Consider the following 65,262-nt stretch of genomic DNA (forward strand, 5'->3'; position numbering starts at 1 on the left):
GGTGGGAGAGGCAGAGCAGAAATCAATGACTTGGGCTTTGGATCATGTGTAGAGACTGAGGAAAGGGGACTCCAGGGCAAGGCTGATGGGGGGTGGAGGGGGAGGAAGAGGGGCCTAGTACCTTCAAAGAGGTCATCATTGTTGATGCAGCCAGGAAAGGTGCTGGCGTCTTGGTCCCCTCCTTGCACGTACACCTCCCACTGTTTATACCAGGGCTGCTTCACAAGGAACCTGGGGCCCAGACAGGCAACAAGAGTATCACATAATTATCTGGGGGGTAGGGAGAGAGGGTTGTTGTACAGTTTCTCTTTGCTAGCAGACTTAAATGATCAACTCATTAAAATCCAACATGAGAAGTTGCAGCAACATATAAAACAAGCAAAAAAATTATTCAGTGAAACTGAGATTTGAATATTAGATTACCTATCTTCTTAGGATACTGAAAGATACTGAATTAAGTATGGAAAATGTAAGCCAGCTTGGGTTGTGAATGTCATTCCAGCATTTGTGAGACTGAGGCAGGAAGATTTGAATTTGAGCTACATAGCAAAATCTCATCTGGGTTGGGAGAACTGAAAATGTGCTTGGTAATGGGAAATGAAAAACCCACAGTGCTGGGCTGGGAATGTGGCTTAGTGGTAGAGTGCTTGCCTAGCATGCATGAAGCCCTGGGTTTGATTCCTCAGTACCACATACACAGGAAAGGCCAGAAGTGGCGCTGTGGCTCAGTGGTAGAGTGCTAGCCTCAAGTAAAAAGAAGCCAGGGACAGTGCTCAGGCCCTGAGTTCAAGCCCCAGGGCTGGCCAGAAAAAAAAAACCACAGTGCTAGGAAATTAGGTTTTATTATAGAAGAAAAGGCTGGGAATATGGCTTAGCATATTGCATGCATGAAGCCCTGGGTTCGATTCCTCAGCACCACATAAACAGAAAAAGCAGGAAGTGGCGCTGTGGCTCAAGTGACAGAGTATTAGCTATGAGCAAAAGAAGCCAGGGGCAGTGGTCAGGCCCTGAGTCCAAGCCCCAGGACTGGCAAAAAAAAGAAGAAAAGGTAATTTGGTCTGTAGGATAGGACCTAACTTAGGTGCAAAAGTTTAGCCAATGTTACTTACAGCTACTGTTGTATTTATTTGTTTGGGCAGTACTGGGGATAGAACCAAGGGCCTTGTGAATGTTAAGCAAGCACATTATAATTAAGCTACATCCTCAAACATAGCCAGTTGTTGTATGTGCACTGATTATTAAAAGGTTAGATCAACAGAAACAAAGTTCTTTAGTTAAGAAATGAATTTGATAAGCTGGACATGGTGGTATATGTCTGTAATCCCAACACTTGGGAGGCTGAGATATGAGCACCTTGAGGTCCAGGCCAGCATGGGCTACAAAGCAAAACTCTATTTCAAAAATAAAATGACCTGGGCAAATTTTGAAATTCTAGATGTTCAGAAACTGAAAATAACTTAAAATGCTTAAAACAGTTCTGAGGTTTTTCTTCAAAAACTGAACACTGCCATTTTTCATTAGTTTTCTAGTTAAGATTGTGGCTTTATTTTGAACTGGAGGCAAAACAATAAATTTTATTATATTATCGTTATACCCAGAAAATCACAGCAACTGTTCTTTGGGGGTGTTCTAACCCTAAAAATGGCATATTTTTATGTAATTATGGGGCACATTATAATTCAAAACATACATAATTTGATGTGTAATGATTATTTTGGATTTAAATAGATTTTTGTTTGCTTATTTGGTGCCAGTATTGGGTCATGTGCTCAGGGTTGGGTGCTGTTCCTTGTTTTTTTTTTTGTTTAAGGCTAGTGTTCTATCACTAGAGCCACAGTTCCACTTCTGACTTTTTCTTCGTAATTAGAGATAAGAGTCACACAGACTTTTCTGCCCAGGCTCTTTGAGCCACAATTCTCAGATCTCATCCTCCTAAGCAACTAGGATTACAGGCATAATCCATCAGGCTCATGAATTTTTGACACATGAGGGGTTTTTTCCCCTCCAAATATTTAACAGCCTCTAGCCAGGCATGTTGCTATAATCCCAACCCTCAGGAAGATTGAGAATTAGAGGCCAGCTGGGGCTACATATTAAGACTCTGCCTCAAAAACGAGAAACAACAAATATACATAAACATATATTACCTGCTTCAGATAAACACATTTAATATTATTGGATGAGTTTCCAGCAATTTAGCCTCATAGATGTGACTGGTGGGGGGTGGGGAGTTGCCAGTCATTGAACTCAGGACCTCATATAAGGTAAACAGGTGTTCTACCACTAAGCCACACCCCCCAGGTCAAATGTGATTCATTGACATGCCAAGTTTCCCTTTTTCATAAAAAGACCAAAGACTGGGAGATGGAGAGATAAAGCATCCTTGGAATGGTGAGTCACATGAGTGGGCATATGTTCTGTGGAACTGACCTGTTTTGGTGCACAAACCCTGCCAATCATTTATACCATGGATAGTCTCCTGCCTGGTGGTTCATGCTACAATCTCCTCATCTTCCACCTACCCTGTCACACACCTTCATCCCCCATGCCTGGCTTTATTTGCCACTTTATAGTCATTCTATGAAGCTAGTTAACAGTACCTTCAGTGCAGAGGCACTGTTCAACCTAAGAGCAGATCTTTAATGAAAACTAACATTAAGATCACCTCATAGCAGGACTTCCAGCCCTGAATCCAACATGAAAAAAAATCTTTGTGCAGGTATATTATAGCACAATTAAATTCGGTTTAAAATACTTGTCATCTGCAGCTTAACTTCCTTTCCCTGGTGCTGGGGATGGAATCCAGAACCTTGTACATGTTAGCCCAGCATTCTGCTACTGAGCTCCATCCCTAGCCTCCAGTGTGATTTTTGTGTGTGTGTGCTGTTACTTGGACTTGAACTCAGGACCTTAAGTTCTCCCTTGGCATTTTTCACTTCAGGCTGGTATTCAACTACTTGAGCCACAGCTCCACTTCCAGCTCTTTTCTGCCTGGGCTGGCTTCAAACTGTGATCCTTAGATCTCACCTCTTGAGTAGCTAGGGCTGAATGACCCACCAGTACCTGGCTTTCCAACTTGAATTTTTATAGGCTTGATAAAGGTCTCAAGTCTTTTTTTTTTGGCCAGTCCTGGGGCTTGGACTCAGGGCCTGAGCACTGTCCCTGGCTTCTTTTTGCTCAAGGCTAGCACTCTGCCACTTGAGCCACAGCGCCACTTCTGGCCATTTTCTGTATGTGTGGTGCTGGGGAATTGAACCCAGGGCCTCATGTATACGAGGCAAGCACTCTTGCCACTAGGCCATGTCCCCAGCCCAAAGGTCTCAAGTCTTATACGAATTTTCACAAAGCATTATTTTAGCTATTCAATTTGAATACATTTACAAAAACCCAAACCATTGTAACTCAGAAATCAGTACATGTCACAACCTGTCAAGCCAGGTGGAAGGCATGGCAAAGGTGTTATAATGTGTTTCAGGAGCACTCATATTATATTTACTCCCACGTATTCAATTTTGGAAGGATGTTATCTTAAACTTTATCTTTTGAATTTTAACTTCTCATTTCTTGTTACTCATACATAGAATGTGGCTCGTCACTTGTTTATTAAAATGATATGGAATACATGCTTATGAAAAACATTACTATACGATTATCTTCTGTCCTCTAGTCTTCTTGTATCTGGAGAAAAGAAAGTTGGTTATTTTGGTTAATAATTTACATCAATGATTACAATTATGGGAAAATAGAACAAATGTGGCTATAAGAAGTAAGATTTTGTACTTGTTAATTAAAATGCTGTTAGTTTATTCAGACAGCAAATGTAATACAACTTAACATTGTTCTACCAAGTTTATTACTGGAAAATATAATTCATATATGCCCCAGCTAGAAATTCCTTCTTGTTTATCAAATTATTATTAACTCTTAGTGTGTTTTTGCTAGTACTGGCGTTTGAACTCTGGGCTTCCCACTTGCCAGGGAGCATCCAACTGCTTGATCTATTATCTTCAGCCCTTTTTTGGCTCTGGGTATTGTTGAGATAATCTTACTTTTTGCCCAGACCAGGATAGACCATGATCCTATTTATACCGCCCCACTGTAGCTAGGATGACAGACATGTACCATCACGGCTAGTATTTTTGTTTTTGTTGCTAAGATGGGGGTCTCATTTTGCCTGGCTGACCTGAAACCTCAATCCTGTCCATCCCACTCTTCCAAGTAGGAAAGAACTACCGGTGTGAGTTCCCAAGTATTTCTTGCTTTTAAAAAAAGTAATAATGATAAGGCTGGGAATATGGCCTTGTATTCATGAAGCCCTGGGTTCGATTCCCCAGCACCACATATACAATAAATGGCCAAAAGAGGCCCTGTGGCTCAAGTGGCAGAGTGCTAGCCTTGAGCAAAAAGAAGCCAGGGACAGTGCTCAGGCCCTGAGTCCAAGCCCCAGGACTGGCAAAAAAAAAAAAAAAAAAAAATCCCAAGTCTTGTTTATCACTTTCTGTTTTCACAAAATGGATTGTAAATATTTCTTTCCTGTTTTTTACAACTTGTATCTTATCTTTTTCAGTATTCTTTTTTAGCAGATAATAGCTGTACAAGTTTTACATAAGTTGCACAATTTATTAGCATACATGGTGACATTCCCACACATGTATACACCATCCCCAAACTCATCCTCTTATCACTCCCTTATCCCCTCCACCTTCTTAAAGCAATTTCAACAAGTTTCATTGTTTTTCAACATGCAAGAAAACTATCTCAGGGGCTGGGAATATGGCCTAGTGGCAAGAGTGCTTGCCTCATATACATGAGGCCCTGGGTTCGATTCCCCAGCACCACATATATAGAAAATGGCCAGAAGTGGTGCTGTAGCTCAAGTGGCTGAGTGCTAGCCTTGAGCGGGAAGAAGCCAGGGACAGTGCTCAGGCCCTGAGTCCAAGGCCCAGGACTGGCAAAAAAAAAAGAAAGAAAGAAAACTATCTCAACCATATCTATCCTCATTCAACCTCTTTGTTAGCTCAACCCCCTCCCGCTGATCCCCACCTCACCCAAGAGTCTAAGTATTCTTGATGTCTTTGCTAAATTCAGAACATTGACAGTTAAAATGTTCTTTTATGCTTAAACTAATTTTGGCACAGACCACAAAAATTTGTTCCTTTACCCATAAATAAAAGACAATAGGAGGGCTGGGAATATGGCCTAGTGGCAAGAGTGCTTGCCTCATATACATGAAGCCCTAGGTTTGATTCCCCAGCACCACATATACAGAAAACGGCCAGAAGTGGCGCTGTGGCTCAAGTGGCAGAGTGCTAGACTTGAGCAAAAAGAAGCCAGGGACAGTGCTCAGGCCCTGAGTCCAAGGCCCAGGACTGGCCAAAAAAAAATAAATAAAATAAATAAAAAAGAAAAAAATTATTTAAGAAAAGACAATAGGAATAATTCTAGTTGTCTTTTTACTTTGTTTTTTTTTTTTTTAGGTCTGAGACCAGGATTCAAACTTGGCACCTGATACTTTCACTCACTGGCTGGCCCTCTACCAACTGAGCCATGCCTCCAACCCCTCTATTCATCTTAAATTCTCCAAATTTTGAAACTGCATAAAAGTTTTCATTTCCCAACTTTTTTTTTGGCTAGTCCTGGGGCTTGGAACTCAGGGCCTGAATGCTGTCCCTGAGCTTTTGTTCAAGGCTAGTGCTGTACGACTTGAGCCGCAGCTCCCAGATTTTTTTCATAATTGATTGGAAATAAGTCTCATGGGCTTTGCTGCCAGGGATTGTTTCAAACCAAGATCCTTAGATCTCAGCCTCCTGAGTAGCTAGGATTACAAGCTTGAGCCACCAGTGCCAGGCCCAATTTACTATTGTTTTAAAGTACTGTTTTTAAGTGGTACATCAAAAAAGAACTATCTTCTCAGGTTAAGTAGTCAACCACAGAGAATTAAGATTTGCTACTCTCAACATTTCCTGGCTAAATCTCCTATGAAACTGTGGGTTTCCCTTTATACATCATCATCAAATTACTACTTTACTCTGAACCCAGCCACCCTCCTTCCTTTACCTGAACGAGAGTCCTGTGATGGTTTACCTGTTTTAAGAGGTTTCCACATCCTGCACAGACCTGCCCTGATTTCATTGTTTGCACACAGTTCATTATCAAAAAGGTCTACATTCACCCTTAAGACATAAGCTTCCTTCAGAAATTAAATCAATTCAGATGACCAAATTAATTAATTGCTCATGTTTAGCTCTGCCAGCTGGTAAGACAAGAGATGTAAATATTAATACTGAAACAAAGGTTAGTACATGACATCAAAACACTGTATGAACACGTCGTTTCCTGACCAATGCAGCAAACCCACCTAAAATGGAGGATTAAAAACCTCCAGCTGCTTTGCTCTTACCTAGATAAGCATAAAAAGGTGGTGATCAGCACACATGCTTTATGGAAATACCCATAGCAGAGACAAACTGGTTTCAATACTGAATCAACAGTGGTGTGGTAATTTTTTTAATGAAGTGAAATTCATATAACATAAAATTAACCCATTTTAAAGTGAACAATTCAGTGGTATTTATTACATTCACAAGGCTGTTGCAATCACCTCTACCTGCTTCCAAAACATTTTCATCACTCCAAAAGGAAACCCAGTACTGGTAGCTTTTCAGGGGGTTATTGACAAGGATGGCAGAATTTCATGTCCTATCTATCAATGACACAATCATGAAAGAGTATAAAGACAGGAAGGGGTAAAGATGAAAACCTTGAAGCCCTTCTGAACATGTCCAATTGGGCTATCAAATTCTGGCTAATGCTTACTTTCACTTTAGATTTAGGTTTTTCCCTTTCCAGTTGGACAGTTATGATGTAATGATAGAAAAACATACTGGTTTTTCCTTTGCCAGTCCTGGGGCTTGAACTCAGGGCCTGGGCACTGTCTCTGAGTTTCTTTTCCTCAAGGCTAGCACTCTACCACTTGAGCCACAGCACCACTTCTGGCTTTTTCTCTTTATGTGGTGCTGAGGAATCAAACCCTGGGCTTCATGTATATGAGGCAAGCACTCTATGAGCCCTAGGCCATATTCCCAGCCTAACATATTGGTTTTCTATTCCATATTTGGGGAATCTCAACTTGTCTCCTCCATAACAAGGATAGACATTTTACTGGTATTGTTATTTTAAAACTCTGAAATGTGGGCAAAGCTCTCTGAAAAAGGCCATAAGAGCCAATATGGGTGGTTTAGGTGGAGGGAGAGAAGAGGTGTGTAATCCAGAAGATTCCAGAAGAAATCAGAATGGAATCAGAGGACCAGCCTCATAAAGGCCTACAGGTCACTGTAAAAATTGCAGCATTTATACTGCACACCAGGGGCTGGGAATACTGCCTACTGGTAGAGTGCTTGTCTTGTATACTGCAAACCATGGGAAGCTGGTGTGATATTTTGGAGAGAACAGATGGACAATGTGTATGTTTTAAAGAGAAATACTGCTTATATAATGAGGAAATGGTACTTTGGCAGTTGAGAGAAACCTGGCAGACACCATTGTAATAGTGATCAAAGTTCACATCACAAACAAGGTCATTTGGATACCATGTACCACCTGATACAATGAGAAGGGCTCACAATATGCATCCAGTATTTCATATATGAAGCATATATAAATTTAATATATACTTCATATAATATAAATATAATATATATACTTCATATATGTAAAGGGAAAGCGTAGACAGTAAATACTATTTAGGGATGCATACAGTGGTGGTTAAACATTGAATGTTAATTCAAAATTTAGAATATGTTTCTCCAGGAGCAGGAATGGGAATGTCTACCTGGGAAGGGCACTGAAGAATTTCTTAGGGTAAAGTTCTGAATTTAACATGGGTGAATTCACACATTTTTATTTTGTCACTCTTGGGTTTTTTTTTACTTGAAATAAACTCGTAAAAGTGGCAAAAAATAATACAAAGATTTCCCCATATGCTCTTCATTCAGATTCCCCAAATCTAACATTTTATCCATTTGCTCAACCGTTGTTTCTTCATATGCATCTTTTTGGTATTTTTATTTATTTTTAAATTCACAAAAATTGGGTGCATTTACGGTATACAGCATGTTTCGATACATGTACACATTATGAAATGACTAAGCTAATTAACATATCCATTGTGTCACACATCTCTAATTTGTAAAGTACATGTAAAATCTACTTTTAGCAAATTCCAAGTATACAATAGGTTGTCATTAACTATAATCACCACCTTATACAATGGGTCTCCTAAATTTGTTCTTGTCTAACCCAAAGAGTACATCTTTTGATCAATATCTCCCCAATTCATGCATTTTAACACATGCTAATTTTTTAACCACTTAAGAATAGGTTGCTTACATGATGGTTCCTTATCTCTAAAATTTCAGTATTTCCCCAAGCCAAGAGTATTCTTTTATCACCACAACACAATGATCATAATCAAAGAACTATCAGTAATAATATTTTATCTGGTGGCTTTAGTGAAATTTCACCGATTTTCCCCCCATGGAATTTTACAAAGAAGAAAAAAGGAGAAAACCCCTGATTTTTAAAAATAATTTATTCTTTTCCTGTTCCAGGATCCAATCGAGGATCACATGTTGCATTTAGTTATCAAACTTGTTAAACTGCATTAATTCATCACAGGAATTATTTGGAATAGTTCTTCGGTCTTTGTCTTTCATGACCTTGGCAGTTTTGAAGAGTACAGATTACTTACTGAAATATGATGTCGGTCAATTTGGGCTGTGTAAAATTGACACAAATCTTAAATATTTCACAATTTAAAAAACAAGATGCAAACTGACGAGAAATAAAAATGAACCCGGAAGCAGTAAATTTCAAGGAGCAATGGTTAGCAAAGAAATCAGTAAAATAAGACGATTTATCAAGATGCGGATTGTATTTTTAAAGTAACGATTTTCTCCTGAAAATAAAAGTGCCAAAACAAGAAAAAAATTAAATCGGATGTCCCTCCTGTGATAATCCCCCACACTTTTTCCTCGATCTAGAAAGAGGGCCTCCACCAGAAATTTTTTTTTTTTAAGGAAGAAAAAAACAAACAAAAAAACCGCACCACAAATTTCCCTCACTTCAGGCGCCATTTTCTGCCTTAGGCACCACCTCCCCTTCACTTTCTTCTCGCCGCACCAGACCACGCCCCTCCGCTGCGTCACAGGCTTAGCCTGGTTCCCAGGCCCCAACCGCCAGTAAGTCCCAGCGCTCTCCCTTCACCCGCAACTCAGGGCTCCGCGGCTGCTCTCCAGCTGACTTCAGAAGGCTAGCAACGCTCGCAGGCCACTCCTAGTAATCGACGCTAATTTCCTAATTACAGACCAGGCCACGCTCCCCCCCCGCCCCAGCCTTCCAGGGCAGAGCCGCCCAACCCTTCCCAGGCTGCAGGTTCCAAGACGCCGCCCCGCCTCCATCACAACAAAACCCCATTTTGTTCTCAGGCGTAAGACTGCACCAATACAGGCCCCGCCTCTTTCCCAGACGTTGTGATTCATTCACAAGCACTTGCCCGCTCTTCTCGCCCACGGTCCCACCCGCCTCCCCCCTCGCGCCCCCGCAGCGCTTCTTCCACAGACGTGGGCTTCTAAGTCCCTGGCGTTTGCTAACGCCCCCACCGTCCCCTCAGCCAAGGTTTCGCTGAAGCCCAGCCTCACCAGCTTTCGCCGGCTTGCAGTGGACGCTCTCGTCCACTCTCGGCATTCACGACTTGGTGCCACTGGTCGTCCAGGCCAGGCTTTGCCTCGCGTTGTGCCTCTCTCTCCTCAGCGGCCGCGACGGCAGCTGCGGCGGGCTCCGCTGAGACCGCCGCCATCGCCGTCCGTCGTCCTCTAACTGCCAACGCAACTGAAGATGGGAAGAGGACCCTCAACCGCTACTTCCGGATTCTGTCCCGGAAACGGAAGCAGAGCCCCCCAAATGGCCTGGGGGCTCCTGCCATCTTGGAAATGGGCCCTATTCTCTGACGTGGCCAGGAGCTAGGCGGGTGTCAATTGGTGGGCTGTGATCTCTGAGCAACAGACGGGGGTGACAAAACCTCCACTTGGAAACTAAGAAAGACAATAGTGCCTGTGGGATACTAACGCCATGTTGAGTTAGGGCAGAAGGTTGTGTGGAAGGCATAGGCCCAGGTTTTTCTAGGTGAGTGAGGACATGTTGGGTAGTGCTGTCTTCCCTGCCCGGTGCTTTGCTGAACTGTGGACCCCAACCCTGGGACTTTTTTTGTTAGCCTGACCAGAGTGTCCTCCTTTCATTAATTACACAACCCTTCTCATCCAATCCCAGTATAAAAGGGGTCTTCACCTCTAGATCCTCTTTGGCTTGCAGGCCATTGTTTACCTTCATGACCTAGATTCCTTTCTTAAACAAAACCTGATCAAAGCAAATCAGCCCCAAACCCTGTGTTTGGTGGAGTCCCACCCAGTGACTTATAGTCTGCCCAGCTTAAGTGCTTTATTGAACTTAAATAGTAGCCTCAGGCACTATCCTTAGCACCCATGAGCAACTGTGGGGGAAAGCAGAGGGCCAGAAATGCTAACCCAGTTGTCCCCCACCTGGTATGTGCTGGAGCTGTGCTTCCAACTCAGCAAATCTGGTTCCAAAGTTGTGAACTCACACACCACACAGGAGATTCTTTTTTCTTTTCTTTTCTTTTTCTTTTTTTTTTTTTTTTTTTTTGCCAGTCCTGGGCCTTGGACTCAGGGCCTGAGCACTGTCCCTGGCTTCCTTTTGCTCAAGGCTAGCACTCTGCCACTTGAGCCACAGCGCCACTTCTGGCCGTTTTCTATATATGTGGTGGTGGGGAATCGAACCCAGGGCTTCATGTAAGCACTCTTTGCCACTAGGCCATATACCCAGCCCCACACAGGAGATTCTTAAGCTAGTCCCAGGGTGTCCATCCCGGGATTCATAATCGTTTTTCACTCTCATTCTCTCATGTATGTGTGGTGGAATTACCCAGAGGCTACCTTGACAAGCAAATGTTTTGGGGAGAGTGGAGCAGGGAGGGAGTTCTCAACTCTAGAATATAAAGAAACCAAAGTTTGAGAACCAATGAACGAGGCCAGGCTTTCTTTACCTCAGCAATATCAGTTTACTGAGGAACACCACAGACCATTCTGCTGCATCTTGGCCTCTACTATTACACATGTGTGGTCCACCCCACAGAGCACCCAAATGTGTCTCCCTTTGACATTACCAAATACCCCCTGGGGTGTGTTGTCTCTGGTTGAGAACCACTCTACTAGGCTGTGTTACTCTTTAGTCAGCTAGGGCTCCCAGCCCTACCAGTTGGTGATAACTTTAAATTTCTCTGGCCCCCTCTATTTAGCTGCCTATTCCACAAACTGCCCAGAACAGGCTCATCATGATATAGGGGCTGCTTCAGTGACTTCCTTCACAATTATCACACAGTTGCTAGAGGTAACAAACCTTGCCTTTCCATACCCTCAAGCCTATGTGAGTACAGGTCTGTCCACAGTGCAATTTCAATTCTCCTCAAACCACATGACCTCCTAACTTATCTATTTTCAGTTAATCTCTAGTGGCGGGGTGGGGGGCAAACTGTATGTCTTGGAGGAGTGGCACGGCTCGTGCTAGTCCTAGGGCTTGAACTCACAACCTGGGCCCTGTTGCTGAGATTTTTTTTTTTTTGGCCAGTCCTGGGCCTTGGACTCAGGGTCTGAGCACTGTCCCTGGCTTCTTTTTGCTCAAGGCTAGCACTCTGCCACTTGAGCCACAGTGCCACTTCTGGCCATTTTCTGTATATGTGGTGCTGGGGAATCGAACCCAGGGCTTCATGTATAGGAGGCAAGCACTCTTGCCACTAGGCCATATCCCCAGCCCTGTTGCTGAGATTTTTGCGCAAGGCTAGTGCTCTACCATTTAAGCCACAGCTCCACTTTTGCTTTTTTTTTTTTTTTTTTGGCCAGTCTTGGGCCTTGGAATCAGGGCCTGAGCACTGTCCCTGGCTTTTTGCTCAAGGCTAGCACTCTACCACTTGAGCCACAGCGCCACTTCTGCCCATTTTCTATATATGTGGTGCTGGGGAATCGAACCCAGGGCTTCATGTATATGAGGCAAGCATTCTTGCCACTAGGCCATACTCCCAGCCCAACTTTTGCTTTTTTGATAGTAATTGAAGATGAATTTCGTGGTTTCCTGCCCAGGCTGTCTTCAAAGCGTGATCCTCAGGTCTTGGCCTCCTCCCTCCTGAGTGTTTTTACTGATGTCAGCCTTCAACTCAGACCTGGCACAAATGACTACAACAATTTAGTTGTGTTAGCTGAGGGAAAAATAGGTACACCCCTTCTACTTGCAAGTCCCCCCTTCCAATGTGACATTTGAATTGAATCTGGCACATGGCAGGATAGCTGCTGAATCAATTTCTCTCCTTGCTTGCCTCTGCACTCTCCCTCCCCATCTAGCTTCCTCTCCTCAGCCTTTGTCTTGGTTTCTACACTACTGAGAGACCAATCCCAATCTCTGGCCCATACAAACACCTATAGTAGCTGAGTGAATTCTAGTCCAAGTAAACCTAGAGGTCTGGCTATTTTGTCCCTTTGCAGGGTCAATTTTCTAGCCTCTTTTGCTGCTAGGATGATCATGTCATCTGAATAACCCAGGGATGACACAGGATGTCTACCGAGATGTTTGTTATAGTTCTAGCCCTGTACAAGTGAACAGACAGGGAGTGTCCTGCTTTCCCAGCTTACTTTCCTATTATCTGGGACATGATGGCCATCTTGGCACCAGGAGACTGCAAGCTGAGATTGATCAAAGTGCTTACAAGGACACAGCAGAGTGATTAGAGGCTCAAAGCCCATCACTACTAGGCCTTAGTAAACAGGCACTTAAGACATTCTATTACTGGCATTTTCCTGGCCCTGCCCAGCCTACCTCTTCTGCCTATTCCTGGCTGTGCCCAAGATAGTGATATGGGGCTAGAATTCAAGTGAAGGCATAAAAGCCTTTACTTATTTTCATACCTGATGGCAAGTGCTATTTGGCTTCAGGACTCTCACAAACCATTGCACCCTTCCCAGGTATATTTCATCCATACCCAGTTTCCATTACTTCTTGGGCACAAATAATCCAAACTTTCAGCTGTCTATGGTTCCTGAACTTGATGTATTAAAAGGATCCCCAGTACAGGGCAATGGTAGCTCACACTTGTAATCCTAATCAGCAGGCTAGACGGATCACAGTTCAAAGCCAATGTGGGCAGAAAAGCCTCAGACTAAATCTCCAACTAACCCAGCAAAATGCTGGACCAAAGGCATGGCTCAAGTGACCGGGCATCAGCAGAGAATAAAAAAGCTAAGCATGAGCATGCAGTTTCCAGTTGAAGTCTTGGTACGAGCCTGGGGGGGGGGGGGGGTAGAGGGAATATTCCTTTGCCTACTAAGTAATCCAAAATGGATTCTCCTCATTCTCTCCCCAGCTGGTCCTCTTCATAATGCCTGGATAAGATGTGTAGTGGTCACATGAAGCCTCTCTGCTTCACCTCTCACCTTGCTTCTATCAGGCCTTTCAGTGTCCTTCAAATAGTGTCGCCACCTTTAGACCCTCCACCTTCTTAGCCTTCCTCATATTGCTGGATAACCCTAGTTCCTCTCTCTCTGCTTGAGTTTCAACCTGCCCTACTGCCTTGAAATTGATGCTCCACCATCCCATGTGCAACCCCCTCAGGGGCCCTCTTCAAAGCTCTGCCATGTCTTCAGTGCACTCACTCTCAATGCTCTTCCAGACAAAGGGATCAGGTGTGAATTCACAAAGGTCAGTAATCATCCCAGCTTGAGCCCCTTCACTTTCACAGGGATTTGCAATCAGAATTTTTTCACTTTAGACTTTTTAATAGTTCATACAGCGATTATGGTGCATTCAGGAACCCAACCCTCCAAACCCCACCAGGAGGGCTCCCTCCCCTGCCCTCCCACCCCATTTAAGGGCCCCAGGGCTTAGGGTGGACTAAGGGGTGGTAACCACCCATCCAGGGACTGACCCTGGAAACTGACCCCTGCCCTGCCTCACCCTCCCAGGGGTTAGGGGGCAACACCTGGGCACCACCCCCATGTGCCCCTGTCCCTGCTTGTGCATATATACACACTGGCTGCTCGCTAAGTTGGTCAGTTCCTGGCAGGGCCCTTACTCAACAGCACCGAGTGGGATGGGGCAGAAGGGCTGGGCTGGGGAGACCCTGAGAAGGAGGCCCCGGCTACGGAACTACAGCAGGGAGAGTAGGGCTCCCCTTGACCTTGTCCGTCTCCCAGTCTCTGGTAGTTCCCAGATGACCCTGCAGCTGGGGATGGCAGGCAGGGGGAGGAAGGCGAGTAGCCGAGGCATGCTTTCCAACAGCCGATCCCAGGGTTTGGTGATGGTCAGGGTTCTGAAGAGGGGCTGTGTCCCTGCCTCTAAAAGGCTGGGAGTGGGGCTTCATTGCACAAAATACTGTGGGAGGGCCACACACAGGGGGTGGGGCCCAGCCACTCTGTATACAGAGATATTGCATTAAAAAATGAGAACCTCGTTTAAAATAATTAAAAAAATCAACAATGAATGAATGAAACAAACAAAAAAAAAGGCCCACAACATGAGGCAGTGGGGCAGGCAGGAAAGCAGGCAGAAGATACCTCAGACCCAAGGCATCATCACCTTTCTCATCTGCGTTGAGAGCCCCAGCCTAGGCTAGTTCCAGACCCTTGGCTGGCCGTGGGTAGTGGTCCTGGGGAGGGGGGTGGATATGACGAGGAGGGTTAGGCCTGGCCTCAGTGTGGGAGGCTGGCACGGCCATGCTGTCCGCCGGCAACTACCAAGACAGAAAGACAGACCAAGCAAAGGATTGATGATGAGAGCTTTGTTAGCACCCAGCAGATAGGCTGATGGATGGGTTGACAAGCCAATGATTGGGTGTTTGGGCAGTTGGCAGGGGACAAGTGGGCAGGAGAGCATGGCTCAGGCAGGTAGGCAGGCAGCAAGCAGGGAGGATGCAGTTGGGGGCTGCCCTGTGAGGGGTGTGGCATCCCTCCGGCCGCTGCCTGCTAGGACCTCAGTCTGTGGCTTAGAACTTGGCTTAGAACTCGGTGTCCACCACACGGAAAGCTGGCCTGCCTGCGGGGGGGAAAGCAGAGCGGATGGCTGTTGGTGGGCAAGCAGGTAGGTGGGTAAAGCAGGTAGGTGGGTGGGGCGAAGGGAGAAGAGACCACACTTACCCGAGTCAGGCATAGATGAGGACCGAAGGTTGGCTTCCTTTTGTAGCTGGATCTCTTTTAGTGCAAATATGGAAGTAGCTGTGGGTACAGACACATAAGTGGGGAATCCACAGGGCCAGCTGGAACCAGCTCCTATTTGGTTCTACTGGGGGGATTAATTACAAGTAGCCCCTTCTTTGAAAGGCCTGATCTGATCCACACACAAACCAGTTACAAGGATGATGGGATACAGACTATTGCATGCCACAAAGAAGTCACAAACCTTATTAAGTGTGATAAAGGCATTGCAATGACCACTTTTTAAATCCAGGTGATGGATGGTATTTGGGGATTTGATTTTAATATTAATCCAGGGGAAAGAAGATAGAGAAAAATGGGCCTTTTCTGGTGTCATAGTAGTTTTTTTTTTTTGCTTGTTTTGCTTTTTGCCAGTCCTGAGGCTTGAACTCAGGGCCTGAGCACTGTCCCTGGCTTCTTTTTGCTCAAGGCTAGCACTCTACCACTTGAGCCACAGCGCCACTTCTGGCCTTTTCTAAATATGTGGTGCTGAGGAATTGAACCCAGGGCTTCATGTACACGAGGCAAGCACTCTACCAGTAGGCCAATATTCCCAGGCCCTCATAGTAGTTATTTATTTTACAATCTTTTTTAGAGCCAGGCACTATTGGCTTATGCCTATAATCCTAGTTACTCAGGAGGCTGAGACCTGGGGAGTGTGGTTCAAAGCCAGCATGAACAGGAAAGTCTGTGAAACTCTTTATCTCCAGTTAAACACAAATCTAGAAGTGGAGCTGTGGCTCAAATGGTAGAGTGCTACCCTTGAGCAAAAATGCTCAGGCATGGTGCCTAGGACCTGAATTCAAGCCCCAGGACCAGCACAAAAAATTAAGGATTGATATGATATCTGAGATTGGATTTGATTCAAATAAAAGAATACAGAAAAAACTAGATTGGCTTTGAGCTGATTTGTTAAGAGTATTTGTGGACTCATTAATTTGTCTAATACATACATATACATTAATTTGGAAATGTCCTTATTAAAAAACCTTTGTAAAGCCAAAGATTAAAAAAGAGAACAAACATCCCATGTGATTCCAGGGAAAACTTATTTCTGCTGTTAGGAATCCAAACAATAGGGGTGGAGATATAGCTTAGTGGTAAGGTACCTGCCTAGCATGCATAATGCCCTGAGTTCCACACCCTCTCCCCTAGGGCTGAAAGAAAAAGGACAACAAATTGAAATGTCTCCACTGTTCTAGGGCAGGGCGTGGAAGGAACAAAGAAGGTGCTCTGGAGCTCTAGGGAACCGTCTATCATTCTATTTCTTTCTTATTTTTTTCCAGTCCTGGGCTTGAACTCAGGGCATGGGTTGTCCCTGAGCTTCTTTTGCTCAAGTCTAGCACTCTACGACTTGAGCCACAGCACCACTCTGGCTTTTTCTGTTTATGTGGTAATGAAGAACTGAACTCAAGGTCTCATGCATGCTAGACAAGCACTTTACAACTAAGCCACCCTATCCTTCTATTTCTTAACCTGTGTGCCAGTAACATGGATATGTTTATGAAAATGCCTTGTGAGTTGGAGGACAGTGGCTCATGCTTGCAATCTAGCTACTCAGGAGGCTGAGATCCGAGAATCATATTTCAAAGCCAGCCAAGGCAGGAAAGTCCGTGAGGCACTTTTTTGTTGGTTGTGGAGCCTGAACTTAGGGCTGGGCACTGTGCCGAAGTCTTTTTGTGCTCAAGGATAGCATTCTACCATTTGAGCCACAGTACTACTTCCATTTTTTTTTTGCCAGTCCTGAGGCTTGGACTCAGGGCCTGAGCACTGTCCCTGGCTTCCTTTTTGCTCAAGGCTAGCACTCTACCACTTGAGCCACAGTGCCACTTCCGGCTTTTTCTGTTTATGTGGTGCTGAGGAATCAAGCCCAGGGCTTCATGAATGCAAGGCGAGCACTAAGCCATATTCCCAACTCCCACTTCCTTTTTTTTTTTTTGCCAGTCCTGGGCCTTGGACTCAGGGCCTGAGCACCGTCCCTGGCTTCTTCCCCCTCAAGGCTAGCACTCTGCCACCTGAGCCACAGCGCCACTTCTGGCCATTTTCCATATATGTGGTGCTGGGGAATCGAACCCAGGGCTTCATGTATACAAGGCAAGCTGTCTTGCCACTAGGCCATATTCTCAGCCCCCACTTCCATTTTTTGAGTGGTTTATTGAAGATAAGAGTCTCACAAAGGGCTGGGAATATGGCCTAGTGGCAAGAGTGCTTGCCTCATATACATGAATCCCTGGGTTCAATTCCTCAGCACCACATATACACAAAAAGGCCAGAAGTGGCCCTGTGGCTCAAGTGGCAGAGTGCTAGCCTTGAGCAAAAAAGAAGCCATGGACAGTAATCAGGCCCTGAGTTCAAGCCCCAGGACTGGCAAAAATAATAGTAACAACTCATTGTGCTATACACTTATGATTTGTGCATTTTAGCATGCATATTGCCAAGGAAATGTCTACTTTATTTTCTGCCAGTTTGATGGCTTGAACTCAGGTCCTGAGAGCTGTCCCTGAGCTTCTTTTGCTCAAGGCTAGCACTCTACCACTTGAGAGGTACTGAAGAATTGAACCTGTTGTAGGGAGTACAGCTGACTCCACCTTGACATGGTAGGAAATGTTGGGGGGGCGAGTAGGTCAACCAGACCCCCAAATTCTGCTTCTGTAAATGGCTTAACTTGTTTGTTGCTTGCTCTACCCCCTGCATCAACTTCCTACATCTGTGTCACACTTGCTTAACTTGATTGTCGCTTGCTCTACCCCGTGTCAACCCCCTATATCTGTGCTACGCTTTTACCTTTATAAACCCCAATTTGAGGACTGCTCGGGGTCACAGTGTTAGCTCCCGAGTCCGCACTGCGGCCCTGGCTGGTCAGCCTGCTTTTCGCTGTTGTGGTGTCAGCTCCCGAGTCTGCTGCGTCCCTGGCCGGTCGGTTGGCTTTTTGCTTCCCCAATAAATCCATCTTTTTGCTTGAGACTGTCTCTGAGTGGTGGACTCTTGGAGGGATGGGGAATTCCCTCCCTCAAACCCCGTAACAGAACCCAGGGTTTTATGCATGCTAGGCAAAGGAAATGTCTACTTTAAAAGAAAGTAACATATCTATTTTTATGTAGTGAGAATTTTCATGAAAGATGAGAGGAAATAAAAATAAAATTATTATTTTTGCTGGTTCCAGAGCTTACACTCAGGGCCTGGATGCTGTTTTGCTGTTCCTGAGCTTTTTTTGCTCATAGCTAGCACTCTATCTCTTGAGCCACAGACCCACTTGTGGCTTTTTTGGTGATTAATTCAAGTTAAGAATCTCACAGACTTTCCTATCAGGGTTGACTTCAAACTGTGATCCTCTGATCTCAGCCTCTGGAGTAGCTAAGATTACAAGCATGAATCACTGGCACCCAGCCTATTTTTGTTCATAATACTATCACATATGCCCCCCTGCCCCTGATACCCTGCACAACTGACTCAACTATCCTAACAGTCCTCCTGTTCTTCACAGTCCCCGACCCCATCCCCAGCAGTCCAATTCCCCACAGCCTCCATCCTGGCCCATGCAATTCCCAACTGCACTCACTGTCGGGAAGTTTGTGGATCCGCTCCCCCAGACTGAAGAAGAATGGATGTTTCATGGCATCCTCTGCGGAGATCCGATTACGACCCTCGAACTGAGTTGGAGGGGAGAAGGGTATATTGGTATTTTCAATAAGTAGGTCTCTCTTCATGCCCACCTCAGATCTTACCCTGGAGGTGGTGGGAGGGGGAAGTCCCATTTTCCCACACCCGGAATGCCCACCCCCACAAGACTGGCCCAGGAAGGTGGTCTCACCTGCAGCAGCTTAGTGAGGAGGTCAGCCCCATCGCTATCAAGTCTACCATAAGGACAAGGGGATTTACTTTACATTGGGTTTGGGTATTCTGGCTCCCAATACCCACCAACCCACCCACCAGCCTCACCGGGGTGCATGGCTCAGAAGGGCCTCGGCTCGGTACTTGGGATAGTTGTATGTCTTGAACTCCTCGTTGGACAGGATGCCAGGCCACGTCTCCTCAGTTGGGGTTCCTAGCAGGGAAGAGGAATTTATCCCAAACATCTCAGCACCCCCACCACCCAGCATGTCCCCATAGCTCCTAAGGCACATGCCTCTTCCTCACCCAAGATGCGGAAGATGAAGTGCAGCTGTTCCTCCACTGTGGAGCCTGGGAAGAGGGGCCGGCCTGTGGCCATCTCATAGAAGATGCAGCCCACACCCCTGAGCAGGGAAAGCACATGGGTTAGGGAGGTAGGTTGCTGGGTGGCTACAACAAACAAGCCAAACTCTTCCATACTTCTACCTTTCCTTACCACATGTCAATCTGGGTAGAGTAATCTGTAGATCCAAGCAGGATGTCAGGGGGCCTGTACCACAGTGTCACCACCTCGTTGGAATATGTCTTTGTTGGGATTGACTTGGCCCGGGCCAGGCCTGAAAGGTGAAGAGAAAGGGGAGCTTGAAAAGTCATGGGCAAAGCTGGGGAGTAGTAGAGTTGGGATTGAGGGTATCTTAGGCAACATCCAGATGCTAAAAGGGATCATGGAAAACAGGGAGTTCAGTGGGAAGAAAGGGGTGCAGTGATACCAAAGTCAGCCAGCTTGAGTTCTCCTCTCTCATTGATGAGCAGGTTCTGGGGCTTGAGGTCTCGGTGTAGCACCTTCTGCCTGTGGCAGTAGGCTAGGCCACGGAGCAGCTGGAACAGGAACAGCTGGGGATCCAGAAATGGCAGGCAGAGTTCAAAGAATATCCATCAGCCCAACCCTTAGCAGGCAGGTAGGTAGTATTCCCTCCCAAACACAAGACATTGAGCTCAGCTCCCAAATGCCCCCCAAGGGTTTCAAGCAAAATAGTCAAATTAGGGAAAGGCCACTTCTGGGAAATTTGCGGGGGTGGAGTGCATGAGTAGGGATCCCATCCTGCTCCTGCCCCATACCCACTTTCACGTTGTGCATGTTGATGATATTCCCACAGTCATCTAGGTACTGCTTCAGGTCTTTGTCCTGAGAAGAGATAGGAAACAAGGGTCACATCCTGTGGCCCCTGTCTCACTTCCGCCTGGGACCCACTGCCATGCTACCATACCAGGTACTCAAACACAAGGGTGAGGGACTTCTCCGTGTGGATGATATCGTGTAGCGTGACGATGTTGGCATGTTTGAGGTCCTTGAGCAGGGACACTGCAGGAAGCAAGAAGTGGGATGGGGGAAGAGTCAGAGTCCCACCTTCAGGACAAAGGTGAGGATAAGGACCAGACAGAGATGCTGAGCCCAGGGTTGTATTTCTTCCCTGTGTAGTTTAGAGTAAGGCCTCACAGTCTTACTGGCTCTAACTCACTATGTTCAAGATACAGAAAATAAGGCTCAGAGAAGAATACCCAGCAAGCACCTAGGATTGCAATCCCAAGTTCATGTGACTCTAGATTTTTTTTTGTCAATTGTGGGGCTTGAACTCAGGGCCTGGACACTGTCCTTGAACCTCTTTGTGCTCAAGGCTAGCGCTCTACCTCTTGAACCACAGCACCAATTCTGGGTTCGGAGATAAGACCTTCATGGGGATTTTTCTTCCAGGCTGGCTTTGAATCACGATCCTCAGGTCTCAGCCTCCTGAGTTGCTAGGATTACAGGCATGAACCACCAGTGCCTGGCTAATACTAGATTTTTCACAATCTGTTTTTGGTTTCTAGGAAGAGACTTTTCTTCAACCTCAGTATATGGCCTGCGGCTCAGTATGAAGACATTCACTTTCTGTGCAACTCAAAGCTATTCAATGTGATATTCTGAGCACATTAAAGGATGCTTTCAGTACCAAAGTAAGTACTGTGGTTTGCAATTCACTCATCTTTTCCTGATTCACTCAGATTTTTGGTTACCCTATTAACCTGGATATGTGATGGGCCTTTCTGTAAAGGCCAGAGCATTGGGTGGATGTCCCAGAATTCCTGGTCTTGGGCTGGGAATATGGCTTAGCGGTAGAGTGCTTGCCTAGCATGCATGAAGTCCTGGGTTCGATTCCTCAGCACCACATAAGCAGAAAAAAACAGAAGTGGCACTGTGGCTCAAGTGGTAGAGTGCTAGCCTTGAGCAAAAAGCTCAGGGACAGTTCTCAGGCCCTGAATTCAGCCCCAGGAGCAGCAAAAAAAAAAAAATTCCCAGTCTCTGATCTCTCCATGGGATGTGCATACATGCAATGCAGAGTCAGGGATGTCTGGGGGAGATGAAATGGGGCGTATACCTTCCCGGATGGCGGTGCAGGGTGCTCCCTCTTCGTGTTCCAGTCTGATCTCCTTGAGTGCCACAAGGTTGTCTGTGAGTTTGCTTTTACCTTTGTACACGGTGGCATAGGTACCCTGGGGTGGGAGGAAGCGTGACAAGGAAGGAGGCACTATGAGGCTTCAGGGAGTACCCACTAACCCCTATTCCCACTATGGGACTCCTGACTCTCACCTCACCCAGCTTGTCCAACTTGATATAGGTCTCTAGTTTCCCAAAGCCAATTTCGGACTGTGAGGAGAAGAGGGGAGGTTAAAGCAAGGTCAGGGGAGAAGGTACTAGAAGGAGAGAAGACAGGAACAGATGCTCACCAGGCTGACACGGCGGAGACGACGGCTGAGGGGCTTGTCAAAGATGGGGCTGTTAAGAGTGAGCTTTTCAAGGTAGCCCTCAGGTAGCCGGATGTCAGCTGGAAGCGATAGGCGTTTGTTGATATCCTAGAAGGCAAGATTAGAGGCAACATGAAGGACAAAGAAGCAGAACCACCTTCCCAGCCCCCATCTGCCTTTCCCAGCCATCTCCATCAACAGAAGGGGGGACTTAAGCACCTCGGTGGAGATCTTGCGTGGGGGGTGATTGCGCATGCGCACTCTAACTGGTGACTGCACCTCATCTGAGGATGTGGCTGAAGCCTGGTCACTCTCCCCATCAGACCCCATCTTCATGTCCTCGTGCACAATCTCTGCTGGAAGGAAAATTGGGAAGTGAGGCAGGATCAAGTGGGGTCAAAGATACCCCTCCTTCCTACATTATCCCTCATCCTACCCATGTATGTACATGGATCTGAGCCTGAAATCCTTAGGGAAGAAGGTGATGGAGCCCAGGAAAGTCTCAGTGGTCCGAAGACAGGTTGAATGGAGTATGAGGGCCAACAGTTACCTAGCAGGGCACCCCATTCCAGGGGTGAGCTGAGACCACAGCATGCCCAGGAGAAGCAGATATTGGGAGGCCTGGATAAAGCACCAGAGGGCAGAAGGGTAAGGAAGCCTTCTTTGGGGCAGCTACAATAGGCAAGGTACCCTTTCTCTCCCTGGGGCCTAGACACAAGGCCAAAGAAAGGGCATCAATGGACAAGAGATTATTGGGAAAAGATTGCAGGGAAAGGGGAGAAAATGGAGAAAGGAAAGTCAAAACAACCCAAGTCTAAGAACTTGGGTAAGAGGTGGCACCTGGAAACTTGGCCGGGAGAGGGAGTAGTCAGTAGCCTCACCAGGTGCAGAGCTGAGTGGGCCCCGTCCAGAGCGAGGTTCCCCAGGGCCAGCACGAGTAGGGGCCTCTCCGAGGTCACTGCCGCCACCACCACCACTCTCATCCAGGCCTATCTGCTCAGGGGCACCATTGGTCTTATCTATGGCACGGCCCCCTCGGAGTGTCATTGACAGCTGCCGTTTGATCTTCTTCATCCGGTCCATGGCAACCTGAGCAGAGGACATGGGACAGAAATAAGGTCCATATTAGCATTTTCTTAACCATCAGGGGCCCTCTTAAGCTCACAACAACTTAGTCAGGGGAATGAGTCAGTGCCTACCCAACCACTATGGAATGAGTCAGGATTCCTGGAAATGACAGAGCCCCTCTCCCCTGTCACTTAGGGGTAGGTTGGCCTAAGTAACCCACCTGAGTACTTAGGCTTGGGTGGCTGGCCGAGGGCAATGGCCCACCCAGTAGATGGTTGGTCTCCAGGGTGGCAGCCTCGCAGTGCGAGCACAGGGCTCCACAGCAGGCATCTTCAGGTGCAGCAGCAGCGATGGAAACAGCCACAGATGGTACAAGAGGCTCACTCAGAACCGTAGAACAAGTGATACAGCTCCGGGCGCGCCCATAAAATGGCATATTTCGCTGGCACCAGCCCCACATTGCCCCCGACTGCCAAGGTGGAAAGCTCTTTGTGGCTACACGGACCGTCCCACCTCCCTCAGCAACAATCACCGTGGTGAGACTAATGGACCTTCCCACTTCTCCATGGGGGGGGTGTTCAGGAGGTCCTGGCCAGACCCAACCACTGGTTGAGGTGGGGGGTGTTTCTCAGAGTACATGATATATTCTCAGGGCTTCTGGAAAGGTTATATTGTTTTTTTATACAAGGCAAACACTCTACTACTGGGTCATATTCCCAGCCCCCTATTGTTTTGTTATACTGAGTTGGAATCCACAGGGTCCAACCTTGTCTTCCCTATGGGAGAATATATCATATCTCCCTTACCACCACACAAAAAAAGGTTCCAGGGCTGGGAATAAGGCCTAGTGGCAAGAGCACTTGTCTCGTATACATGAAGCCCTGGGTTCGATTCCTCAGCACCACATATATAGAAAACGGCCAGAAGTGGCGCTGTGGCTCAAGTGGCAGAGTGCTAGCCTTGAGCAGAAAGAAGCCAAGGACAGTGCTCAGGCCCTGAATCCAAGCCCCAGGACTGGCAAAAAAAAAAAAAAAAAAAAGGTTCCAGTCTTAATGTGGCCTCCAAGTCTTACCCTATTTTCCCCTTGATCATTCCTAAAGGGTCTTCTGCAAACACACCGAACAAAGTTCCATCTCAGGGACTTTGCACTGGTTCCTTTTATCTGGAACACTCCTCCCAGATGCTGTGAAACAGTTCACTCCCAAACCTTTTCAGGTCATTACTCAAATGTCTCTTTTTTGTGAGGCCCCCACGTATAACCCTATTTAAAATGTCAACCATCCTGAGCTCCTTCACTTTGCCAATGATTCCCCCCACCCCACCCTGTCCCTCCAGCACTCTTCCTCTCTTTGGTAATGACATCATCTACTCATTAGTTTCTTTGCTTTTTACTGTCTTCTTACCACAAGTATAAGCTCAACTCTGCCAGGGTAGATTCCTGTCTGTTTAGGTCACAGTTATATCCTGAGGACCTGGAATAGTGACAAACAGAATAGATGCTCAGGGGCTGGGAATATGGCCTAGTGGCAAGAGTGCTTGCCTCATATACATGAAGCCCTGGGTTCGATTCCTCAGCACCACATTTATAGAAAAGGCCAGAAGTGGCGCCATGGCTCAAGTGGCAGAGTGCTAGCCTTGAGCAAAAAGAAGCCAGGGACAGTGCTGAGGCCCTGAGTTCAAGCTCCAGGACTGGCAAAAAAAAAAAAATAGATGCCCAAAAAGTGCATATAGCAGAAATGAATGGATGAGGTGACTAAAGGCCTGGGCCCAACCTCTGCTGAGGCTGTGAATCCCCCAAACTCATTAACAACCCTCAAATAAGGTAGCCTAGGGATGCTGGAACTGATATAGGAAGATGACCTAGAAGGGCTGGAGGGAATGGGGCCACCAAAAGGTTTAGGGTGGCCACCTTCTGCTTCCTCCTGGGCTCTGGGCCAGCAAGGGAGGAGGAAAGACCTGGTCCAGGAACCATCTGGACACACAGCAAGGACTAAGATGGCCCAGGGCCCATGGGAAGTAGAGCTAGATAGGAGGTTGATGAAGCGGCGGGGGCTGGATTTGAGAGAAATGGGTCATCTGTTACCCTGAAACCAAGTGATTACCCCAAACAGTGCTCACACCTAATTTGCCTTGCTGAACTCACAACCCATCGGATGAGAAGAGGGACCAAGCAGGCAAAAAGACCTAAGATATGGGCTGGGGATATGGCCTAGTGGCAAGAGCACTTGCCTCGTATACATGAAGCCCTGGGTTCAATTCCCCAGTACCACATATATAGAAAACGGCCACAAGTGGCGCTGTGGCTCAAGTGGCAGAGTGCTAGCCTTGAGCAAAAAAGAAGCCGGGGACAGTGCTCAGGCCCTGAGTTCAAGGCCCAGGACTGGCAAAAAAAAAAAAAAAGACCTAATATATAGGATAAGGTCCATTCACAAAGAACCCAGGATAAGATGGGTGCTGGTAGCTCATCTTAAGCCTAGCAACTCTGAGATCTGAGGATTGTAGTTAGAAGCTATGGTGCAGGAAAGTCCATGAGACTATTATCTCCATCAAAAAGCTGTGCCTCAAATGGTAGAGTGTTAGCCTTGAGTAAAAAAAAAAAAAGCTCACAGACAGCACCCAGGCCCTGAGTTCAAATCAAAAGTAGAGCTGTGGCTTGAGTGGTAGATTGCTAGCCTTGAGTAAAAAAAAGCTCAAGGACAGCACCCAGGCCCTAAGTTCAAGCACTAGGACAGGTGTGTGTATGCACACATGGGCAAGAGCACATACACACACAAACAGGACAACATAAAAGCTTGACCTAGGAGGCCAAACACTGGACCTAAAGCCAGGGAAGACGAAGCATGGCCAGCTCCCAAAGGCTATCCTGTGCCCTCATAAGGATAGATTCTCGGTTGCTTTGAATGTGGTGACAGAGACTGGAGGAATGGGCCTCCAGAAACTTTAAGTTTGTGGGGTTGAATGGAAGATAGGGATGGGGAGACAGAGAGAACCATGGATCTTCGACCTCTAACTGGAACCTCCAAAGGCTAACAAGTTCCAGAGTTCAATTTTCGATGATGTTCGAAATATGGTATACCAAAATTGGTGTATCATATAACACGCTCAGTGGTGAGGCTGCTTCAGAGTGAGTTGGGCAGACCCCTATGAATAGACAACACACTTGACCATTTATAACCATCAAACTTTCAAATAGGGGCTGGGAATGTGGCTTAGTGGTAGAGTGCTTGCCTTGCATGCATGAAGCCATGGGTTCAATTTCTTAGTACCATATACATAGAAAAAGCCAGAAGTGGTGCTGTGGCTAGAAATGGTAGAGTGCTAGCTTTGAGCAATAGAAGCTCAGGGACAGTGCTCAGGTCCTGAGTTCAAGCCCTAGGACTGGCAAAAAAAAAAACCCCAAAACTTCAAATATATTATATTTTTGGTTTTCTAAACTTAGATTTCAGAACTAGTGAAGGAAGGAGAAAGAAATTGAACTTATAATCCCACTGCTGAAGGGCATATGTCTTTCCTGACCCCCAAAGACATAACCTTGCTTAAACTACTCTTACTCAAGGATCTAACCATCTCCTACCACAGGGACCTCTGAATCACATTTGATATACCATAGGCATGAATATACCTCCACATTCCGTCCTGATTGCCCTAGACACACACTAGCACGCCAAGAAAGCCTTTTCACTACATTTTGTCCTATTAAAATCCACGTTTTTTCCCCTTTAACCCCTTCAGCACGCAAGCCCTAACCTTTTGCAGTGAATTCCATTGGCTTCCTCTAAGTAACTCTTGCCATCACATTCTTGGCCCTCCCTGACCCAGCAGCTGCCTGTTAACTTCTCCATAGTATGAAGCCTTCCCCCCAAAACATACTGTTCACTCCATGATGGTGACCCTTTTAACATTCACCTGGATCCTCTACAGCTGCCCTGAATTAGCACGCATTGGACTGGCCCGCTGCTCTGAATCCCTTCAGCGCAACAATGAATCTTGCAGATACCTGGCTTGTTTTGTCCACACTCAGCTATCAGCATCATCTACTGCACATTCTGTTCCATCTTTTGATTACCTTACCCCCTCTATCAACACAGCTGGACATTCCTTCCACACAGACCCCCATTAGCACACCAGGAACCCTTAGCCCAATTCCCCAGGGACACACAAACGCAGTGCTAACATTAGCTCACACACCTCTCCACTCAATCCTGACCCTTACTCACACGTTCACACACATTCACACACGCACACACACTCAGCTCTCCATGGCTTGAACCCTCTTTAGCACCTATTCTTGCCCTGCATTTCTTTGCTTCAAACTGTACACAGCTATAACTTCTGTTGTTTCCTATGTGGATCCCTTTATAGTCCTGATTCCCGTGACACACTAGACCCCTTCTCTACAGTACCCCCTATTAGTACTCTCTGAACCTGGAACACATCAGTACCCTCATGGACAAGAACACATTGTTTCACAATGTTCTGATGCTCATTAGCATATTCTAGACCTCATCCTGCCCAGCTTCTCCCACCCAGTGGCACACATTTAAGTGCCTCTTTGTCTCTAAACCCACATTAGCAGCCACTAGAATTGCACTTTCTGGGGTTTCAGACTCCCTGTCTTCATGGACACTGGGCACTGAGTTTAGGACATTTCCCTCACCCTCCCGTGTGTGTGTGTGTGTGTGTGTGTGTGTGCGCGCACACACAATGTTGACACTCATAAGCACAGGCTCAGATCTTCCACTGTTTTGCCCCCACTACGAAGACCCCACTAACACTCACTCTCCTTCACACTAACCCAGAGCTTGGTTACAACAGACACACAAGCCCTTGCTGCCATGACCCTCAACACCTGAGTCCTTCAATTACTTGTCCTTCCATGAGTACACCCTGGATCCTAGCATGCTGCAGCCTACCCACAGACAAAAACACCCATCGTTATTAACACCATCCCTGACCCTCATCACCACACATGAGGGGGGGGGGAAAGCTTAAGAGTGCTAGATCCTATTAAAACACCTCTGGTACCTCAATCATTCTGTCCCCATTAAACAGACTGAGCCTCTCTACAGCGAGTCTGAGAACTGTCCCTGACACCTTACCCCTATTACACACCCTCAGGTCCCTTTCGGCCCTGCAACCCCCTTCCATTAGCACACCCTGGACCTCAAACCTTATCGTGCTTATCAATTACTCCATGTTTGGACCCCACAGCTCAGTCTCCCTTCGCAAACCTTTTACCACTCTGCCACCCATTCTCACAGCCTCTGGTCCTTTGATCACCCCGCTCCCCGTTAGCATCTATAGCACTTTTCATCCTCAGTTCTCCAGGACGGGCCCAGGGCGGGGCCAAGGTCAGGGAGGCCCCAAATGACCCTCGCCCCGGTGCATTCTGGGTCTGGGAAATTCGATGGGGGAGGGGGCAATTGCTAGGCAAGCAGCCCAGATTCCCCCGGGCACCGCCCGGGTTCTGGGATGGCTATAGTTACAGCAGCAGCCCCCCACCCCAGGTCTTGGGGACATGCTCACCGGCGGGGGCGCACGAGCAACCTCAGAGCCGCGGGGCCGGCGCGGCGGCGCCTGGGGCGGCGGCCCGGGATGAGGCCGCGCGACCTCCTTCTCCTCCAGTTCGCCGCAGGCGCCCGTCCCAGTAGTCTTCAGCCATGGCTGCTGGGCCCGGGCCGCCGCCGGCTGAGGAGGAGGAGGCGGCGGCGGCGGCGGCGGTGGCTGAGGCGGAGGCGGCGTCCCGCTCAGCCGGCCATGAGCTTGGCCTCTGCGGGCGATGCCCCTGGGCTCGCAGGCGCCCGCTCGAACCCAAGTGGTCACAGCGGCTCTGGGCTCCGAGCCGACTGCTCACTGAGACGCGGCGGATCCCAGGACAGAACAGCGAATAGCCCAACCACCGCGCGCGCCGCGTTCCGCGCATGCGCGCGCACGCGCTGTAAAAGATGAAGTGTTGGAAGGAGGGGACTCACCTCGGGCTGCGTGTACCAAAAAACCCGTCGGTTACGGGCGGGGACGCGGCCATTGCGCACCCACAAGGGAATGTGTCGTTTTCCCTGGAATGGCGCCAGGAGGAAATGTGGAGGTTGCTTAGTACCCAGATTTGATCTTGCCAGAAGTTTGTTAGCGTGGAAATGAGTAGCAGCCAGTAACCAGGCGTGCCACTCACCACTCGTTCCCTACAAGCGGTCTCACTTGGTACATTCCCATGGTGGCAAACGGGACTTTTGCTTGGAGGAAAGGAGCAGATGAGGCAACCAGGTCTAACTCTGTGAGGTGACTCCGGTGGTAGGAATTTTAAAGGCCGGAGAGATGACTTTTCTAGGAGTGGTGGCCTGGATAGTGATAGGCTTTTACCACCTTAGTTAGGACGATCTAGCCCCGCCCTACTAGCCCCCCTCCACCGCTAGCTCATTCCCACTGTGAACGTGTGCAGCCCCGCCCTTTGAGGTTGTGGTCCAGCCAATCGGATTTGCTGCCAGTGGTGAGGCAGGAACAAGAATGAAGGGCGTGGCTGTGCTGTAGAGGCGGGATTTTACTTTCTCCCTCCTGCCCCCGCCCATGCCCAGGTTTCAATGGTTTTCTCCGGTGGATAGGGCGGTCTCTTTTTCATGTTCTGAGCTCCTCACTCGGTAGGCTAAATAGTTCTCCAGGTTATTGATCACGAAGCATTTAACTGGACTCGGGGTCCCGCCCTTACCCTTCCTACATTCTCCTGTGGGCCTCGGGGTGGAGCCTAGGTTAAAAGGAAAAGCGTACCTTATAGAGGCTGGGCTCCACCAACACGCATGTGTGGAACTTTGGGCGAGGCGGAGCTTTTTCCGGCCTCCATCAAGTTTTTGTGTTTGTTCGTTAAATGGGGTTTTCCTGCCACCCCTCAACTACCTCTGGCCGCCCGCCATAGTCCCGCCCAAGGTTACCCTCACTCTGCCTAATCCCTCAATCCTCCAGCCACAAAGGTAATAGCCTTCAAAGACCTTATTGGGCTTCTTACATTGCATTCCAGGAGCTTCCTCATCTCTTCTAGCCTTCACTTTAAGGCAGCCTTAGTCACACTAGTTAAGATTTTTGGTAAGGTTCATATTAGCAAGGACTTCATCCATCAGCCATGATAGGAATGAAATTAGACAAAAGTCCTCATGTCAGGATAAACATTGAGTCCATCACCTAACTGACTTATCTCCTACCCTCCTTTCACTCCAGCCATTCTGCTCCTGGGAGGAAAAAAACAGGCACAATCCAGCCTTTGGGACTTCTTTCTTGGTGTTCCTCTTGCTTGAATACTTTCGCCCTCCAACACTCAAATTTCATTCTTCCACTTTTAAGTCCAGGTGCTTTCTTCCCAGATGCTTTGCTTGACTACCCCCTCTTAACATTACACATTTTAGCCCGTGGCTCACATCTATCTATCACATCAATCCTAGATACTCTGGTGGCTGAGGGAGATCCCATCTCCTAGTTTTTCTGGAGGCTGAAAGATCTGAGGATCTCGTTCAAAGCCCAGGCAAGAATGTCTAAGAGATTTTTCTCCAATTAACCACTAAAAAAGGGGAAATGGAGCTGTGACTCAAAATGACAGAGCACTAGCTTTGAGCTAAAAAAGCTCAGGGCCAGTGTTCAGGCCCTGAGTTCAAGCCCCACAACTGACAAAAACAAAGTTCCTCATTTCCAGACCTAGTAGCACAGTTTGGGGCTTGAACTCAGGGCCTTGTGCTCTTCCTTGGCTTTTTCTCTCAAGGTGGTACTCTACCACTTGAAACACATCCACTTCTGGCTTTTTGATGGTTAATTGGGACCTTTTTGCCCAGGCTGGCTTCAAACTGAGGTCGTCAGATCTCAGCCTCATAAATAGCTAAGATTACAGGCATGAGTCACTAGTGCTTGACCCCCCCCCCCTTTTTTTGCAGGGTTAGGTGTCTGTTTTCAGGGTTTAGTGCATACTCTATAGTTAACTCAGTTTTAACTTCTGACATAATTGTGCTTATTAGCTCTCCCACTAGATCTCATCCTAGAATAGCCCCAGGATAAGGATGTTTTATCCCTAGATATGTCCTAAATGTCTTGCATAGTGCATATAGCACTAAACAAACATTTGTTGAGTAACTGAATGGCTAACAGTTCCTATACCATCCTTATTGGTTTCTGTGTGTGCTGGTACTGTGGCTTGAAACTCATGGCCTAAGCACTGTCCCTTAGCATTTTTGCTCAAAGCTGGTGCCCTGCTACTTGAGCCATAGCTCCACTTTCAGCTTGTTGCTGGTTAATTGGAGATAAGTCTCATGGACTTCCTTGCACAGGCTGGCTTTGAATCATGATCCTCGGATCTCAGCCTCCTGAGTAGCTAGACTGGTACTGGACTCATATCCTTTAGGCCTGCTATATACTGAGGACTTGGCATAGTGACTCAATCCTGAGCTCTGGTTTCTTATCTGGCTGGTGTCATCATGTGGAGGAACATGGTAGTAAAATGGCACGTGAGGGAAAAAAGTGGCACGTGAAAGGACTAAGATGCAGCCAGGATAGGTGAAAAGCCAGTTGTGATGGAAAAGAGTACCAGGCACACATTAGGTATGAAAGGGATCCAGTAGCTGTGGTGGTGAAGATTGGTGTGGGGAGAATTAGAGGAGTGGTAGTGGAAGAGGTACTGTGAGCAGTGTGCCCAGTGTGCTGGGTGCCATGAAGGTGCTGGGATAGTGAAAGGAAGCAAAGGAAGCAAGCACATGCAAGCCTCAGCTGGTGTGAGTACTCTGGAGCAGTAACCATGGAGAAGTGCCTATAGTAGTTAGATCTCTTGGCAACTTAGCACCACCACTAGATACCATGAGCAAAGCACCTGTCAGCCCCTGTCCTGGCAGGATCTAAAAATGAACTATGGAAGATGAGGTCATCCAAGCAGAGCAAGCCTAAGGCAAATAGGCAAGAGTATTCACTGCCTGGGGCACCAGGAGGCAGATGTAGGGACAGATTGTGATGGGAATCAAGCCAGGTTTGGAGACAGGGAACGTTGAGTGGAGGAGAGAGGGGTCTTGTTTCTAAGGACAGAATAATTGGTTAGGTAAAGAAGCATGGACTGTATCCATGGTGTCATCAGCAGTCTGGCAGGCTCAGCCAAGATCAAGGAGAGAACTCTGTGAAACTGGTGATTAGTAACCAGTGGTGACCTCTCTGCTCTCCAGCTCTCCTCTGAAGAGAGGAGGCCTGAACACCTTAAAGGGGCATATAGGTCTAGACCTGGGACTAAGAGGCATGGTGAAGCAGGAAAGGGACTTTCCCTCTCTAGATGTCCTCAACCAAATATTTCCATAAAAATTGCTATGTGTTGCCAGGCACTGGTGGCTCTTGCCTGTAATCCTAGCTACTCTGGAGGCTGAGATCTAAGAATTTGTGGTCAAAAGCCACCCCAGGCAAGAAAGCCCATGAGACTTTTAACTCCAATTAATCATAGAAAAAGCTGGAAGCAGTATTGTGGTTCAAGTGGTAGAGTGCTAGCCCAGTGCAAAAGGAACTCAGGTACAGCACAGAGGCCCAGAGTTCAAGCCCCAGGCAAAACAAGTTTTAAAAAAGCAAACTGCAATGTGCCTGATGGCCTTTCAGGCCAGGACCCCTGTGGCAGAGTTGAACTAAGGGTACTGAGAGCATCCTCAGTGCCACAAGAAATAACTATAAAAGCTTATGAGCTGGACTGGGAATATGGCCTAGTGGTAGAGTGCTTGCCTCGCATACATGAAGCCCTGGGTTGGATTCTTGAGCACCACATATATAGAAAAAGCCAGAAGTTGCTCTGTGGCTCACGTGGCAGAGTGGTAGCCTTGAGCAAAAAGAAGCCAGGGACAGTGCCCAGGCCCTGATTTCAAGCCTCAGGACTGGCAAAAAACAAAAACAAAAGAAAAACCATGTGAGCACTTTCAGTCAGGGGGCAGGCACCCGCCCTAAAGACATAGCATGGTGATCCAGCCCTGGCAGCTGCTCATGGCTAGTTTGTTCTTCACAGGAGACAGGATAGGAACAAGGTGTGATGTGCTCCCAGCCCAGACCAGTGAAGTCACATTGACCCAGGCATCTTCTCTCTTTACCAATGCTTCCATATCTGAGAAAATGAATGAGCAACTCTCCCATTTTCTTTGACTAGGAAACTTTTGTCTGTGCAGATACTGAGGCTTGAACTCAGCCAGGGCCTGGTCACTGTCACTTATTATTAGTAGTAGTATTTGTCATGGGGCTTGAACTGTGGGTCTGGGCACTGTCTCTGAATTTTTGTGCTCAAGCCATTTCCAGCTTTTTGGTACTTAATTGGCAATAAGTCTCACTGACTTTCCTGCTAGGGCTGGCTTTGCTGTGATCCTCAGATTTAAGCCTCCTGAGTAGCTAGGATTACAGGTATGCGCCACTAATACCCAGCTCCCTTAGCTTTTTTGCTCAATGCTAGCATTCTACCACTTGAGCCACAGCTCTACTTCTAGTTTTTGCTGGTTAATTGGAGATAAGAGTCTCACAGAATTTCCTGCCTGAGCTTGCTTTGAATCCTCAGGTCTCATCCTCCTAAGGAAGTGACCATCTGAACCAGACCTAGGAAACTTCTTCCTTCCCAGGAACCAGCAAAGCAGGCCACTTCTGGGTTGGTATTTTTTTTTATTAGGATTTAGGTTTCAAATAGGTAGAAAGCAGTGGCAATAGGGGTTCAGGTAAAGGGTGATGAGGGAACACCAGGCTTGGCTAGCTGTACCACTGCCAGAGGTCAAATGGGAACCAGGGGTGGAAGAAGGCTGGGAAAGGAGAGAGTGGGGCCAGCCTAGAAGAAATCCACAAGGGTCAGCGGATGGTGTATCGTACATAGGGAACTTCAACATCCTCGCCGCTTTCGTCGTTGCAGCACAGCTCAAGCACCAGCGCCCGCACATGGCGGCCCAGCTTTCGCTTCGACACACGGCTTACGATCTCTGTCATCCTAGGGATGGGTATAGGGTGAGGGCAGAGGGTCAAAAGAGGTAAAGGCTAGTCAGCAGGAGAGGGGTAGCTGCCAAATGGAAATTTCACAACCCAAACAAGGGACACAGATTGCCTGGCAGGACCCAACTTACGGCTGATCCAATCGTTCCTTGAGCTTGGCAGCTGGCATGAAGAAAGAATACAGCATTGACACACCTTGGGACAGCATAGTGATCTCTAATTTGTGCTCTGTCTAGAGGGGAGGAAGTGGAAACAGCAGTGTCATAGGGATAGGAAAGGACAGCAAGCCACCTGCATACACACATTCCCTGGTGAAAGTGAGTTAGGGCCTTACCTTAAAGTAGTCAAGGAACTGTTTGAGGGTCATCTCCTCACCATTAGGCAGTAGTCCCTGCACCTCGAAGCGATCCCACAATGTCCATTCTCGGTTATAGTACTACAGCATAAGGAGAATAGAATGAGGGCTACTTCAGAGGGCCCAGTTTCAGTCTGTCTCCACCCCACCATACCCATGTAGACATCAGATCACAACTCCACTTGGTATAAAACCTTTTGGTGTCTAGATATGGTGGTGCATGCCTGTAATCACAGCACTCGGGAGGCTGAAGCAAGGGGATGTGGAATTCCAGGCCAGCCTGGGCTACATAGCAAGACCCTGTCTCAAAGAAACAAAGCAAAACAAAAAACCTCTCTTGTGGTTGCCCCTGATGTCTCTAAGGAAGCATAAAACCCCTTCTGATAAATGACAAGGCCCAATGCTACTGAGGTACTATTCTCATCTACTGACTTCATCTTCTCAACATTCTAGGCACACTTTATCTCAGTCAGTACTTTTGGAAGGAGCCATCTCCTAGTCTCCATCAAGCCTACATGGGCTTATCCTCTCACCTCTCCAAGTATAAGCTCATAAGTCATCTTTCCAGCAAGGCCTCTCCTGACCACCCCATATTTAAAATCTCAAACCCTGAGCTGGGGTGAACTACAGCTCAATGACAGAGATGTGCTCAACATGCACAAGGCCCTGGGGCTCTACAGTGGCAGGGTACAATGCAAACCAGACCAAGCTCAACACCAAGACATAACCCATCCACAAACCTACCAACTACTGCAGGGCCTACCTGGTGGCGAGGTGCAGCAAGGGGTTCAGAAAAACCAAAGAAGGGCAGGGCCAAGTTGAGAAAACCATTCTTATAGGAGTCAAGTTGTCGGTGCCCCTGCACTACCTTGTATAATTCCAGACACACAAGGCCAACCACAGCCGCTGTGGTTGTGGCAATGGCTGGTATGATTTTCCCTGCAATCAGCTTGCTCTGTGAGACAAGAAAGGAGGGAGGTAAGTGGCAAGAGGCTCAGGACCTACAGAAGGGGACAAAGGTGAGGAAATCAAGGTCTGGGAGGGAGTGGAAGGAACACCAGCCTAAGATTCCCCTCACCTTGTGCCGATCTGCAGGGGGAATGTCATAGTTTTCTGCCCGGAGGTTAGATGCAGCCACAATGAAATCCATATGGAAGTTGCTGTCGTCATCCTATTATGCGTGGAGAAGAGTGGATGAGGTAAGGAGGAAGGTTCTTGCCTTCCAGGAATTGTCTTCCAATGCTAATTTGCCCCACATCAGAGTCATGTGGTATCTCATGATCTGATCCCCACAAGAACCTGGGGCTAAGTCCACACCCATTCTACCAAGCTCACCTATGCTCAGTCCATATCCCTGGCCCTCCCGAGGATCCCCTTCCCATACCTTCTCAAAGTCAATAGGGTACATCTTGAATCCAATAAGCTTGTCTGGGCTAGGCAGTGTAGCCTTGAGCTCCTCTAGACGGCTGTCATCTGCACAAAGAGAAGGGCCACAGCCTTTTAGATCCAGGGATGATCTGAGGTGGAAACGAGAATGCAGGGTAGGACAAAAGGAATTTGGTAAATGCAAAATTTGGAAGGAGACATTCTTGGAAAGTAGAAGAGCAAGAAGAAAGAAAAAGGGCAAAACAACAGAGTCAAAATGTGAGAAACTATCAACAGATATGATCTCTAGACACAAAGTCAGACATTGGGAGAAAGTGAAAATGGAAAGATAGATTGGGAGAGGTGTAGATCTCACAGAAGGAGACAACTGTGGATAGATAGATAAAAGATCTGAGGGGAGACAGAAGATATGAGAAAGGGAGAAGGGGTGATATGTGGAAGTAGGAGGAAACATGAGGAGAAAATCAACAGGAACTTATGAAGGAGTTGGAAGGAAAGAGAGATAGAAATAAGCAGAAAGAACATGGAAGAGCTCTTATTTCAGAAAGAAGACTGGTGGGGAGACTTGATTAGCTTGGGGAAAAAGTGGGGATAGTGATTCCTGGCCAACTGGCCAAACACCCTCACCGACAGAGGCATTGGCACTCTGTAGCTCCTGGTCAGAAACATGGATCTTGACTCCAGATTTGGGGGTGAACTCAGGGATCTGCACTGATTGCAGGAGTGTGGCTACAGCCGCTCGGTCCCGAGACCCCATTAACCCATAGGTCTGGGCAAAAAGGTTGGCAGCCGCCATCACATAGTCCAGATGCAAGGCCTGGGGAAGGTAGAGCAGGATGAATACTTTAGCCCTCAAAAAAGTGGGGAGCCATCACCTTCCCTATTGCCTACCCTCTGCCCAGATCCCAGGAGATCCCCAAGGAAACTTACATTGTTGACATCAAAAGCAAGTGGGTGTGGACAGCGTTTAGGCCCAGACCAGAATGGAGCTCCTGAGCTTGTAAGCTAAAGGACAAAGAGAGATTTGAGGAACAGGGATTTCGAAGTAAAGACATCTCTGGCAATCCTGATTCGTTGCCTTGGGCTCTGCACGTGCCTCAACTCTATTCTTGGCTGGGCACTCAAGTCAATCAGAGGAGACCCATGCTATAGGTTCTGTATAGAGATGTTCCAAAGGCAGAGTGAAATGTGGACACTTGTTTATGGAATAGCATCAATGCCGAAGAAATCACCTTGTACAAGACAGTCATTTAGCAAGCTTATATGGATTCCTGGGCACTGTGTGAAGTCTATGAAATACTAGTGGATCCTCATAAAATGCCCAGTGAGGCAGATGACCATAGTTGCCATTTCAAAGCTGAAGAAACAGGTCCAGAGAAATACCTTGCTCAAGTTGAAAGAGAACTGAGCATTGCACTCACACACAACTTAGCCACTACCACAGGCAAAGGAAACAGAAACCAAGTCCCTCATTTCAAGGAGTGGGGACAGGAGCAAATAGGCCAGGCTTGATCATTCTTCTGACATCTCTTGCCTCAGGGCATTGTCCACAGCTGGATGTGACTCCAAAAAGACACCTGAAGAGCTCACAGCAGGCTCCGGTTTTGCAGGGAAATGCTTGTGGCCAACTGAGCACGCAAGTGGGCATTACCTGGTCGGGAGGGAAGTTGTGCAACAGCTGCCGGATGTTGTTAGAGTACTGGGTGTGCCAGTGGTGGCAGGCCCAGGTCACACAGTCGGCCCAGGTCTGTGGTCGCTGTAGCACCAGGCTGCGCTGCACGGCCTCCAGCACCTCCAAAGGCTGGGTACCCGCCAGCCGCAATGTCCGCTCCACAAACTTGGGGTCTCTATCAGGGAGCGGAGAGGGCCGAGGGGCAGGATTACACAGCAGCCCCAGGAGGCTTCAGGGCAATCCCACCTTCTCCACGAAAAGCTAATCCTGGCCCCATCAGCGAAAAGTTCCAGCATTCCCTAAACTCCTCTGAAAAGCATGCCTGGCACTGAGGGAGACAGTGTTAGAAAGCACACAGAAGGCCAAGGCTGGCAGGCAGCAGGGAGAGGGGAGAAGTTACTTACGTGAGGTACTGGTTGACGTTTTCTGCTGGCTGCTTGAAGAGGCCTTCAAACTCATCCCGAGCCCACTGCAGACAAAGCAACAGGTTACTTTAGGCACCAGTGGACAACAGGGGCTTCGGCAACAGTATACTGCTGCTTCGGAAAGCAAAAGACCCCAATCTCCCTCCCTCGCTACCCCTCACCTCACATTTAGAAATCAAGGAACCAGGCACCAGTGGTCCATGCTTGTAATCCTAGCTACTCATGAGGCCAAGATCTGAGAACCAAGGTTCAAAGACAACCTGGACAGACAATTCTCCAAAACTCTATCTCCAGTGAACCAGGAAAAAGTTGAAAGTGAAAGTATGGCTCAAGTGGTAGAGTGCCAGCTGTGAGTGGAAAATGCTTAACAGGAGAACCTGTGTTCAGCCAGGTGCCAGTGGCTCACTAGTCATAGCTACTCAGGAGGCTGAGAACTGAGGATCAGGGTTCAAAGTCAGCCAGGACACGAAAGCCATGAGACTCATTCACGCTAGCTCATAAGATCCTGCCCTCCCCCCAAAAGAACCAATGAATTTGACCTGAGCTGTGATTATATCAATGTACACGTGGAAAAACTAAGATCTGTGAAATATTAGCCTACATATGATGTGCCTTAATTGAAAAAAGGAAATCATCAGGCTGGGCCCGAATGGCTCACATCTATAATCCTACTGAGCAGGCTGAGATCTGAGGATCATAGTTGGAAGCCAGCTTGGCAGGAAAGTTTCTTATCTCCAATTAATCACCCAAAAGCCAGAAATGGAGCTGTAGCACAAGTAGTAGCCTTGAGCAAAAAAAGCTCAGGGACAGCATTCAAGCCTTGAGTTCAAGCCTCAGTACTGGCACAAAAAAGAAAGAGGGGAGTGGGAGGGAGGGAGAAAGAAAAAGCAAGCAAGCAAGCAAGCAAAAAAGAAAAAGATCAGTTAAATATACATTTTAGAAATGTAAAAAGAAAGAAAAACCCAAACTAGGGCTGGGAATGTGGCTTAGCAGTAGAGTGCTTGCCTAGCACGCACGAAGTCCTGGGTTCAATTCCTCAGTATCACATACGCAGAAAAGACCAGAAGTGGTGCTGTGGCTCAAAAGGTAGAGTGCTAGCCTTGAGCAAGAAGAAGCCAGGGGCAGTGCTCATGCCCTGAATTCAAGGCCCAGGACTGTCCAAAAGGAATAAAAAGAAAAACCCAGGGGCTGGGTATGTGGCCAAGTGGCTTCTTTTTGCTCAAGGCTAGCATTCTACCATTTGAGCCACAGCACCACTTCCAGCCTTTTCTGTTTATGTGGTGCTGAGGAATCGAACCCAGGGCTTCATGCATGCTAAGCAATCACTCTACCACTAATTTTTCTCAGCATAAAAATGTTTTGAGCTGGGCACTACAGCTTATGCCAATAATCCCAGCTATTCAAGAGACTCAGATGTGAGGACTGTGTTTCAAAGCCAGCCCAGCAGAAAAGTCCATGAACCTCTTATGTCCAATTAAGCAGCAAAAAGTGGAAAATGGAGGTAGGGCTCAAGTGATAGAGCACATCCACCTTGAACAAAAAAGTCCAGAGAATCTGAGGACTTGAGGTCAAGCCCCAGTATTGGAAAAAACAACAAAAAATGTTTGGGTTAGTTTTTAACTGGGAGTGACTTTACATATGCTATGCTCCCAGCTCCTAGGACATCTGGAGAAAACTTTTGGCTGTTACAGCAGTGAGGAAATACCGTGGTATCTAATGGTTTTGTAAAAGCCAGAGATACTGAGTTTTCCCACAGGACACAGAACAGCACCCCCAAGACAGATAAATACCAAGTCAGCTGGGAGCCGGTGGCTCGTGCCTGTAATACTAGCTACTCAGGAGGCTGAGATCTGAGGATCATGGTTTGAGGCCAACTTGAGCAGGAAAAGTCCACAAAAACTCTCACTTCCAATTGACCACCAAAAAGCCAGAAGTGGGGGGCTGGGGATATGGCCTAGTGGCAAGAGTGCCTGCCTCGGATACACGAGGCCCTAGGTTCGATTCCCCAGCACCACATATACAGAAAACGGCCAGAAGCAGCGCTGTGGCTCAAGTGGCAGAGTGCTAGCCTTGAGCGGGAAGAAGCCAGGGACAGTGCTCAGGCCCTGAGTCCAAGGCCCAGGACTGGCCAAAAAAAAAAAAAAAAAAAAAAAGCCAGAAGTGGGGCTGTGGTTCAAGTGGTAGAGTATCAGCCTTGAGAGAAAAGGTTAAGAGACAGCACCTAGGCTCTTAGTTCAAGCTCCAGTATCAACACACACATACACAAAATGAGAAGGAGGGCTGGGAATGATAGAGTGCTTGCCTAGCATGCATGAAGCCCTAGGTTCGATTCCTCAGCACCACATACACAGAAAAAGCCAGAAGTGGCACTGTGGTTCAAGTGGTAGAGTGCTAGCCTTGAGCACAAAGAAGCTCAGAAACAGCTCAGGCCCTGAGTTCAAGCTCCAGGACTAGCAAAAAACAAACAAAAAAAAAAACTAAAAAAATTGAAAAGGCTGGGAATGTGGTTCGCTGGTAGAGTGCTTGACTGGAGTGCATGAAGCCCCAGGTTCGATTTCTCAGTACCACATAAATAGAAAAAGCTGGAAATGGTGCAGTGGCTCAAGTGGTAGAGCACTAGCCTTGAACAAAAGAAGCTCAGGGGCAGTGCTGCAGGTCCTAAGTTCAAGGCCCGGTGGGGGTAGGGTGGGAGAAATACCAAGTCCAAATTCCAAATGTGCATACTGATGCCACTGGAAGACCCTACTACATGGGGATACATGATTACTTTGCAGAGGCAGACTGAAATAGTAGGAAGAGTACAGTAGTGTGCTATCCCTGGTAAACTCTACCACAACTGAAGACAGCTCAGATTAACCTAAGAAATTGGCAAAACAGTAACAACTGTCAGACCTAGATGAATAGTGGTATCTGAGTATTCATCATTGTATTCTTTATACTTGTCTGTGGTTGAATAAATGTAAAAATAGAAGTGGAAAGGAAAAAAAAAGAGTGAATCATTCTAGAAGCCTTAGCTGCCAGGTGGGAAGCAGTGTATGTATCTCATGCTTAGGCTTCACACACCTGAAGACCCAGGGCCTGGTTGCCTTCTGTCCCTCCCTGCGGAGCCACTCACCTGCAATGTGTGCTCAATGGCATTAGGGAAGTTTTTCAGGGTACAGATGGGGATGGACTTCTCTGGTGGATCCTGGCTGGAGCTGTACGACTCTGTCAGAAAGGGGATCACCACCTGCACATTGCCCTTGGTGCCCAGTGTTCCTGACTCTAGCAGTGGCTTCCGGTAGTACACGCAGCGGCGGTCCATGTACATGCCTGTTGGGGTGAGACCACGAAAGTGAGTCAGGAAAGGACAGTAAGACCTGCAACCCACATGCCTATGCAAATACCCAACTTGGCCCTCATACATATGCAAACACCCAACTGCCCTAGACCTCCCTATTGCTCATAGAACTTACGGGCATCCACATTGTCCAAGGCATTAGCTACTCCATCCAAGTTTTGGAAGAAATCATCATCATAAATGCGCTCTGTGTCAGGACCCACGCGGTTCTGGTGGCTTATTACCCGGATATGTGGATTCATCTGGCGTACTGCTGCACTGGCTGTGTCAGACTTTAACTTCTAGCATGTGAGGAGGTGCAGTTCCAAGATAGGAATAGAGGAACAGAACTCAGTTATTTGTGCATCTGCTCTAGAAACACCCAGAGGAGAGCCATACTCCTGAAGTTTTATTTAATGTTGGAAAAGACCCTGAAGTCCAGAGACTCTGGTTAGCAGGAGACAATCTGTGATAATGTCCCTTTACCAGAACTATAAGAAATTTGGCAGAAGTACAAAGAGAAGCCTAGGACAGGCACATATTGAGAACGAAGAGCTGGATGTCTTTGGGGGGTTTGCTTACTCACCATCTATTGTTCTGTCAGGTGGCAGCACCCAGGTTTAGAAAATTCCCCAAATACTATCAGATGCTATTACATAAATAAGCAAGGGCCTTTCAAATCCAAGTCAGAACCCACGCCTCTGCTCAGAACTCCTATCCCCACTCAACAGTAAACTGAGTTAGTTCCCTGAGGTAGTGACCTTTCCTACATGGATTTTTATCTACACCATGAGCATCATCCCCCGGCCCCAAGGGGGCACCCACTATAATTTTGCAGAAATAAAAATCCTCCTTGGGCTGGGAATACGGCCTAGTGGTAGAGTGCTCGCCTCGTATACAAGAAGCCCTGGGTTCGATTCCCCAGCACCACATATATAGAAAAAGCCAGAAGTGGCACTGTGGCTCAAGTGGCAGAGTGCTAGCCTTGAGCAAAAAGAAGCCAGGGACAGTGCCCAGGCCCTGAGTCCAAGCCCTAGGACTGGCAAAAAAAGTCTTCCTAAACCAGCAAAAGCCACAAAACAACCTCCTCCATACACTCAACTTCCCTTTCTTGTGTTTGTTGTTGTTATTTGTACCTGTTCCAAGGGTTGAACTCAGGGCCTGGGAGCTGTCCCTTAGATTTTTGATCAAGGCAGGCGTGCCCTACTACTTGAGCTACAGTTCCACTACTGGCTTTTTAACAGTTAATTGGAAAGAAAAAGACAGACTTTCCTGCTCAGGCTTCCTTTTAACTGTGACCCTCAAATCTCAGCCTAGTAGCTAGGATTATAGGCATGAAACACTCATGGCTGGCATCCTGGTAGTTTTTGTTTCTGTTTGTTTCTTTTTCTGTGTTTTTTTCTTCCCTTCACAAAGCTGTTCGTGACCAATATGAATGATATACTTAACTATTGTTATCATTAATGTATCTAGGGTTGGGACTGTAGCTTAGTGGTAGAGTGCTTGCCTAGCATGCATGAAGCCCTGGGTTCAAATCCTCAGTACCTCATAAACAGAAAAGGCTAGAAGTGGTGCTGTGGCTCAAGTGGTAGAGTGCTAGCTTTAAGCAAAAGAAGCTCAGGGAAGCCCCAGGACTGGTTAAAGAAAAAGAGATCATTAACCTATCTGTTTGCTACTTTGTTTCAAGTCAACCACAATCTTTGTTTCACTAATGTATCTTAAGAGTCTAAAACAGTATCTCCCTGAGTAACTATTTGGTACATACCTAAAACACCAACTATTCCAAGAAGCATACTGTCACTGTCAAAGGTTGACCCAGGCAAAAAATAAACCCGAAACTGAGAGATAATACTTGAAAAATAGCTAAGAAAAAAAAAACAGGTGGGGGGGGGGACACACTCACAGGATATGGCTCAAGCGAAGCAATTGCTTAGGAAACGTGAAGTCCTGAGTTCAAATCCCAATATCACCCTTTTCCCCCATAAAAGAAAAAAAATGACTTGATTACTAAATAAGTGAACTTTAGTAGATACTGGGCAGGCAAAAATGACACTGATGTGCTGGAGGTGTGGCTCAATTGGTAGAGCAATTGCCCAGCATGCTGTAGGAGGTCCTGGGTTCAATCCTGGTACTACCCCCACCCCCCAAAAAAGATAGTGGTTCTTGGAGAAGGCTTAACTCAGTTCTAACTTTGCTAAGAGTTATCTGACTCAGCAAAATCCTTAGGCCTGCTTCTCAAGTTGGCCCTCTGCTAGTCTAGGAAGTTGGGGTTTGGGAGGGAGGGTTCCCCACCACTGCTTAATTGGTGACAGTGGCTCACTGTGCCTAAATTCTTCTTGGAAACAGCTGATTTATGTCAAACACTTTTTCTTTCCTGCTGGTAGCCTGGAATTTTTGTCAGTCATGCAACCTGACTTCAGGGCCTAGGCACTGTCCCTGAGCTTTCTTTCTTGCTCAAGGCTAGGTAGGACTCTACCATGTTGAGCCACAGCTCTACTTCTGGTTTTCTGGTGGTTAATGGGAGATACATCTCATGGGCTTTTCTGTCTAGGAAAAGTGAATTATGATCCTCAGAGCTCAGCCTCCTACATTGCTAGGATTGCAGACATGAGCTACCTGTACCCATCTAGTCTGGAATTTTGATGCTTGGCCAGCTACCAGGAAATGTCCTAGTATCTAGACAGTTTCCCTCCTTAGGAACATTTCATGTACATTGTTATCATTGGTAGTTGGGGAAATGATTCTACTCCTCTAAGAGGACTCTTAGAAACTTGAGCCATGAGCCTCTTCACTATGATGATTATGCTATATCCTCTCTAGATACTAAATCATAGCCACCAATGTGAGATTATAAGCTCAATCCTGGGAGTCTTCCTAGTGAATCACTAAACTTATCTGAAGCAGCACTGATAAAAAGTGAAAGATAAAGAAGGCGGCACAGGTGGTTCATGCCTGTAATTCTAGCTCCTCAGGAGGCTGGGATCTGAGGATTGCAGTTCAAAGCCAGCCCAAAACCAGCCCATGCATAAAAGTCCATGAGATTCTTATCTCCAATTAACCACCAGAAAAACCGGAAGTGGTGCTGTGGTTCAAGTGGTAGAGTGCTAGCCTTGAGCTGAAGAGTTTAGGGACAGCACCCAGGCCCAGAGTTCAAGCCTCACGATGGACAAAAAGAAAAAAAAAAAAAAAAAAACGGAAAAGAAACCAGACACCAGTGGGTAGGTAGCTCATGCCTATTATCCTAGCTACTCAGGAAGGTTAAGATCTGAGGATCGCAGTTCAAAGCCAGCTAGCCCAAAAAGCCAGGTGCCAGTGGCTCATGTTGCTAATCCCAATTACTCAGGAGGCTGAGATCTAAGAATTGTGGTTCGAAGCCAGCCCAGGAAGGAATGTCCTTGAGGCTTTTATCTCCAATAAACTACTCAGAAAAAGCCAGAAGTGGTGCCATGGCTCAAGGGTACAGTGCTAGCCTTGAGCACAAAGAGGCTCAGGGACAGCGTCCAGGCCCTGAGTTCAAGTCCCAGGACTGTCAAAAAACAAACAAAGCCAGCCCCAACAGGAATGTCTGAGAGATTCTTCAATTAACTACCAAAAAAGCCAGAATGGAGCTGTCGCTCGAGTGGCAGAGTACCAGCCTTGAGCAGAGAAGCTCAGGGGCTATGCTCAGGCCCCAAGTTCAAGTCCCAGGACTGGCACAAAAGAAAAAGAAAGAAAAAAAGGGGATAAGAAATAATAGACTCAATGTTAGAGTACTTAATGTTTGTTGAATGACAGAAACTGGGGGAAAGAAGAAAGGAGGAAAGATCTCTGACAGAAAGGAAGGGAACAAGAAAAGGCAGAGGGAGAGTAAAAGGAAAAAGCCCCGTCTCCTAGACCTGCCCAACTCACCGTGACATCCCAGGGCCGGAACAGAAACTGCCGGTTCAAATTTGACTTTTCAATGGTGTCCATATCTGTGATGACAATTTCTCCTTCCTCCCCGCAGCCCAGCCCAATCATAGCAAAGTTCTTGAGCAGTTCACAGCCAATGGCCCCAGCACCGACCTAAGAAACAGCCAAGAAGAGACAAACATCTGTCAGGATGATGCAGGTTGGTACAAACCCACTCATCACCCTTCTGTCCTACTGAAGCCAGTAGGAGAAGGGAAGAGGACTAGTGCCATAAACCTTCAGGTCCAAATCACCCACAAGATGGGTGCCAATGGCTCACACCTGGAATCCTAGCTACTCAGGAGACTGAGAGCTGAGAATCCCAGTTTGAAGCAGCTCAGGAAGGAAGGCCTATGAGATTTATTTCCAAATAACTAGCCAAAAAGCCAGAAGTGGAACTGTGGTTCAAGTGGTAGAGCAAAAAAGCTCATGGACATACCCAGGCCCTGAGTTCAAACCCCAGGACTGGCACTGGTACACATGCACACACACACACATACATGCACACACAACCCATAATCACCAGGAGCACCCTAGAGGGAGAAATGAGGCTTCACTCTAGGCAAAAGCGATGTGGTATGAGTATAAGGACAATATCCTCTCTCAGGAAGGTCAGAGGTTGGAAAGGTACATACAGTAGGTATCCGATGGAATCACCTACCAGGAAGTACTTCTGCTTGCCCAGCTTCTCTTGTAGGTCAGAGCCAAATACAGCTACCTGCCCATCATAACGGTTCTGCCGCTGAGGAACATGAAAGGAGGAGGGTCACAGAGGAATCTCCTTGGAAATGTCCCCAATGATGGCTTCCCCATAGGCCACACTCACATACCGGGAGACATTTCTCTTCCGTGAGGACATTTTTGTTCTCAGGAAGACACTCAAGGGCATCGAAGTACAACCACTGCATAATAGGCATAAACTTCCCAGAGCAGGCCTGGCAATGGGGGAAGGAGAGAGATGGTCAGTGGTTAATCAGGGCCTGACACAGATGGACAAGTGTTGGAGTCAGAGAGACACCTGACCCATCTACACCCATGCTTACTTTCATGACTTCCTGGGCTGCTAGACCTCCAATGAAAGCATTTATGGGCGCCAGATCCCCAGCAGCCACATAGGCCAGTTTCCGGAGAAGGTCCTCATCCAAGTTCTCCTGCTGTACCACAGGCAGGGCATGAGCATTCACAGCCTGTGCTAGGGCTACAAGCTCTGTTGCATCCTCCTGGTGGGCCAAAAAGAACCACGTGAAGATGAGACAGACCACTGTGGAGAAGGGAGAGTAGATACAGGGGGGCATGGCGGGGGCTTCAGCGCTAAGGACTTGTGTCCTGACTTGAAGGTTGACCCACCCACCTCATTGCGGGGCCGAGGAGGCCGGTTGTGCTGAGCACAGAATTGGTGCAAGGCTTGAAAGCCAATATGCAGCTGAGCAGGGCGAGAATATTTGGCGAAGTCAGTCATCACAAAATCAGGTTCCTCCAGTGAGGCAGGCAATGATTTCTGCAGGGGGGAGGGGCAGGGCATCAGAACCAAAAGAAAAGGAATGGAGAACATGGAAATAGCTAGAACCACCCTCTTTGGGCTTGCTATCCTCCCCCCTCCTCACACACACTTACAAAGCTAATCTTCTTAGGTACTTTGACCTGACTGACGATGCCTCCACGAATGTAGTCAGAAAAGTTAGAGGTGTCACAGATACTAAAGGTGTAAGGACCTAGGGTGGATGGGGGAGATTGTCAGTCTACGCACCCTCCCAAGTCTACAATGCCCACAGAACAAGAAAACAACCACCCCTCACCCAGCTCAAAATAAAATAGACATCACCTCTCCACTCACTTCAGACTTTACTTGGGACACTAATGAAACCATCTACACTGCCCCAGAGCCAGCTCACACCCCAGGACACCCTGTGTCCCTGGCCTCAAGGGTATACTGGAAGGCCTGTTCTTGCCCAAATCAGCTTAGACTTGAGTCTGAGACCCTCTGATCTGCCCTATTCAAATGGCAGAGGCCTTTCCCCAACATCTGAGGTCCTAGCATTTCTTTTGGCCAGTCCTGGGCCTTGAACTCAGGGCCTGAGCACTGTCCCTGGCTTCTTTTTCTCAAGGCTAGCACTCTGCCACTTGAGCCACAGCGCCACTTCTGGCCATTTTCTATATATGTGGTGCTGGGGAATCGAACCCAGGGCTTCATGTATACGAGGCAAGCACCCTTGCCACTAGGCCATATTCCCATCCCCAGGTCCCAGCATTTCGCTCATCCCCAGAACCCCCAAGGAACTCTGCCTCTGGTCCATCTCAGACACTCAGAACCTATCTCCCCTCACTCTGAACCCAGGGGCATGTCTCTCACTTCAGTACCATAGCCCATTGATAGCCCTCTGATGTTCCCATGCCCAAGCTCACCCAGAACTTTGATCTCTATGGGATGACTCCCATTGAGTTGAGTCATGCCCTGTACTTCTGAAAAGGAGACAAAGTCGCCACTCTCAAATCCATGTCGGGCCTCATCTAGGCAGGTAACCACACCGGGGTTGTCCTGGTTGAAAAAGGAGTATGCTTCAGAGGTAAACTCAAGGAACCAGAAGCAGACAGATACCACTGCCCACCCACCTGCCAAGACCCTTGAGGCTGGTCTCCTCACCTTTGTGACCATAGAAACCATAGCACTGAGTGGCTGTTCCCCATTGGGATCTGTGAGGACCATTTCCTCTCCAAAGTCACAGAAAAGCTGCCTGTAGGGGAGAAGCAATAGAGAGCTGATGATGTCTGAGGACCCCACACACGGGCCCCACGCAGCCCTCAAGGTAAAATCTGAGTATCTGCTGAGCAAACAGGCACTGCAGAGAACACTGCAGGGATCCAATGGCACCAGTGCCAAACAGGGGGAAGTGAATGTATAGAATACAAAACATGAGGGGTGGGCTGGGGATATGGCCTAGTGGCAAGAGTGCTTGCCTTGTATACATGAGGCCCTGGGTTCAATTCCCCAGCACCACATATACAGAAAACGGCCAGAAGTGGCGCTGTGGCTCAAGTGGCAGAGTGCTAGCCTTGAGCAAAAAGAAGCCAGGGACAGTGCTCAGGCCCTGAGTCCAAGGCCCAGGACTGGCCAAAAAAAAAAAAAAAAAAAAAAAACCATGAGGGGTGGATATGAACATAGTCAGGGGCTGAGAGTCTTAATCTGGGAGGGGCTGGGGACAAAAGGGCAGGGGACAGGCAACACTCACCCAAATAGGCCTCGAGTATCTGCTACCACCAGCTTGATACCATGATTATGACAGAACTGACCCACTCGCAGCTGGTCCTCAAGTGGGGAGTTGGTGAGGACTACCACCTGTGGAGAAGTAAAGGCTCAGGTCAAGGGTCCAGCCCCAGAAAAAGTGGCTGAAAGCTAGTAGGGGAATGTCCTTAGGGCTGAAACTGGTGGGCCTCTCTAGTTCAACCCTCTTTCACAAAGATCTTTTCTTTCCTATTTTTTTTTTTTTGCTGGTACCAGGACTTGAACTGAGGACCTAGAAGCCAGCTATCCCTGAGCTTTTATTTTTGCCCAAGGCTGGCACTCCACCACTTTGAACCACATCTGCCTTTACTGGTTAGTTGGACACAAGAATCTCCTGGATTTCATTTTCTGGGCTAGCTTTGAATGGAGATCCTCAGATCTCTACCTCCTGAATAGCATGAGCCACCAGTAGCCTAGCTACAAAGATCTTTTTTGTGGGTTAGAATCAGTGAGGGTGAAAGTAGTAAGAATGAGCCCCTAGACCATGTCAGGAAAGGTGGAGAGGCAGCTGGGTGCATGAGACTCCAAACAACAGCTGACTCACTTGTTTGACAAACACCCACTGTTGCCTGCCTACAACCTTGCCATGCTGGGTGAGACACAGGCGGGGTAAAACTCTGTTTCTAGCCAAAGTCTGAGCTCACTCCTGCCACACCCACCTGCTCCTGGTTCTCAAGACATTGCCTACTCAGCTGTAGCTTCTGGGGCTCTGCTCTCTGCCTGAATACCAACCTCTGTTCACCAGAGTGAGCTTTTAAGAGGCAGCTGTGGTGACTGAGCCTCTCAGGGAGCCCAATGTAGAATCACAACCCCCTTTTCCTGCTTAGGCTCTTAAGTTAGCAAACAGCCATATAAACCCCTCCCCACAGGCCAGTTGCTAGTGTATGGTGCATGCTTAACTCTCACAGAAGCCACAGTACAGCAGCCATTTCTGGTCTACAAGTAGGAAAGCAAAGGCACAGGGTCTGTGAGCTTCTTAAAGTCACAGTATAACCAGAGGCTCATGCAGGGCAGTCCAGAGTCTGTCATATCAACTACACTGAACTGTTTGCTGTGTCCACATGTTTCCCAAAGGCTTGTCCAAGGCTCTCATCCTTCTGGAAGCCTCTAGATTCCCCAGTGTGAAGGAGACTAGTACCCAAACCTGTCTACTGAATAACTCTGAGAAGAGCAGAGTATCGAGGCAGAGGGCTGGAGGGGGTGCCCCAAGTACCTGGAAGCCACTAAGGAAGTCCTCAACCAGTGGACCAGTATAGGCAGTGACAGGAACATAGCTGTTGAGTTCAGCAAGGCGGGGCTGAGACACTTCAGCTCGGTTTTTTCCAATGTCTTCTTCCCGCAAGTAAAACTGCAAGGGTGGGAAAGTAGGAAAGAAGTGAACAGGCTTCGGCACAAGAGGGGCTGGCATTTCAGCAGGAAGAAATGAGCTGGGAAGAAGTACCTGGGATGACAGGTCAGCCCACTGGGCAGTGCCTTGGTCATGTAGGGTGACAGCCTTGACTCCACCAAGAATGATGTTCTTAGCGATCTCCACACCTAAGCCCCGCAGGCCTGAGATTAGGACACTGGATGTCTGGAGCCGTTTCATTGCCTCATGGCCCAACACATACCTGCGAATTTAGGAAGCACTGCAGGTCAGAGTCCTGGCCCGACCCAAAGCCATCCTTTAACGCACGCCTCTCCCAACCACAGCCAGGCTTCAGCCTCACTTACAACTGCCGGGAGTAAAGGCCCTCATCTATGTCTGCTTCACTGCCGTTCTTTGCCATTCCCTGCAGAAGGAGAGGTTAGAACAGGTTTAGGGACAGGCAGGAGTGGGGTGTGCACAGATGCACAGTGATAGGACTCTCCCACCCACTGGCTGGTCTGCAGGGAGAAGACACTCACGTTGGTTGGCACTGAGGGTACTTGAGACAACACGGACGGGGCAGGGGAACAGTTAGAACCCGGCTTTGGATCAGGCCCGGACACGCGACGTTTCTTGGACAGCGGCGAGCTGGACATCTAGAAGGAAAAAAGAGGGAGAGGTGGTTATGCCTGGGGCTTTCTGCTTGTTAAAGGTAACTAGGACAAGACTAAAGCAGAAGCCAACTCCATTTTCCAGAAGAAAGTGTTCCAGTGAGATGATTTGTCCTCAGGGTCACATCATTGTCACACTGAAGACCTGAACCCAGGTGGTCTGGATTGTAAATTTCTCCTGCTGAGTGTGAAATGCTTTGCCTCTCCCCAGCTCAGAACAACAAAGAGATTCTAATCCTGTGGACTTAAAAGAGCTGTGACTTGGTACTTGAGGGGAGGTCAGAGGACAGATGTGAACTCAGGCTAGACTGGGTTTTGTACCTTGACCTGGCCAGTCCTCCAGTCAGCCTTTAACCCTATGAGGTTATTCTTCACCTGTAAAATAGGGGTAATGCAGCTTCCCCCGGGAGCTAAAAATCAAAACAAAACAGAACACAGACTTGGCACAAAGGAAGTGGGTAACACCAAGCAGCCAATCCCAGGGACACAGAGGTGGGTGCAATAGGGAAATGAAACTAGGACTGATAAGCTGGGACAGGCAGGCCACACCTTGCTGGAAACCTCAGCCCCAGAGGTTGCCGGGGAAGGAGTTTTCCAAAGTGTAATCCCCTCCTAAGCTTTGGGAGGGGAAACTGAAGCCCGGCCAATAAAACAGGCTGCAAAATGAGAAAACACACTTCATGGGGAGTCCCTTAAAACAGGTGACTTTAATGATAAATGAAGATTTACTAGGAGTCTTCTCAGTGCCAGATGCCATAGTAAGCACTTTAATGAGCCTCATCTCTGCCTGTCCTCAGGGCACCCCCAGGAGGTTTGGACTTCTACAGTACCCACTGCTCAACTCACAAGGGAGAGGAAAAAGGGGGAAAAAAACACTCGGGTGTTTATTTCGTGACTTGACCAATGCTCCTGCTGAGTGGCTGAATCAGGAGCAGACCAAGATCTGCTGACTCGGAAGTCCAAGCTATTTCCCAGTGTTACCAAGTTTCATCCCCTCAGTGGTCCTGACCCCAATAAGAGAGGGTTTAATGTCCTTGCTGAACAAAGGAAAAACCATAAGTAACTTTTCAACAATCACACACTAGTTCTGAGAGGCACTATTTTATATATATGTGCATATACATACATACGCATATATAACACACCTGTGATAGGAAGGAAAGTCTGATGGTGGGGTGGGGGACAAAGGACATGGACTAGATCCAAACGTTGGGGACAATAAAACCCATAATCACTCCCCCTCCCAAGTCCAATGCTCTTCAAAGGACTTGAGCTCTTGATTACGTTTGTCTTCTGTTCACTTGACCGCTTTTACTCTGAGCTTTTTCTGACACCCAATCACACAAAACATATGTAGGATTCCATCTTGGGGCCATCACACTATAACCCCAACCACAATGACAAGAGCTCCCTACTAGCTACCCAGAGCTTACTGCTTGTCAATCACAGGGAAAGGGCTTTGTCTAATCCTAACAATGCCCATGAACTACTCACATCTCAAATGAGAAAACAAAGGTTCAGAGAACACGATTTACTCTTACAATCATGCAGCTGGTGGGTAACATTTGCAAAATTGTCCTAAATAAATTGGAGTCGGAACACTGCTCTGGGTTTAGGGCTAAGGGAAGGGACAAGAGGAGGTAGGGAGGGATCTGTGTCTGCCAGTCAAACTGCCCAGAATGCTAAAATCCAACCTGAGTAGAAAGAGGCCCAGATGAGTTAGTACGGAGACAAAGGCATTTCTTATTCTCCATTTACTGGCTTTCTGACCTGGCATAGGGATCTTATTCCCTCTGCGCTTTATTTTCTCCAAACTCTGGGACAAAAGCAACTGTCCTCAAAGTGAAGGTCTATGGGCAGAACTCAGGGAGCTGAGCACAGAAGCTCCTCCCTCAACACCTGAGGGCGCCTCCATTACTTAGTTATTCTCTTTGCTTTGTCATTGGTCAATTCCATTGAAACACAGCCTTTCCTCACTCCCTAAACTAGTCATGATCCAGGGCCAGAGAACTCTTATTTTTCTAGACCTTTCACCTCTCCATCCTACTGCTGGCAGCCAGAGTCTAAGCAGGTTTGGCACAATTGTTCAAAAGTGCTGTAATCTCAGTACTTAAGAGGCTAAAGCAAGAATATTACAAGTTTGAAGATCCCTGGGTTACACTGTTTCAAAAACAAAGCAGATTCAAAGTTACCAAGGTTTGGAGTAGCTCTTTGTCACAAGGCGAGGCTAAGCCTGGAATAGAAACTCCAAGAAGCTAAAGATTCCCACCTCCTCCATAACCGCCCCCCCCCATCCTCTTTCTCCCTTAATATGTGCTCAGACAGACCTCAATTAGAACACATCTTTGAACTGTTTCACACACAAAAAAAGTTGACCTGGGACACAGAGCATTTCAAAACGTAACCTGGGGTCTCCAAACTGATGCCTGTGAAGCTCAAGCACGCCCTACCCTCAAACCAAAGGAGGCTTGTGAAGGAAGAATCCTAAAGTAGTCTTGGAAGGGGGCAGGCATGGGGAGATTTGAGCAGGGTGGAGAAATCAGGGCACAGAGAAGGAATGCTGGGGTCTGACAAGCTTCCGGGGAAGGGGTGACTGAGAAGCCTTTGGAAATGTGAGACGGGAATCAAAAAGTGACTGCGCCCAAGGAGCTCAGAGGGACCCAGCAAAGGGGATCTTAGAAAAGACTCAAATCAGAGTCCCCAAGTAGGTAGGACACCAGCTGCTGGAGAAGCTGCAAGAGGAATGAGGAGGGGGAATTTTAGAGGGGAGAATGCAGCAGAAAGATGCCAAGACCCAGGGGTTCTCTGAGGAGAGGCACAGTTGATGGACAGAAACCCTTCATCAAGAAGAATAGGGGGATTTCTAATGGAGCACAAAGGGCCTCGTGGGGATCTCTGACAGGACATCCTAGGTACCACAGCTGCTCTGACAGGGTGGAGAGAGGAAGAAGGGCCCAGACAATTCAAGTCTTTTAAGAAGAAAAGGTTTCTAAGCAAACACTGGCTAGGTCCCCAAGTAGAAATGGGTTTCTTTGAGCAACCCTGTTTAAGGAGGTGAGTAGATGAGAGAGTGGATGTTGAGGTTTTTCCACTCTGGTGAAGGGTAAAGTGGATCTTAAGAGAATGGATGTTGAGGTTTTTCCACTCTGGAAATGCTGAGAACCATAAGAGGATTTGTGACTAGAAGCTAGTCGTCTGGTCAGCTTTTGAAGGTAGACAGTGGCTCTAGGGTTGGGTTAGGAAGGTGAAGAGTCTAGAAGCCAATAGGGTCAGCAAGAGGAGATGTTGGCAGGGAATCTCTTAATGGAGAATTGTGTCCTAGCAGTTCGTCCCTGGTGTCTGGTCCCCCTGAGGTCTGGGGAAAGTCACTGGGGCTTAAGGATGCCTCCTAGAGAAGATGCTGAGGCCTGTGGGAGAGGCAGTCTCAGAAAAGAACACTGGGAGCATTGAAGAAAAGGGGGGGACTTCCTTAAAAGTAGGGGAAGTCTGTAAGGTTAGATTCTAGGAACTGAAGCAGTGGCTGAAAGCTGACGCTGAGAGATCCGGCCAGAAATGCTGGCGCCAGAGGGGTCCCTGATAGCAGGGATGCTGGGGCCAGCGTAAAGCTTCCAGACAGCAGTTGTAGAAGCAGTCTCCCACAGGAAGGGCAGTCCCAAATGGCTTTTCACCGTCTCTGATCTCTATGGCACCTCTGAAGGAGGGGTCGTGAAAGGAAACGCTAGCGATGGCTCTCAGAAATGAAGGCCGTCCCCATCCAGAAGGTCCCAGGAGAGGAGCCTGGCCCCAGCTGGATACGGGGGAGGCAAAAATACCCAAGGGCTAATATTCGGGGGGCAAATCCTTAATAGCATTCGACTGCGAACAGCTTTGACCAGCAAGGCTGATCGCGCTGTCTGGGGATCTGGAAGACTGGAGGGAGTTTTCGTATGAAATGCAAAGATCCAGAGGGGGTTAAGCACCTGGCTAAAGGCACTAAGCATGAGTCACCATAGCAGTTCTGAGGGGATCTGACCCCAAGGTCAGATTTCCAAGCCAGAAAGGAGACGGGTGGTCGCAGACGGGAAACAACTGCTCCGTCCCAGGATCGGCTACCCCATGCTCCCCACCTGCACGGATCCAAGACACCACAGCAGCCCAGACACCAGCTTAGCCCTCCAATTTCTCCTGAAATCCAGCCCAGGGCCAGGTGCTTGAAAAAGACCATTACCAATGCCGGTTCCCCGGGTCGCGCCGCCGCCAACTCCTCAAGGAGCCGAAGCCAAGCTCGGCCGCCACCTTTCTCTTTTTCCTCCTCCCCGCCGCCTGGGCCGCCTGGAATCGCCTCCGCCGCCGCCTTCTCCTCCCCCCGTGGTGGATGTGGTTGTCCCTGCCACCTCCACTCCGCCAACACAAGATGGCGGCTGCTGAGTCCACCGCCGGAACAAAACCTTGGGCACCACCCCCAGAAACCCGGATGCCGGAGAGCCGCACCCACTCATGAATCAAGTCCTAGGTTCCCGACCCGGTTGGTGAGTCATTGCATTAGAAAGGGAAGAGCTCCACCTGGTGGGTATTGCAGTCCTCTAACTAGGAAAACAGGTGAAACAAGAAAGGACTATGCATGAAACAAAAAATCAAGTGCTGCAAGCATAGCAGTCATGGAAACCAAGGAAGGAGCTCAAGGCCACGCTTTCAGACCGTAAATTATGCATGAAGTCGGGTGGTTGGTGGACGAACACCCAGCAACCAGAAAGCAGAGGTTCAAAAACTGCAGCCACACCCCACGGCTCATGAATAATGAATGATCTTGCAGCAGCCCGGAAGCTAAGGACACCAAAGCTACATCTTAGTCATGAATAATGCATGAAATCCAGTGGGTTGGAACAAAAGAGAGAGGGCCGCCTATTGCTGCAGCAGCGAATACCTTGTCAGCAAGGAAATGGGGCTTCTGCAGGGAAAACTGCACTCCCTTGCCTTCTGAATAATAAATGCTGCTCTTGAAGCCGTTCAAACTGGAAACTCCGAGAGGTTAAGAAAGGTCCCACTCAACTCATGAATCATTCATGGAGAGGGATAGGCTTGGCCCAGTAGATAGGGATTGTGATGCTATAGCTACCAGCTTGGCCACACCTTCCTGTTATTGAGTCACAAGCACCAAGCACCTTTCAGAGCCACCAGGAAAACCCTGGAGGAACATGAGTCCCACCACTAACTGCTCAGAATCTACAGCTGCCTTGGTCTAACCAAACCCACAGTCCCTATATGGCAGCAGGTGTCTGATTCCACAGTTGCAAATATGTGGATAGTAATAGAACCCAGCCACCCATGCCATCGAGGTGGGATGTGTTATGATGAAAATCAAACTGAATCATGGAATGGGGCTGAGAACAGTGCTGGCATTAATTTTTTTTAATACAGTAACCCAGTCTTATTTGAAGATTTGTTACATGTGGTTTTGACCAAGCCCGGCCCCACCAATTAAAAAAAAACAAAACAAAAAACAATTTTTGGACACAGAGCTGTCAGTACCACATTATCATCGGTTGTGTTTTAACTCTATGAATTCTGAGGATTTCAGGTCTTTCCTTATTCCACATCTCTCGGGAATCATATACATGCCGAAACTACTGTATTTGTAAAGCTAGCAAACATATATTCACCACGATGTAAAATTAGGTGTGAGGATACATTCACCCTCTAGAGAAACCCCTGACTTGGGCCACAGTATCCTCACCTAGAAAGAGAAACAATTTACCTTCCGACAATTTAAATGAGTTACTTTGTATAACACTGGCGCATAGCAAGTGCCATAATATAACTCAAAGTTATATGTACTATCATAACACTATTTCTTAAGTGACTGGGTGTTACTATGTTGCCTTTGTTGGCATCAAACTCCTGAGTTTAAGGCCTCTCCAGTCTCACACTGTGAACTAGCTGGGACTACAGGTATACTGCAGAGTTCAACTGTAGTGGGTACTATTAAACTGGGAGAAAGGACATTGACAAGCCTCAAGCTCTTTGGAACGAGACTGACCGAGTTTGAATCCAACTTCAGGCAAACTACTGTGTCCTGGTTTTCTCATCTATAAAATGGTATAATAATAACCTAGCTCCTAGGACTGTTGTGAAGATAAAATGGGCCAGCTGTTTCATTATTTTGAATAACAACAACAAAAAGCAAAATGAGTGTAAACGAATCTCCCTATCCTATTGCCCACATTTCAGGCTCAGTAAAGATTTGCCAACGATCCCTCAACAGTTAAGGATCGATGGGATTTGAATCAAGAGCCTCGCTTGATAATCTAGGATTACAGAGCTCTAAAGAATGAACAATGCCGGAGGCCTCTTCCCTTTGCTAGGCTTAAATCCTGGAACTGTAAGGGGAAAAAACTCGCTCGGGATCATGCAGATGAAGCCGTAAAAGTCACACCCCCTCATAAATTATGCACAACGCCCCTAGAAAAAAAAGCCTCAGAAAACTCAAGGCGCTACTAACCTTGGCTGATTATTGTATGACTTAATCAGTACACGAATTTGTCCAGTAGACTTCGGAACTCCTTTGCAATATGCCTCTTCGGCACGCCGATTTCGCCCCTCCTGAGTAATTTATAAACTGATACCTCTAGTGGACCGGGTGCGAAAAAGGCAAAAATCTGCTTCCCACCACGACCCCACCTCCTCATGAATAATGAATAAGGCCTTGATCAAGACTGCCCGGTTGCTCTACGTCCGCTCAGGAAGAGCCTAGCAGACATCTCTTTCAGAGCCCTAGTTGGAAGGCTCCCGCTCTCGGGGTCTGGGCCCTGATGTGCCCCAGACTCAAAGGTCCCGGTATCCAAGGCGTCCTCATTTCATCATAGGACCCCAGGTCACAAAGGCTATACCTTCACAATGCCACGTCGGTCCTGACCATGCCCACTGTCACCAGGTGCCCTCCCCAGCTCCCGCCTGGACTTAAGTAACCCCAAACTTCTTTCCCATTGGTACTCGGCTCACGGACAGAATAACCACACACAGACGCCGAACGTGCCCCAAGCGCCCCCCGGCAAGCCCTGCCTCCCAGAAGCGCAAAGCTGCTTGCAAGAGCGAACCCCCTCCAAAGAGCCTCCGGAACCCCACGGTCCACACAGGCCGCCTCTTATGGGTCTCCTCAAAAGCAGACAGCCCCCCTAAATGGTACTCCAGGCCCGAGTCTCCAAATATAGTTCATTAAGGGATCCCAAAAGTTGGGAGCGGGGGGGGGGGGGGGAGCACCTTCCTCCAGATGCTGTCCAGAGACTTGGGGCAAAGTGTTCCAGCTCACCCCCAGTGCCGGCGGAAGCCTCGCCTTCTTTCGGGAGACAAGCAGAAGCCACGGGGCAACGGAAGAACAAGCCACCTCGGTCTTGCAAGAACCAGAGTTTGCGCGGAGCTCGGAAGCGCGGGGCCTTAGAGGGCCGGGTCTGGGATGTACCACCCTATCCTTGCGAGAGGGACGTTTATTTCTGCTTTCACAGCTCTGGCGCCAAGTTCAGGCCCATTTACCCCTACAGGTTGTGGAACAGCCTTGATGCGCGAGGCATGCTGGGTGTGGTAGTCCTGCTTGGCCAGTGGCTGGTGCACGTGGTGGGCACCAGAGACTAGAATATGGGAAAATGTAAGCCTGGACTGAGGATTTCCCAGAGCTAGGCTCTGTGGGGGTAGGGAAAGGGACCAGAACTCGATGGTCCCAGCAGATGAAAAAGCACACCCATCCTACAGGCGGGGACACTGAGGCTCAAGTGGTCAAAGGAGCTTGTTCATTTGTCATTTGTGAACCTTAAGCTATGAGCCAGAGGCTGGGGATTCTGCCTCATTCTCTTGGTACTAACTTGCTAGGCAGGAGACTAAGTTCAATGAGCTACAAATAAGTTAAAACTATACTTTCTCATTGTGACTATGTAACAAAATTACTTAGCTCTATATTTTATTAAGCCGGACTCTTGCTACATAATCTTGAACTCAAGCTAACTTATAGCCTCATTCTCTAGAGTAGCTAGGGTTACAGGAAAGCACTACCCTAAGGGCTGTGTGTGTGTGTGTGTGTGTGAGGGGGGAAGGAGAGAGGGAGGGAAGGAAGGACAGAGAGATGGTAAATGAACCTAGAGACTTAAATACATTAAGTGAGCATTCTGCCACTATATTCCCATCTGTAGTATAACTTATGTGTAATAAAAATACACATAAATTGGACCTCACATCTATAATCCTAGCTACCCAGGCTGAGATCTGAGGATCCTGATTCCAAATAATCCAATTAATGACAGAAAAAAGCCTGATGTGGTGTTGTGGCTGAAGTGGTAGAGTGCTAGCCTTAAGCAAAAGAAGTGCCCAGGCCTTGAGTTCAAGCCCCAGGACTGGCAAAAAAAAAACGAAAAGAAAAGAAAAGCAAGGCTTGTGATGTACAAGACCCTAGTTTTTTTTTTATCCCTTGGCACTACAAAAAAAAGAAAGAAAGAAAAATGAGCATACTCATTTCAGTTGGGTGAAAAATGATCACAGGTTCACATCTTAATCCTAGCTACTTGTGAGGGTAAGATCAGGAGAGTCTTAGTTCAAAAAATAGCCCTGGCAAAAAAATTCTCAGAACCCTATTTAAACCAATAAAAAAAAAACTGGGTGCTGTGAGGCACACCTGTCATCCAAGCTAAGTGAGAAACAAGTAACAGAAATTTGGTCCAGGCCAGCCCTGAAAAAAGCAAGATTCTATTAAAAAAACAAAAAGAACAGGTGGTCAGATGGTGAGGCTCAAGTGGTAGGAGAAAAAAAAATTGTAAAGGTTTTGGCCAGGTGTTGGTGGCTCACAGTTGTAATCCTGTCTAGTTTCTTGAGAGGCTGAGATGTGAGATCATGGTTTCAAGTCAGCCCAGGCAGGAAAGTCCCTGAAATTTTTATACCTACTTAATCTGCAAAGAGCCAGAACTGTAACTATGGCTCAAGAGGTAGAAGATCAGTCTTGAGCAAAAAAGCTAAGGGACAGCACCTTGGCCCTCAGTTCAAGCTCCAGTACACACACACACACACACACACACACACACACACACACACACACACATCTTTTTATTTTTTGCCAGTTCTGGGGCTTGAACTCAGGGCCTGGTCTCTGTCCCTGAGCTTCTTTTGCTCAAGGCTAGCACTCTACCACTTGAGCCACAGCACCACTTCCGGCTTTTTTGTTTATGTGGTACTGAGGAATCAAACCGGCTGGGAATATGGCCTAGTGGCAAGAGTGCTCGCCTCGGATACATGAAGCCCTGGGTTCCATTCCTCAGCACCACATATATAGAAAACGGCCAGAAGGGGCGCTGTGGCTCAAGTGGTAGAGTGCTAGCCTTGAGCAAAAAAGAAGCCGGGGACAGTGCTCAGGCCCTGAGTCCAAGGCCCAGGACTGGCAAAAAAAAAAAAAATGTACTGAGGAATCGAACCCAGGACTTCCTGCGTGTTAGGCAAGTATTGTACCACTGAGCCACTTTCCCAGCCCCATAATAGAATTTTAAGCAGGAGAGGCACATAATAAAATCTGTCTCTGTGTGTGTGTGTGTGTGTGTGTGTGTGTGTGTGTGTGTGTGTGTCTTGGTACTACTGCTTGTACTCAGGGACTGGGTGCTGGCACCCTTCCACTTGAACCACATCTTCATTTCTAGCCTTTTGGTGGATATAAATAAGAGTCTTGCAGATTTTCCTGCCCAGGCTGGCTTCCAACTCTCATCCTCAGAGGGCTAGGAATATGGCCTAGTGGTAAAGTGCTCACCTCGTATACATGAAGCCCTGGGTTCGATTCCTCAGCACCACATATATAGAAAAAGCCAGCAGTGGCACTGTGGCTCAAGTGGTAGAGTGCTAGCCTTGAGCAAAAAGAAGCCAGAGACAGTGCTCAGACCCTGAGTTCAAGCCCCAGGACTGGCAACAAACAAACAAACAAAAACCAACTCTCATCCTCAGATCTCAGCACCCCGAGTAGCTAGGATTACAGGCATGAACCACCCCGTGCCCACCCCCTGCAGTGTTGGGTATGCCACCCATGGCCTTGTGCATGCTAGGCTGTTCTGCCACTGATCTCCACCTCACCCCCAACACACCAACACAATTATTTTAGTAGTATTAATCTGGTTGCTGTGTGTGGCAAGAGAAGATTTAGAAGCAGAGGAACGAGTGGGAAGACAATTGCCAAGACTCTAACAAGCGATGACAGAGGATTGGCCTAAGATAGGGCAAGTGAAGAGGAGAACACAATTCTGGATTGATGTTGAATCCAGGTAAAAATGTGGAGAAAGATTTAGGAAACAAAAAACAAACCAAAGCCATGGCTGGTCCCAGTGAAGTTTCCACTAACATGGGAAATACTTCACCCAGAGCAGGTCTGGGATAGGAGCAGTGTGGAGTTTGGATGTGTGTGTGTGTGTGTGTGTGTGTGTGTGTGTGTGTGTGGTGTGTGTGTGTATGTGTGTGTGTGTGCGCACACCAGTCCTGGGTCTGGAACTCAGGTCCCAGGCTCTGTCCCTGAGCTTTTTTGTTTAAGACTAGTGCTTTACCACTTGAGCCACAGCTCCACCTGTGGCTTTTTTTGTGTGGTTAATTGGGAAGAAGTGTCCTATGGACTCTCCTGCCTGGGCTGGCTTTGAATCCTGATCTTCAGCTCTTAACCTCTTGGGTATGTAGGATAGGAGGCAAAGGCACAGACACCCTGCTGGCTGTGTTATCTTTGAGATGCTGTTAGACATCCAAGTAGAGCTGTCACTCCAGAGAAGGCCTAGAAGAGAGTTGTGGACCAGGAACTTAGGATGAGGTTTGCATTGGATATGCGAATTTGGGGACCAGTGGAGGTGGCAACTGAAGGCCATGAATATGGTCAAGTTCTCTGAATATTGTCTTCAACTGTATCAATGGGAGATATGAAACATAATGAGGTATATAACAGGTATTACACACATGGTTAGACTATATTCAGCATCTCTAGCAGGATCAGAACTAGTTATTTTGCTTTTGTTTCAGACTTGAACTATTTGTGTGCGTGTTGCTGATACTGTGGCTTGAATTCACGGCGGGCCGTGTGCACGTAGCTTTTTCCCCTCAAGGCTGACTTGAACTAGGATTTGAACTTTCACAAGCCAGAGGAAAGAGCTTGCTTGAGGGAACAGAACTGCAGAACAGCACAAACCCCTGTGGAGATGGGAAAGAAGGCAAAGGGAAGAGAACTGGCAATAGTGGGGCCTGTTTAGCTTCACTTTGCCTCCAGCAATGAGGTTTTCTTTTTCCTTTGCTTAAGGTGTGTATTCTACCACTTGAGTTACAGCTCTACTTCTAGCTTTCTGGTGGCTAATTAATGATGAGTCAGATTTTTCTGCCTGGGCTGGCTTTAAACTATGATCCTCACATCTCCACCTTTTCTATAGCTAGGATTGTCTGGGCAGGTCTCCTTAAGGTAACATTTGAACCCTTGGATGGCATTGTCTCCTTCAGCCTGGAACAGTCCCTCCACCTTCCCTTGATGTTCTTATTTGGTAGCTCACCCATCAGATGGGTTTTTCTGCTATCACAGTACCCTCAGCTTCAGGCTCTGTGGGTTGAATAGGAGGCTCGCACAGGTGATGCTATCTTCTCAAATTGCATTCAGGTGGGATGTGACTGCACTACATCAAGGGATGCAAGGGATCTTGCAAGGGATCTCTCCTGTGAAGTTGCTACTTTCCCCATTGGAATTAAGTTCAGTCAGACGTGGTGTTTTGTTTTTTTTGCCAGTCGTGGGGCTTGAACTCCGTGCCTGAGCACTGTCCCTGGCTTCTTTTTGCTCAAGGCTATAGCACTCTACCACTTGAGCCACAGCACCACTGCTGGCTTTTTCTATATATGTGGTGCTGGGGAATTGAACCCAGGGCTTCATGTATGCAAGGCGAGCACTTTACCACTAGGCCATATCCCCAGCCCTCAGTCAGACTTCTATATACATGGGTTCCACATCCACAGATTCATCCATGATAGAAAACTTTCAGGAGAAAAATTGCATCTGTACTGAACACACATACCCATTCTTCCTGTCATCACTCTCTAATGCAGCTGACCCATCTACATAGGTAAATGCTATCATTTACCTTGTATCAGTTAGAGCATGTCAACTAGAAGTGACTTAAATTTTGCATAGTTCCTATACACCTTTTTTATTTTGTATTTTTTTAATTTAATATATTTATTAATTGAACACAAATTTTTTGACGAGGTGTTGTGCAAAAAGGGAACAGTTACATAGTAGGGCAGTGTGTACATTTCTTGTGATATCTTACGCCCTGTTTTTCTATCCCTTCTCTAGATCAGGTAGACATATATACAATATACAATGTATCAAGAATATATACAGTAGCCACATGGCCACGCCCAAGAAAGTTCGCCTAGGGCTTTAAATGTAATGTCGACATTAGACAATATGTCGACAGTAGTCTTATATGAACGTACATACATAGCTTTTGAGCTATTGTATTCCCCTGAGAGGTCAATTTTTGACCTTTATATGTTGAGTAGTTGTTTGGTTTTAGTTACATAATGTTGGGTCGCTGACCCAATCCTGTGGGGAATACTATTTGACAAGCAGTTTTTGGTTTCACAGACCTGGTCTCTACTGTCTCTCCGTCTCCCTTTCTTAACAGTCATATATCAGGGAGATCATGCCCCTTTGTTTTCTGTGTTCTAGGCTTGTCTCGCTCAACATTATTTGTTCGAGTTCTGACCATTTTCCTGCAAATAACAATATTTTACCATTCCTAATCGCTATGTAGTATTCCATTGTGTATAGGTACCATATTTTTTGGATCGATTCATCTGTGGAGGGGATCTGGGTTGTTTCCATATTTTGGCTATTGTGAATTGTGCCGCGATAAACATGGAAGTACAAATGTCTTTTTGATATCTTGGGGTTTGCTGTTTAGGATAGATGCCTAGGAGTGGTATGGCTGAGTCATAGGGTAGGTCTATATTGAGCTTTTTGAGAAAGCTCCATACTGTTCTCCAAAGTGGTTGTACTAATTTGCACTCCCACCAACAATGGAGAAGGGTTCCTCTTTCCCTGCACCCCCTCCAGCATTTGTTGCCTGAGTTCAGGGCTATATACCTTTTTTTTTGGCAGGGGGGGGGAGTCAGTTGTGAGGCTTGAACTCAGGGTCTGGATGCTGTTACTGGAATTTTTTGCTCAAAGCTTATACACTAGCACTTTTTTATTTTTTGCCAGTCCTGGAGCTTGGACTCAGGGCCTGAGCAATGTCCCTGGCTTCTTTTTTGCTCAAGGCTCAAACTCTACCACTGGAGCCACAGCGTCACTTCTGGCTTTTTCTGTTTATGTGGTGCTGAGGAATCGAACCCAGGGCTTCATGCATGCAAGGGAAGCACTCTACCACTAAGTCACATTCGCAGCCCTACTCTACCACTTGGAGCCACAGCTCCACGTTGTTTTCTGGTGGTAATTGGAGATGAGGCTCACACATTCCTGACGGACTCACTTGGAACTGTCCTCAGATCTCAGACTCCTGTGTAGCTAGGATTACAGGCATGAACCACCAGAGCACAGCCTCATATACACTATTTTTTATCTAAGGGACTTGAGCACCCAGGGGTTGGGGAAAGTTTTGGAACCAACCCCCCATAGATACCACGGAATGGCTGAATTTCCTTACTAAAGTTTGCTTCAGTGGTTTTTCAATTTCTCTTGTAATTATGCATCCTAGTGTATGTTTGTCAGGTACACAGTTACATGACTAGCACCTTAGTCAAGACCAATGTTTTTATGACTCTGTCTGAGTGCCACCTCAATCTCAACCCTCTTTGGCAATACCACCATCTACTGGTCCTGATTTAGACATTCACATATATGGAATCAAATAGTGTGTACTCCTTTGGGTTCTAGTTAAATCATGGTTCCCTTCACAGGAGAGCCAGCTTTCCAGAGGGGCTATATCACTGCATTATAATTACCAAGATGGGTGTGGTCCTTGCTAGGGTTCCTGAGTGGTGCTCTGGAATAGAAAGGGAATGTGGGGTTGTCCTTGCTAAAAGGTATATCCATTCTGAGACTGAGGTTCAAGTGACCTCCCTTTTTCTTTGCCAGTCCTGGGGCTTGAACTCAGGGTCTAAGCATTGTCCCTGGCTTCTTTTTGCTCAAGGCTAGCACTCTACCACTAGAGCCACAGCACCACTTCTGGGTTTTTCTATGTACATGGTGCCGAGGAATCAAACCCAGGGCTTCATGTATGCTAGGCAAGCACTCTACTAGGCCACATTCCCAGCCCCTGACCTCCCTTTTTCTATGACAGTACTGGAGCTTGAACTCAAGACCCAGGCACTGTCCCTTAGCTTTTTCGCTTTGTGTGTTTGTGTATTGAACCTAGGCCTGAAATCAGGGTGCAGGCACTGTCCCTGAGAATTTTTTGCTCAAGGTTAGAGTTCTACCACTTGAGCCACAGCTCCACATCCATCTTTTTTGAATAGTTAATTGGAGCTGAGTATTTCAAGCCTGGGTTGGCTTCCAACCATGACCTTCAAATCTCAGCTTCCCAAGTAGCTAGGATTATGTGCGTGAGCAACTGGCACCTGGCTAAAGCTGGAACTCTTTAACACTTGGAGCCACAACTCTCTTCCGGCTTTTGGGGGCTTAATCAGTATCTGTTTTTCCTGCCCCAGGGTGGCTTTGAATCTTTTTTTTTTTTTTTTTTGCCAGTCCTGGGCATTGAACTCAGGGCCTGAGCACTGTCCCTGTCTTCTTTTTGCTCAAGGCTAGCACTCTGCCACTTCTATATATGTGGTGCTGAGGAATCGAACCCAGGGCTTCATGTATACGAGGCAATCACTCTTGCCACTAGGCCATATTCCCACTTTGAATCTTGATCCTCAGATTTCCTTTCTTCATCCCTATCCCAAGTCAGTCCATTTCATGCACAGTGTACCCTTCTTCCCAGCT

General features: G+C 47.5%; 3 protein-coding genes across 8 annotated transcripts in view; all 3 read right to left on the minus strand.

Moving 5' to 3' along the window:
- Nucleotides 1-9,912, minus strand: part of Usp11 (ubiquitin specific peptidase 11) — a 22,101-nt gene extending 12,189 nt beyond the window's left edge. Inside the window, exons 1-2 of the mRNA XM_048336248.1 lie at nucleotides 9,699-9,912; nucleotides 122-231 (exon numbers count right to left, since the gene is read on the minus strand). Of these exons, the coding sequence (XP_048192205.1) occupies nucleotides 122-231; nucleotides 9,699-9,856 (268 nt within the window). The 5' untranslated portion in view covers nucleotides 9,857-9,912. The remainder of the gene's footprint in view (nucleotides 1-121; nucleotides 232-9,698) is intronic.
- Nucleotides 9,913-13,874: 3,962 nt separating this feature from the next.
- Nucleotides 13,875-28,910, minus strand: Cdk16 (cyclin dependent kinase 16). Of its 3 annotated transcripts, none has more exons than XM_048336062.1 (16): nucleotides 28,518-28,910; nucleotides 22,805-23,012; nucleotides 22,143-22,279; nucleotides 21,906-22,031; nucleotides 21,769-21,825; nucleotides 21,557-21,671; nucleotides 20,408-20,502; nucleotides 20,263-20,325; nucleotides 19,910-20,033; nucleotides 19,636-19,756; nucleotides 19,446-19,543; nucleotides 19,248-19,353; nucleotides 19,120-19,162; nucleotides 18,868-18,958; nucleotides 15,252-15,329; nucleotides 13,875-14,848 (listed from the first exon to the last, which is right to left on the minus strand). In XM_048336062.1, the coding sequence occupies exons 2-16, from the start codon at nucleotides 23,004-23,006 to the stop codon at nucleotides 14,808-14,810; spliced, it is 1,497 nt and encodes a 498-aa protein (XP_048192019.1). In that variant the 5' UTR covers nucleotides 23,007-23,012; nucleotides 28,518-28,910; the 3' UTR covers nucleotides 13,875-14,807. The 3 variants fall into 3 exon arrangements, with proteins under 3 accessions (XP_048192019.1, XP_048192020.1, XP_048192018.1); XM_048336063.1 differs by having other exon boundaries at nucleotides 13,875-15,150; nucleotides 22,143-22,276; nucleotides 28,518-28,838; XM_048336061.1 differs by lacking the exon at nucleotides 28,518-28,910 and adding an exon at nucleotides 23,212-23,442 and having other exon boundaries at nucleotides 13,875-15,150; nucleotides 22,143-22,276.
- A 4,680-nt stretch (nucleotides 28,911-33,590) lies between these two features.
- Uba1 (ubiquitin like modifier activating enzyme 1) lies at nucleotides 33,591-57,738 on the minus strand. Of its 4 annotated transcripts, XM_048335892.1 has the most exons (27): nucleotides 51,201-51,330; nucleotides 50,646-50,699; nucleotides 50,193-50,309; nucleotides 50,019-50,077; nucleotides 49,747-49,915; nucleotides 49,519-49,653; nucleotides 48,253-48,359; nucleotides 47,667-47,757; nucleotides 47,429-47,561; nucleotides 46,640-46,737; nucleotides 46,377-46,523; nucleotides 46,069-46,245; nucleotides 45,856-45,960; nucleotides 45,687-45,767; nucleotides 44,984-45,139; nucleotides 41,232-41,397; nucleotides 40,892-41,088; nucleotides 37,756-37,820; nucleotides 37,331-37,526; nucleotides 36,610-36,684; nucleotides 36,307-36,496; nucleotides 35,678-35,766; nucleotides 35,372-35,464; nucleotides 35,057-35,248; nucleotides 34,273-34,374; nucleotides 34,070-34,170; nucleotides 33,591-33,936 (listed from the first exon to the last, which is right to left on the minus strand). In XM_048335892.1, the coding sequence occupies exons 3-27, from the start codon at nucleotides 50,307-50,309 to the stop codon at nucleotides 33,801-33,803; spliced, it is 3,177 nt and encodes a 1,058-aa protein (XP_048191849.1). In that variant the 5' UTR covers nucleotides 50,646-50,699; nucleotides 51,201-51,330; the 3' UTR covers nucleotides 33,591-33,800. The 4 variants fall into 4 exon arrangements, with proteins under 4 accessions (XP_048191849.1, XP_048191847.1, XP_048191846.1 ...); XM_048335890.1 differs by lacking the exons at nucleotides 50,646-50,699; nucleotides 51,201-51,330 and adding an exon at nucleotides 57,610-57,738; XM_048335889.1 differs by lacking the exons at nucleotides 50,646-50,699; nucleotides 51,201-51,330 and adding an exon at nucleotides 54,532-54,728.
- Between the last annotated feature and the right edge of the window lie 7,524 nt (nucleotides 57,739-65,262).

The sequence above is a fragment of the Perognathus longimembris genome, chromosome 28 (genome assembly GCF_023159225.1).
Source record: "Perognathus longimembris pacificus isolate PPM17 chromosome 28, ASM2315922v1, whole genome shotgun sequence".
Classification (NCBI taxonomy): Eukaryota; Metazoa; Chordata; class Mammalia; order Rodentia; family Heteromyidae; genus Perognathus; species Perognathus longimembris.

What these genes read in the sequence shown, in the direction of transcription:
- Cdk16 (XM_048336061.1), bottom strand. Translation starts at nt 23,427, where the DNA reads ATGCCATTTTATGGGCGCGCCCGGAGCTGTATCACTTGTTCTACGGTT. An exon ending in ACCCAAGCCTAAGTACTCAG is followed by an intron (nt 23,013 to 23,211) that starts GTGGGTTACTTA and finishes TCCTCTGCTCAG; the next exon opens with GTTGCCATGGACCGGATGAA. An exon ending in CTCATCTATGCCTGACTCGG is followed by an intron (nt 15,151 to 15,251) that starts GTAAGTGTGGTC and finishes TCCCCCCCGCAG; the next exon opens with GCAGGCCAGCTTTCCGTGTG.
- Uba1 (XM_048335890.1), bottom strand. Translation starts at nt 50,309, where the DNA reads ATGTCCAGCTCGCCGCTGTCCAAGAAACGTCGCGTGTCCGGGCCTGAT. An exon ending in CATAGAGATCAAAGTTCTGG is followed by an intron (nt 46,738 to 47,428) that starts GTGAGCTTGGGC and finishes CATCCACCCTAG; the next exon opens with GTCCTTACACCTTTAGTATC. An exon ending in GCAAGCAGAAGTACTTCCTG is followed by an intron (nt 45,140 to 45,686) that starts GTAGGTGATTCC and finishes GCTGTTTCTTAG; the next exon opens with GTCGGTGCTGGGGCCATTGG.